The 72,089-nt window shown below is 39.5% G+C and overlaps 2 protein-coding genes across 3 annotated transcripts; both read left to right on the top strand.

Moving 5' to 3' along the window:
- The first annotated feature begins 27,365 nt into the window (after window positions 1-27,365).
- On the top strand, window positions 27,366-51,169 carry LOC139613247 (lysophosphatidylcholine acyltransferase 1). Its single transcript, XM_071469713.1, has 14 exons — window positions 27,366-27,886; window positions 33,735-33,874; window positions 34,882-35,096; window positions 38,411-38,523; window positions 39,015-39,075; window positions 39,411-39,469; window positions 41,764-41,798; window positions 42,231-42,285; window positions 42,608-42,690; window positions 44,738-44,863; window positions 45,295-45,448; window positions 45,894-45,992; window positions 46,454-46,595; window positions 46,825-51,169. The coding sequence occupies exons 1-14, from the start codon at window positions 27,764-27,766 to the stop codon at window positions 47,055-47,057; spliced, it is 1,638 nt and encodes a 545-aa protein (XP_071325814.1). The 5' UTR covers window positions 27,366-27,763; the 3' UTR covers window positions 47,058-51,169.
- A 4,039-nt stretch (window positions 51,170-55,208) lies between these two features.
- Window positions 55,209-71,573, top strand: slc6a3 (solute carrier family 6 member 3). 2 transcript variants are annotated; one of them, XM_071470436.1, is made up of 16 exons: window positions 55,209-55,572; window positions 56,431-56,560; window positions 56,995-57,202; window positions 58,073-58,204; window positions 60,856-61,072; window positions 62,519-62,657; window positions 63,106-63,240; window positions 64,025-64,128; window positions 64,891-65,015; window positions 65,716-65,828; window positions 66,204-66,332; window positions 66,564-66,663; window positions 68,123-68,223; window positions 68,903-69,070; window positions 69,234-69,305; window positions 69,503-71,573. In XM_071470436.1, the coding sequence occupies exons 2-16, from the start codon at window positions 56,474-56,476 to the stop codon at window positions 69,524-69,526; spliced, it is 1,854 nt and encodes a 617-aa protein (XP_071326537.1). In that variant the 5' UTR covers window positions 55,209-55,572; window positions 56,431-56,473; the 3' UTR covers window positions 69,527-71,573. The 2 variants fall into 2 exon arrangements, with proteins under 2 accessions (XP_071326537.1, XP_071326538.1); XM_071470437.1 differs by lacking the exon at window positions 55,209-55,572 and having other exon boundaries at window positions 56,410-56,560; window positions 69,503-69,655.
- The last annotated feature ends 516 nt before the right edge of the window (window positions 71,574-72,089 follow it).

The raw sequence follows: 72,089 nt of genomic DNA, 5'->3' as shown, positions 1-72,089 counted from the left end.
CACCAACCAATGGGTGACGTCAGAGTAGGTTCCCACTTGGAATGGCCACAGGAATAATACATGGGGTCATCCTACAGTTACGTGCAACATGGTCTGACTCTGACGGAAATCATACTACATGATATGGAACCAGTGGGTAAGTGGATGGTGCAGAGTGCAAGGTTATATTTCTGCAACTTGAAATAATGACTTGATTAGCTCCTTGGTTCTTTCAGTGAGACGTGTTGAAGAGTAATCTGAAACAAGTTGCATGAGTGCAACAGGCCTTATGTCCATCTGTTTGCTGACTTTGTAAAACACAACTGTCTGACTCTCCTTCAGTGCAAAGCAAGATTCAGTCATCACAGCTAATGTCCCAAAAACCAAATGTCAGGACATTGTAGAGCAACAAACTCAAAGGAGGTCTGGGTGGACGATTGGTTCAAGCGACCATCATTCATTTTTCTATGTAAACGTACAGTCAACCTTGGTTTCTTTCAGCCATGGCTGTTCTCTGATTGTAACCAAGTAGTTTTTACTGTAACCATGATGACAAAGGTCAACTAACCTTAATACAGCAGTCATTTTAACCAAAACCATGATCTTTCCCAAACTTGAACTAAGTTGATCTTGCTGCATAAACATCGTAACCGTAGGGGTGCAGAAAACCGATTTTTTAAAGGTGTCCTGTTGATAGTCGCACCAGATCAGAATATGCTCATACATTCACAGTCTGAAAGGCACTGACCAATGACATCCTCTGTCCATTAATTTGGAGAATGTGTTATAAAGGTAGCTTGTAACTTAACTGAAGCAGTGGAGGCACTGCGGAAACATGCCTTGGATGAATGAATTACACGTTAGCCCACGTTAGCAGGTCACAAAGACAACCCAGACATGTTACTTGCTTCATTTTGGTAAACCCCAAGTTTGTAAGTCCTCCTCCTCATTAGACATGAAAATGAGATCAATTTTTTTTTTCTATTCCTCCATCCCAACCATAAAAAACTTCTCCGAGATTGGTTGAGATGCATTTTTCATTGCACCATGTGCTTTTGTAGAATGATCAGCTGGAGTTAAATTGGTTAGGACATGAAGGTTTTTAAATTTTAAACATTGTCTTTAAAAAGATGGGGGCAAGGATATAACCCTGGCGGTTGAAATGAGGTCTGTACACACTGAAGGAATTAACCTTTTCTGTATTAAAGAGCTGTGGAAAAGAGACAGAAAAGTCTCTGTCTGTCACCTCTGGCATTCAGGAGAGAGGGGAGGGAGAGTTTAAGAGGAAGGGAATGAGGAAATGAGAGGAGGACAGAAAAGGGGGGAGGGGAGGCATGTGAAAGCTTATGAATATTATAATGACAGTGGTTCGATTTTTTGAATACTTCACAATACAGCCAGACCTTGATCATTTTGCTGACATGAGAGTGGCATGATAATGTATGGCAGAAATGCAGAGAGGCGTGTGTGTGACCCAATGTTTCTTCTGTCTTAATAGAAAACTATTTCGAGCTTTAATACTACAGGGAGCATGATATTTGAAAGTGAAGACATTATTGCCATTTGGACCTATTGTTATTGTTAAGTTCATATTTAGGTTTAATTGTCATACATGAGAACTTGAAGGTCTCAGTACTTTTGTTGATGATATGTGTTGATATTTTAGAAGGCAATAAAGAAAGAAGAAATAAGGTTTTTAATGGACATCATTTGTGGCTCTGTGTCTATGTTGGAAAAATAACTTTTAACCAATATGATGCAGAATGAGATATCATAACTAGCATGATAAGCACAACATTTTTTTCAAACATTCTTGATCCTCAGAAGATGAATCAAAATTACTTTGGCGATCCGCTGGATTTATTCCTTATACCACAGTGAGGTTGACATTTTTTTTTTTTTTTTGTGAAATGTTTTTACAACTTTCCATGGGCAGCCATGTAATTTCATGCAGATATCCATGATTATATTATTATGTATTTTCAGAGCTTTGGTGATCATTTTACTCTTCCTCTGGTGCAAGTCAAAATCTTGACCAAAACTAATGGCATTTCCACCAGCCTCAGCTGTACCTTGTTTTTAGTGCAAATTAGCAAATATTAGCATGCTAATGGGTTAAACTAAGATAATGAACAAGGTAAATATTATAGTTGCTATAGCAAGCATGTTAGCGTGCTGTTAGCATTCAGCTGAATTTCAGCATCTCAGAGCACAACTCTTAAGTCTTGTTTGAAACTATGTGTTGCACAGCAATGACATCAAGGATGTATTGTTTATAAGGAAAATAAGTTGTCTCTCCCTGAACTCACATTGTTTGTTTGTATGACAACACATAGTCTGTCATATATTTTTCTTTGTGTCTCAACTGTGCTGTCTGCGATGAAGAATTCTAGGAAACTTAACATTTTACTGATTTCAGCTGCCACTATGAGATCCGTCAGGAGTTGTGTCAGTGCATATATGTGTATTACACTGTGCTATAACACAGTTTAGGGTCCGAAGTATGGCTGAGGTCTAAAACAGGTTTTAGACCTCAGCCTGAGCCAGAGCCTGTAATTGGCGTGGCTACATCATTAAAATAAATAAATCTAAAAATAAAGTTGTATTCTAAGAATCACCGCTCTGTTAAATGTCACTTGGTTTTAGAAGAAGTTGGTGAAAAGCAAAGACGTTTGTGTGAATCTCACCTGTGTAGATCTCAGAAAACACATTACATTGCCTTGATTGTTAAATGTCATTGATATGCTCTCGGTCAGGGAAGATGTTTTAAAATACATAAATTCAGCACAAAAAAATTTTTTATTAATATTTTCAAAGGCAAAGAAAAAATCTGGTCTGAAGAGCAGTGAGGTGATGCCTATTAATCCCCTTCTATCCGACAGCAGCGTTGGAAAAGGTAGAATTGTGAAATGACAAGCCCCTAAAAAAAGTGAACGAACACACTTGAACGATTTCGACTACAGCTCCCCTCAACCATGCCTGTGGTTTTGAAAAGGAGGCGAATATGGTGAATTCTGTCTCTAGACTGACGCAAAGTCGAGTGGACAGGCAGGTAATAGGAGGGCGAGGTGGGGAGAGAGAGAGACAGGCATGGAGCAATCATGAAAATGAATGCAAATTGAGGCGAGGGCAGCCATGGGAGGTCCAGGACCATGGAGAAGAGTGAAGAAAAAAAAAAAAGAAAAGGTCTGTTCAGAGAGCACACAGGGCCTAACCTTAACTAAAAAGAAATGAATGGGTTTAAAATCCTGGATAACTAAATAACTATACAAGCCTACTTTGACATTTGCACAGAAACAAGAGAGGGTTCAGATTTCTGAAAATAAACCTGGATTTGACTAAAGCGTATTCCATCTTCCTGTTGTGTAGTCATTAAACACATTGTTGACTTTCTTGCTTCTTCATTATTTGCATGAACAGTAGGGTTTGACACACATAAACCTGATGAGACATAAATGTTTTTGTTATGTTTTTCCAGGCTTGTCTCTTTCCCCTTCTCCACCCTTTATTTGTATCTTCCTTCAAATGTTACAAGCAGAAAGCAGACAAGCAGACAAATTTTGCCATCTCACTTTCTGGTGTGACCGGGCAATAATGCTCCAAACTTTATTTGCCTTCCCTTTGTTTATCTGAGATCAGTGCATCATTTCATCTCTACGTTCCCCTCCTCGTCCCCTTGCTTTCATCCTTACTCCCGTCGCATCAGCACTCCCTTGACCTCCCTCTCTCCTTCCATGCCCTCCGCTTCTCCCAGCTCTCTTTCTCCCCATCATTCCATCCACATTTTCCCTTTTCTTTTTCCTCTGCCCTTTGCTCCCTCCTCTACCTCCCCCATCGTTCCCCTCCTTTTCGTCTTCCGCACAGTGTGGATGCAGGATAGCAGCTTTTCTGCTCAGTCGTCCCCGACTGACAAGTACCTTAAAAAACCCTGTCAGTTAAAAAAACATGACACCCCCTGACCTTCCCACGCCCAATAAATGAATGGAAATATAGATCAAAACTGTGAGTGTGTTTATATGTGTGGTTGGGTTGGCTTCCACACATGCAAATGCAAAAAAAAATGAAATGAAATGAATGAATGTATATGCATGAACCCGAACTGACTATTAACGTACTTTTACGATACTTAAATGATAATAGAAATGTTTTACTGTATCCTAACCTTTCCAACCTGCACATTGCAATGGAAACTGACGAAAAGCACCTTTGCATGGTGTTGATGACAGTTCTTAGAGTTTAGTGACTTTCCAGATAACTTTGAAGCCAGTGATGGGAGGGGCTCCTGATGAAGTGTTGGCAAACATGCATACATAATTCCTCTGTCTCTTTCCCTCTCACTTATCTGCCCTCTTTCCCTGCACCACAGGTTCTGTCCTTCCTGCAGCTTTGAACATCTCAGCTTGTGGTTCCAGATTAATAAAACAGGAAATTAATGAATTTTGGATGAAATCTTCCCAGTTGGGGGCAGGTTGCGCCTCATTAAGGCCTGTATTATTGATCAGATTGAAAACCTCCACCACCTTTGGAACCAAACTGTTATAACCTGGCGCCCACATCCCCCTCCTCCATAAAGAATGCTAATTGCACAGAGGTAAAGGATTAATAGCTAATTGAGCATATTTTCAGACAAATCATCGTCATGGCTTGACACTAAAACGAATGTCTTTAATATGCATGGGGCATGTCACACACAGTTAGCATGGTAATGTTGTGGATAAGATTAGGAAAGGTCTTGCCAAATCAAAAAATTGTAAGACCCATATCCCTCTTAATACTGCTGAACGGGGGACTAATTACTGCAGGAGGCATACACAGTTTATTTGGCACAAGCTTTTAAAAGTACCATCAAGTATTAATATTCATATGTTTTTTTTGACTCTGGAAGGTACAGTTTTCTGTCAGTGATTTGCATTCTTATTTGTAACATCACTCATAATGAATGGCTTCCTTGATAAGCAATAAGTGTATGACAGTGACAGAGATGTTCTTCTTCCTCAGCTGCTTAATCTTAAACTTGGTGTCCTTGAGGTTAATGTGCATTTTCTGTTTTCTTTTCAGTTTTGCTCAGCCGGGTTTAAAGCTCAAAGTTAACTCTGAGTTCTTGCACTTCGTTGCCGATATGTTACTTGTCCCCCCTCTGTGTGACAACTGTATGTACTTGCATCTTCTGTGCTTCCATTTTGTTGTTTTCTCTTTGGTGACTATAATTCTTTCTCCCAAGCAGCTTGCCATGAAAAATTAAATGGATGCTAAGTGACTAATGCATTTTCTCAGTCGTGTGTTGAGACAATAAAAAATTAACAACAGAAATAATTAATTTTGATTGGTGCCCACAGTACTCAAAAACTTATGTTGTGACCTTATAACTAATTCACATATCATGCAAATTCTCTCCTTCACTTACATGCAAAATAATGTTGCATCCATGTTATATAAATTCTGAAAGACCTTTAACTTATGTTCCAGCATGTTGTGATTTCAATATGCCCCTGTGCACCTCCACGTGGATTTGAAATTTTATTTGCTTTTATTTTGAAGTTCCACCCAGTCATCTAATATGCATTTAACCAGAGGTAAACATGCATCCCAAGCAAGGTTTCACTTTGTAACTATTAATTCTTACCTTTCTCCCTGGCATGGCTCATTGTCACACCATTGTAAACATCTCTCCTTTTGTTTTGTTGTCTGCTACTTGGCATATCGCTACCAGCCCTGCATGCCTTAGATTTAACTGTCATTTAGCCTAATGCGGCATCCAGTTCTCCTTGTTTACATGATGTTAGCCTGACTACTACCACTGTGGTTACGTTAGTTTGCCTGTTTACTAAAGTGATTCAACAAATAGAGCCAATGCTACCGGAATACCTACAGTACAAGTGTGAGTCACCATCTTTACAGGAAGAACACAGCTTCTAATTACCTTTGTTTAAAAGTGGCTGCATGACTGAACGGCAATATAATCATTATTTTAGTATTCTTTCACTGCTGGGTTACAAATTTAGTGTTTCTGCATGTCTGACTTGTGTTTAATACACTGGCAATAAATGGAGCAATAGTCCAGCAGTGTCTCTATAAGGATTTCATGTTCTTTATGCACTATACTTTTCTAGATTGCACAAAGGCAGCTCCTTGCAGCGCGTGCCACAGGTTCCAGGTGTTTCTCCTGTATGCTATGATCTAAACAGTCAGCAAATCTGTGACAGAAATTCAACAGCAAAAATTGTAGCTAACGCCACCTGTACTTTCCATCTCAGGTAGGACAATACAGTGAAAGATATGGTTTAAAAAAATCCCATATGATTACAACAATATGATAACATGCACTTTCCCCAAGCCATGCCTCAGCCTGAACCCGACCACAAAGACAAATAAAGTTCTCCCTATAAACACTGACGAGTACACACACATACACACACACACAGACACACACTCTCCTCTCTGTCCCACATGATCCTCTTGTTATCCCCGTATGGCATCTTGCTGAATGAGTGAATCCATCCTGACAACAAATGGGATATAAGACAAAGAATATGTTTCCCTTCACTCTCCCATATTACTAATAGATAGACTGTTGGGTTGCATAGCATAAATACTTTAACCATGTCGTCTCCATTTGTAACTGTGTGGCCCAAACTGATTCAAACAGGAACATATGAAATATAGATTGGCATTTTATAAAGGGACTTTGTGTGTGTGTGGGTGTGTGCGTGTGTCTGAGTGTGTGTGTTGCATTGTAGTGACGCTCTGCAGGGACTCTCCAGCCCTTGTAGACAAAGTAAATTGAGGAAGAAGCGAGCCCAGGCTTTTCTGTGGGGATTTGAGTTGAGATGGCAGGGCAGCTGTGGCAGGTCAGCGCAGGGAAAATATGTTTCATCCAGCAACATTTCTGCCCTAATTACACACCCACACACACACACACACACACACACACAGACACACACAGACATGCACTCTTTCAAAACCAAAGTCACATGCAGGAATGTGGTTACTGCATCTACAAATGAAGGAGATAGATGTGCGTATCAATACAAATACAGTAACGTTACGGGTAAACATGACAGTGGCGCTGTCATAATCTTGATGCTCAACATGTATAGATTCATGGAAAAGACGCAATAAAACCCACAATTTAAAGTAGTTCAATAATATGATAGCACTGCAACAGTGTTCAATTTTGTCAAAGTGTTGATTCCAAAGAATTGGAAGTTTTTGAGACTGTTGATTTTAGGCTTATCATCTCAGATTGCATGACATTGTAAGATGTCTCTGTAATGCAGCCTTATACTCATGTATGCACAACTTTTAAAACTGCATACTGTCAGAAAGCAAGACAACAGTTAAACATTAAAATTAAAGTAAAATAAAAAAAAAACAAAAACTTCAAAGAATAGGGTCAAATAAAAGACTTATGGGAGGAGGGATGCCAGTGGGGAACGAAAGCTGCCCAGAGGTGGAAAGTGCTGGTTTGCTTACCACAAGAGGAAACCTAGTTAGCTGAGCAAATGCACAGAGCATGTAGACCAGAAGCAACATGGTTTCCTGGAGCTTGTACTACACTCCTGTTGGACATCATGTCAACCCAGGGCTGATCCATCACACTCAGCAACACCATACACTCTAGTTGTGCATCTCCGACCGCAGATCTGTCATTGTAAAGGCTGTAGAACATCTTGTCTGTCTAACACACACACTGGAACTAAACTGCTGTACTACATCTTAAATCACGGATCCATCATTGTACATGGTGAAGAACATCTAGTCTGTCTTGTTACAAACTTAAGACTGCGGACTGAGGCAATTATGGCTTTGTGGATTTTATGCATGCACCACACACACATACACACTAAGGGAATTTCACTTTTGCTTGATTATATTGATGTAACACATTTCACACATCATTACACAGTGACTTCATTTTTGAACATAAATAAATACATGCATGTATACTAACTATGTGTCACCAGCTGTTTTCTGACACTCATTTTGAAAAGACAGACTGACCAAAGTCCCTCACTTGGTCCGCAAACTCTCTGAAATCAAATACAGTCCCGTAGGCAAATATCAGTGTAACTCACTGTGTGTCCGTTTAATTGCATCCGTGCCAGTGCAATGAATTTGTCAACATACACTACTCTACTACTCGGAGCTACAAGTGAAACCATCAAAAAAAACATCAAATACATTGGTCACACATGAGACATTTCGCCTGTGAGAATGCAGGAAATTCAAGAACAAATCCTGTGTTCTCGTAATGCTTTCTAACACAAGAAAAACTTACTGACTTATATCAATGTGACAAACATGAGCGAGGATGGCAAGCAGCTGCTGTAACCATGCTAGGGACAAACTCGCTGCTTGGCAATTTTGCTTTCACAATTTTTTTTTTTTTTTTTTTTTTTTTTTTTATGGTCTCTGTTGTTGGCTCTCTCCTCTGCAAAGGAGCAAAGCCTGGAGAGGGTGAGTGCTGTATACCCCAAAGAGTTTCAGTGTGAAAGTATTCTTCTTTTAATACCTTTAAATTTCAGAAAAAAATTGTGGTCGTCATTAAATATTGAGAGACACCAAGAATGATTGTTAGTCTGAGATGCGAGAGAAGCCCTTGACTTCAAGGTTTCTGCCCATTCAGTGTTGGAATTGCATATGTATCCTGTCCTTAAAGCGATCTTGTCTCCATTAATCCTGTTGTACAGACACAAACTCATAGTCGACAGCGGGTTGTTCTGCATGCCTTGTTTCAGAGAGCTGAAATTCCTCTACTGTCTGTGATCACTTGCTGATTCCATCACTGATTTCCAGTGAGTTTTAAGAGATTGGAGGAGTAGTAGCAGAGACAAAAAGACAGAGAGAGGCAGAGACAGTGGCTGTCCATCCAGCTCAGGGAAGTAGCTCTTCAGATATCACTGGCAACCTTTGGTTTAGAGATAATCTCCTTATCCTCTCCTTTGTGATAAGTGGACATTGGATCTATCTGGAGCGACTCACTGCTGCTCTCTGCCTGTCAGCCTGATTGCCTTGGTCTGACACACATACACACACACCTCCGCGCACAAGCACATGGTGTCTGACCCAACACAAGTGCAGCTGCACAGAGACAAATACATATTCAGAAATATTGTCAGGGCCACGATTAGCTCTCATACGCACACTAAGTTTTTAGCGTTGATGGACACACATCCTTTCTCTCTCAGTCTCACACACACGCACAAAGGTCTGACAGAGTACCCAAGAGATGGATAGCATCACATTTAAACACTTAACAGACTAACTGGCTGTCTTAATGTATCTCAGACTCTTCCTCTTCATCCTACAGCTGCTGAGAGCGATAGACAGATACTGCAGATGTTTCTGCTAATGGATTAAAAGACAAATGGGGTTTTAAAAGGGACAGCCGCCCCACAGGAGTGGTGTGTCCCGAGGAGATAATTATATGACATATTCTTTGTCTGGTGATTTTATCATATGCCATTTTTATTAGCTCAGATGAAAATGTATTCTGCAGCTGGAGCAGTGCAATGTATCACATTGTATGCTACATGTTTTATTATATTCTCTGTGGCCAGTCATTTTGTCATAGGTGGCTGTCATCATAAACAGCCAAGATAGATGGCATCAGTTTCACATTGTTACATGTACATGTTTATTATTTCACACCAGGGATATGCACCGGTAAACTCGCTGACTTGAATGCATTCTGTCTAAGAACACTGAGGTCCGTCTTTGGTTCTGGTTGAAATTTTTGTGCCCCAGAGGAAAATTAAGCAGCAAATGGTGGTAAATCTCATCACAGCTCACACAGTGCTCACACGTGCACATCTGCATGGATGATGATACTGACTGGAGTTACAGGCTGATTTTACTGTTTTTTACTGTCTGCTGATTTAAAAAGTAGAAATGTATGAGTGAATGGGCCTCCCAAAAATATGACCCGCACCTACTTCACTCTCAGATTTGCATATTAAATAGATGGGGTTTTTTTTAATCAAGCCAAAAACTCAACTCAAGCTGGAGTTCAGGAAAAGTTTGACATTTTTTGTGATATACACTTATTTGACTTTTTGACTTAACACAGAGACTGAAAACAAGGGCAAACTGATTGTCAGACTCTCTCCAAAGGTCACAAAATCCACCTACCTGTACCTCTAAAACCCATTAATTAAAACATTGTATCTTGTTTGTTTAATCTGTACAAAAACTGTAAAATAAATAAATGAAAAATGTAAACATAATAAATCACCATTTTAAATTTCCTAGAAACGTCTTAGACCTTGTTACCAGGAAATGGTGAAATAACAACGTCTGGCCAGGCACTTTGGGAAGACATAGCTAATCTGATAACTGAAACGTCTCCATTGGTTGCTGAAGCAGACACATACACTATGAAAATATCAGTGGTGTTGTTTCATCTGTTTTAGAGTGTAGAAATGAGAAAAGGGAGAGAATGGTACTGTGAGAGAAAAAGAGAGCGAATTAAACCATTAGTCAAATGTTATTAATGACTCGCCCATATGCATGTGCTGGACAATTAACCATTCACAGGTGAATGTAACCGATAGGCGCCTTGCCTTCTCTGTGGCAAATCAAATGAACTTCGATAACATCAATGGCATCCCTTTTTTTTGCTGCACTCATTCATTCTGCTCTTTCTTTTAATGCGTTGTCCGCAGCATGCTGGTGTCCCCTTGGTTATCAAACTATCGCCAAAATTTGCTCGCCCATCTATCGAGGCAGAGAGAGGGAAGGAGGGCAGAAGAGAAGGAGAGAGGGAAGAGCCTAATTACTTCAGCCTGTTCCACTGTCAGGTCATTAATAAAACCTAGTTATCTTCCAGTGACGCCCAGCCAGGAGCCTCCCTCAGCCATATCTTCACCTTATCTACAATAAAATATTTGGGAATTTTTTCTCTGAAAATAATTCAAGATTTTTGTCTGGGTTAGATATTAAGAAAAGGGGGTGGGGGGATACTGGCCATGCCAGAGATATTCATGACATAATGGAAAAATCCAGCTAAGTGTGTGAGCTTGTGTCTGTATGTTACCATGTGCATGTCTACACACATGTGTGTGTTCCACCTGGATAAATGTGCTAGAATTACACTGGCCTTGGCTTCATAAACATTGATGGATATGGGGAACCTGCAAATGCAGATAAGGACTGTGGAAAAATCACTGGTGCAGCTTTTTACTTCTTGGCCAATGTATGTTTAAAAAAGTGTGTATATGCTGTAGGTTACATATGCATTACTTATTCCTTCGCCCACATACATCAATGACAAGCAGGGAAAAATGAATAGTCAATAATAGCATGGCTAGGTTGTCCCACGGAGTCCAGCCTTGCATATTTTACACCTCCCTCTATCAAAAAGAAACAGTTATGTGATATTGAGTTCATTTCCTGTAGTGTAACCTCTTTGCTCGGGAGTCTGATAGATAGGAAACATAGAGCAGAGTCTGTAAATCAGGTAGGAAACATTTTTTTTTTTTTGTGGTTTTTTTAACCCGCTTTAATTTGTCTGGCCACGTGGCTGGAACTAAGTTTTACATTTTTAATCCACTGCCAGCTGCTCACAAATCGGGCTCAGACCACAGCAGCAACAGTCAAAGTGATCATTCCTGGATATTACACTAAGGTCACATTGGCAATTTGTCTTTCAGTTTGTGCTAACAGAGTAGGATTGTACCAGTTCAGCTGTCTGGCTTGAGCTCCCCAACCCTGTTGCTACTCAGGTATTACATTGAAACACACAACATGTGTGCGTGCATCTGTTACTACTATATGATGTTCCTAAGCTTTCAGACACAACCCATAATACCCATCCATTTTCTTCTCTCCCCCCACTGATGACAGATCATTTCCAGCTGCTTTGAAACAGTAGCACCCTCAGCTGTGTACAGGTCTCTGATCACACAAGAGCTGTATTCAGCGGGAAACTGAGCCACTGTTTAACTGGATATGGACTATAAAAGATGCTGTTCACTCAGAGTATCCCATCCAAAGCATTCCAGCGAAACCTAACTCAACAGAGGAGGGAGGAGGAGTGCAGAGTTCAAACAAAGTGTCTGGAGAAAACATGAACAGGTGTCTCCTCGTGTTCACTGGTCAAAGAGAAAGAAAAACTAGATTCAGTCTATTTCAAGTCATTACACAGTTTTTTTTTTTGTTTTTTTTTTAACGTAGTATTAATGAGCGAGGTGGCCCCTTCACTTAACAGCAAAACAGGTTTATAATTCTCAAGAATTTCATTTTTATTATAGCATGTAATGATAACTTATATTGTATTCAATTGTATTCCTGCATAACTATGAAATCCACATTTTAACTTGTCTGAAATTATTTGAGTATTGTGCTATACTTTGTGTTCTGTTATTGGCTCCAATTTTGTCCCTTTTTGACTTCATGACTTCACACTCAGATGAGTTATAGTCATTTTTAATTGAAATATATTGTAAAGGAACTTATTTTAAGATGAAAGAACCATGCCAGTGCTTCTGCATGTTTTAGCCCATTAACCTCTTCATCAGAATGTATACTCTCTACATGTTTTTAATGCTGTCTGTGCTAAGAAATACATTACATTTCTGAGTTTAACAGAAATTATAATAGTGGTTGTTTGTATGGCTGATTAATTAGGAAAAATGTCTTTTGCTCCTTTGCTAATTTGAATAAGATGACGGGAAGCACTCACAATGTAATTTGTTCAGTCAGGTATACGCAGGAACTATATCCATGGAATCATTCTGGACCCCATCATTGACATCCTGTGTCAACATTCAGTGAGGGAAGCAGTGTGCCCTGTGGCAAAGTGGAAAGTGAGGATATAAAAATATGGGTGGTGGATGGGTGTGCTTGTCACAGACCTGCAATTAACATTTCTTTTCTTTTAATCTTAACCATGATCTTTCCCTAAGTTTGACCAAGTGTTTTAGTTGGCTCATCCAGGTCATATCATAAGCCTTTTACCATAGCCTGCACAAGGAAAGAATTTCTGGTTAAATATGAGCTTGTCCTCTGTCTTCACACAACCTAGATGAATTACACATTGTCTGAAAGCTCTAAGTCTCCTGATTCTATTTGTGCAAAGCATTTTCTGATTCCCCATATCACTGTAGCTGCTGTTTAGAAGGTTTACACACACAACAGAAAAGTTGCTCCTTACGTTTTCAGGTTGTTTGTGTGGGAATACACGTGTCCAGGCGCTAAAGACTCCACACCGTTTTCACCACAATATTTCACCCAAGCCTTCAAGTTCAACAAACTTGTTGTCATGGAGAAAAAGTCCAAAAACGTGACTAGTTTAGCTTGTGATTGCTGGGTTGCTTCAGTGGCTCAGACCAGTGTTAGCTTTTTTTATTTTGGGTACATTATTTTTGGGCTTGTATACACAAAAATGGGGGCATCTGGTAAAAGGTTAACTTTAGTTTAGGTCCTTTCTCAATGATTTACACTTTCTTCATTCATGAATCCCAACAATAACATATAGAGAATCTGCCAGTACTATCCCATCAATCTAAAATCTTTGGGTGTGTTTTAAAAATTGTCAAATTGTCAAAAACTGTTAAAAATTGTGTAAAATATGTGGTTTGTTTCTAATTGGCTAAAACATGCAAATCTACCAATATAGGGTGGAGGTTTAGAGAGAATTATTGTATCAAGTGTACACTAATCAAAGTTGAATATATCCTTAAAGGACACCAGCGACAACACATGCTCCACACTCCTCTTGCCTACTCTCTACCCTCTCTGTCAAAAACTTGGAGTGCTTGGGCTCGACCAACGAACATGTTTTATGAATAAAGATTGCATATGCTCTTTGTTTATCTTAGATGGCCCTGTAGATAAAGTCAACATCGCAGCTGGCGTAGTGAGTTTGATTCAATCACACAGCTTTCATCTAATATCCCCCACCGCACACACACACACACACACACACACACACACACATAACCCACCCCCTATGATTCAGGGTCAGCCATGCCCATCTCCTCTGCTCTGCATTTAGGACTCATGAATAAGTAATGACATCTCTCATCACCTCAGAGCACTGACAGTCAGGCCAAGAGCTTTCATCTGCTCCAGCCCATGTTCAATGTTAATGTTTTTCTTCCTTCCTGGTCATGTGACAGACAAGCAGCTGACCCGAAACCACCATAAACAGTAGCAACCTGTAGGTGCATGACGGCGAGGAAATGGAAGCATCTAGCTAGATGATTTGATTTTCATTTAAAGTCATTACTCCGGCGGAGTCAACATTCAAGTTCACAAAGTTTTTCAAACCCCAGTGCTAAATTGTATGGATGCTAAAATGAATTTCTAAAATATTCTGGAGGGAAAAAAAGGTGTTTTTAAGTTATTCAAAAATGAAGTAGTCTGAAATACCATGTGAATATGCCCAGAACTGGAATGAAAAATGAGCTTTCTAATTCTGAGAATGAGCAGATGTATAATCAAATGATCAAATCCACTGGTCAAGAAAGCAAAAAAAGGGCATGGAATAATTAAATGTGTGAGATTTATCATAAACATGATTTGTCAAAGATGTTATGGCACGAAGCATGTAATACAATGTAGGATATTATAAAATGATCACACAGCTTTCATCAATTTAGATTACATAATCAATACTCAAACCTCTCAGGTCACTGCCAGATGCAGTCTATCATAGTCTGTGTGTCACATTGTTATAGTAACTATAGTAACTATGGTCACTCGCAACTCTTAGAGTAGTGTTCAGTCTCCTCAGTTCTTCACCCTCATATACCAAACCATACCTTTTATCATGATTATTATATAACAGTTGAGTCTGTGTAAAGTTAACCACATTAAACACCATCCTTCAACATCACTGTAGCTATAACTTCATTTACAAAAATGAATGTGTGTTCTGTCTGTCTCCAGCCGATAACACAAATCTTTGTTGAGTTTGTCTTTCACAGAGAACTTCCTTTTCTCTCCAGGAAGTGATTCGTTTCACAGGTAGCCATTTTCTGGAATACATAGACTGCATAAATGAAATTAGTTTTTTATTTGTTTTGTTTAGTTTTCTTTTTATCAAAAGCATAGGTGGCACAGCTACCATGGCGGATACAGAAATTATACAGCTATGTGGGGTGTTGAGAGCTTCTGTCAGTCCAGCCATTGCACAGAAATGGTAGCTACTGTTGTGAGATCACAGGGAAATGTAAAGCAAAACATCAAAGAGATAACCACGTATAGCCAAAAGCATCAAAAGCAAGACTCTTGCTGAACACCCAGTTTGAAAAGAGAAAAGGTAAGCTGCTAGTAAATATGTCATATGTCATTTCTATCCTCAAAAAACATTTGCAAAGTGGATTTTTCTTAAAAAGTCTGAAACCTGCATTGTTTACATCTCTGTTTATTTGCTCACAGTCTTCTTCCCAGCCATTTGCTGGCACACTGCTGTGTTTTTTTACCGCACTACCACCACCTGTAGACGACTGAGAAAAAAATTGGCAAGAATATGCACTCATAAAAACAGTGGTCAAATCCTCCACCAAACACCAAAAAAGTCATTTTTTGGATCCATTCTCTTGCTTGAAGTCGGCGTTGTCCTCTCAGTATTTAACCAACACCGCAATCTTTCACCAGCAGACTCCTCAGCAGACCTGGACCTTGTACTGAAGTTGTCCTACGTACATGCAAGGCTTTGCGAGTGTTGTCCTCACAGGTCTGTTGATCCGTCTTAAATGATGTTAGAATGCTGATGTATTCTCATTAGGTGATTTATTGATGTGTGCAACAATGAATTGTGATTGTGATTTGGCTCCAGTGCATCTTATCTGTCATTTTGAAATATGGTGAAAAACAAAACATCTGGTGATGGATTTGCCTTGAAGACAAGACGAGTGTGGTTTTTGTAGGTAGTAGCTAACATAACCAACGCCATCGCCATCCATTATACTTCTCTCTCTCTCTCTCTCTCTCTCTCTTTCTCTTCCCTTTCATTTATTTGTCCTCCTCTTTTGTCATTGTTGAAGAGGTTGGCTGATGCCCCCCCCCACACACACACCCCCGCACCCCCCTTCCTTTTGCATATTCATTTCATGTTAAATTGATGGATTAAGTTATCCCTGGCTCAAAATCAATCGTGGCTTGCTATTCCTTATTCCTTTACACTGGACCACAATCCCAGAGAGGGAGAGAGAGAGAGAGAGAGCGAGAGAGAGAGAGAGAGAGAGAGAGAGAAAGAAAGAGTGAGACTAGGAGAGAGAGAATGCATTGAGACACTGATAAGGCTCAGTCCCATTATATGTCATTTTAAACAAAGAAGCAAAGCAGCCTGTGGAGACTCCCTATCAGCTATTAAACAGAGACGTAGCATGCAGCCTGAGATTGATGATTAGCATTTTCTCCTGGTAGAATAAAGATGCCGGCCTGGACCAGCGATAACCGGAGAGAGTAAAAAGCTCCCCTTTTTCTCCCCTCATTTTCTCCTTTCTCTTTTCGTATTTTTTCCCCTCTCTCTGCTCTTGAGTCCATAAATACCCATAGCAGTAATAACTATTTCTTTTCCTTTTTTTCCTCCACTCTCTTTTTCTCCTTCTCCCATCGCCCTCTCAACCTTCCTCCTTCTCTCCCTCTCTCTTTACCAAGGCAAATAAATGCACAGGCCATGTTGCTGTCCTTTTGTCTTCCATCCTTGTGTAATCTGTTAGGAGTGGACAACATGGAATCCCTTATGTCACAGCCGGAGACTTGTAAGTCCTGGCCAGATACAAGGCAGAATGACACAGAATGAAAGCGGGGTAAAAGGGGGGATTTAAGTAAGAGTTTGATAGGAGCGTGTCGGGCCATTGTTTTCTTTGCTGCAAGACCAATGTCAACCATTGTGCTGGGACAGTTTTAACAGCATGTAAGGGCTGCAAGACAGCTGGGTTTTAGATGTAGAGAAAGGATGTTTCTGCTTGATAATCTGTCTGCTGTTGAATGTCATTGTATGAAGCCACAGTGGAAAATTACATCTACTCTTCAAAACTTCTGTTCCCTTACTCCCTTTTCCCTGTATAAGCATTCTTATCTTAAGTTTTCCTTAACAAAACATGTGTGAGATGTTTTACAATAATAATCTTTTTCCTCATTATTCCAGAAGTGTCACCAATGTCAAATGGACACTGACCCTCATTTTCCTGTTTTTATCAAACCGTTTGTTTCGTGGAATTCTTTTATGATGGACAGATACATTTCTTGCATATTAATGCATGGCACATATTATTTGAGCTGTAATTCATAATGTCAGTTTCACAAAAATTCCAACCTCTAACACTCTTACAAACAAGAAGATTCAGAGGCATGTATTCTGCACAGTTTTATTCCTTGATTTAACTTTCTGAAAATATGTTATACTCTATGATGTTGTCATAAGATTAAAAGCACATCAGATTCATGTAACAGACCACACCACCGTGACAATGTGAAATATCTAATTTAATAGTGCTGTGTACCATAGCACAGCCTGTGTACATTTGGCAGGTTAGAAATGTGTCCCTTGCACTCTCCTCTTCGGCCTCTGCTTCTTCCCCTGTGTATTTCATGATGATATGTTTTTGCCAACTTCATCTTCTTCATCATTCTTCTTCTCAACTGATATAATCTATAAAAGACCCATTGTGGCCAAACTTAATCATTTTGAAAACTTGCTGAATTCTGAAGCAATATAAGTTTCCTTACAGCGACGCCATGACAGTCACTTTCACTTACTTACCAAACTGACCTGCTCTTCTTAAATTCAAGTCCAAATAGAAACTTGGCCATCACATGGTACCATAGCTCTGAGAGAATCCAGAGCTGTCAAGGTTCTTCGTGGCTTTCAGTCGCTGCTTGTTTTGCCATAAATGTAAGCCATTGTCACTTGCAATCTTCTCTTGCTCTAGTCAAGACACGCACTTGTGATGAAGTTTTTACAGTCCAAATAACATGCAGTGAGTTGCATAAAACTTTCAGTCAGGATAATTCATTGTGTGACTGCATAATACAGTCATAATGCAGACACACTTTGTTTTCTACTGTCTAGGAGAGCAAATATTTTACTTGTGAACACAACACCAGCCATACTAGTAGTCAGTAGTTAGTTGTTGCCTCATAACATCATTGTTTTTAGTTGGTACTCGAGTTCACATTATGGGTATCCATACACAATGTACATGCAGTAGTAACACATATACAGATGCAGTAAAGGGGCTTATACACACATATTTAGGTGTTCACACACAACACAGCATTTGTCTTTTGGTCCTTCCAGTGGTCCTCCCAAGTGGTCTAAAGAACATCACCAGAGCTCCTCCCTTTGCTCACAGCTAGTACTGCAGCAAAGAAAAAAAATCCTGTATGATTTGTTCCACCTTGTAGCAGCTGATAACACATAGGTATTCTATTTATTTAGAAATGTAAGTTAGCATATTTTATATAACATTGTAGCAGTGATATGAGAAATAATGCTCTACCAGTCCAGAAAAATGTCCTCAGAAACATATGCAAATATTAACTAGTGCATTAAGCCAGAAATAAAGATAAGATACATGAGATGTTAAATTTCACATATTTAGTCACAGGATTTTTTTTAATCCTATAAAAATCCTATTTGAACCATGCATAATGAAAAATGAGCAGCTATATTATTATGGCATGTTTCATACAACTGTACCACAACAATTTACATGGTTATGTTCACAGTATATGTTGACTGTTTTTTTTTTTTTATATATGCCATGTATTATATGTACCTAAAGTATCTACTGTACAAGTATGCATGCAAAGCAAAAGCAAATATAAAACATGAAGACATCATTAAAAAAATAACAAACATTATATTTAGAGATGCATTAAATCAACTAAACTTGGCAGAGGTGAACGCTAAAATAATCAAAAGACAAAACATGTGGTGGCCATATTTTCCCAGGTCTGAGGATTAGAACTGGCTTTCCAACAGTCATAATCTTTAACCTCAAGGTTGTCACCACCACCATGGAGATTTTAACTAGATATCTTAGAGGAGATTAGGAAATGACCGAGGGAAAGGCCCAACAGGAAAGGAGAGTATGAAATCAAAATCCCACTGCTTTGATACCTTTGTCATCACTATAGATGGTCAATTAGACCAAACATTATCTGCTATACAGAACAGGAAATGATGACAAGAGGGTCGGAGAGAGGGAGAGAAAAAATGGAAACATTTGTGGCAGTGTTGACAGATGTGGGGACATACAAGGATATTTCCCAAATAACTTACAGAGAAATGTGACATCAGCCTTTCACCAAACTGACTGGTAATTCATCCTCCCGTACCCCCACCCTTCTTTAATTCTCACATATCCTGACTACTTGTTCTGATCAAAGGGGAGTAATTTTGCTTTTGTCTACATCTTTTCAATCTGCTTGTTGAGAAAATAATTAACCCTCTGCTTCTCCCACTGCCTCTCTCTCTCCTTCTCTGTCCAGCCTCGTCTGCTTAATATTTGTCCTGTCGGATGATATGATGTTTGTGTCAGTCCTGTAATGTGTTATCTAATTGTGCCAAAGCTGTCTTCTGAAACCACCATTGCTGCTTCTGAATGAGTGATGATACTGTATATTATTACAGATGTACTCTATATAATTCTGAGGGTCAGATATAGAGGGAGAGAGCGTATCATTTAGATTTTTAAAAACAAACAAAAAAAAAAAAATGGCAACACAACCATCTGTACATATATAGTTTCTTCTTTAAAACATCTTTGAAGGAATAGTTGGACACTTATTCCCTCTTTTGAAGAGGGCTAGATGAGAAGATCGATACTACTTTTGTGGTATGATATTTCATGGTATAACTAACTTCCTAGCTACCTCACACCAACAAGACAAAGACATTACCATAACTAGCAAAGAAATGGCATAACCGACTTTAACGCTATACCATGTTGTTTTTACACTTATGTCTTTTTATGGATTAAATGAGCTATTTGTAAGTTTTGCTTGTGCAACATTAGCATTAACAGCTATTTGAAAGACTAGAATAGATTTCTTGTACTGAGGTCAGAGTGCTAACTAGCTACCTCCAGCTGAGTCAGCCATCTCGTCAATTGCCAATACTGAGTCATTGCGGTGTCCAGACTGCCCTAAAGAATTAGTAATGTTCAGAGGACCTATTGTAGTTTTTTGAATTGTAAATACAATTATAGCTCAACATCCTGGCACAAGCGGTAAGTAAACAGCTGTTAATGTCCACGTTAGCTGTGTAACAGTAGCAAAACCTACAAATAGCTCCTTTAAAGAAATTATATGTAACATTAAATTATTGAGCTTTAGAGGTGGTTTACCTTTAAAAAGATCAAGGATAACATTTTCCCCCTGTTACCAGCCTTTGTGCTAAGCTAAGCTAACCAGCTCCTAGTTGTTGCTTCAAAACAATTGATACCACTCTCATGTGGTATCAATTATATTTGATATAATTATATTTTTCTATAATCTTCTCATCTAACTCTCAGGAAGGAAGAAAATAAGCCTGTTTCAAAAAAAATCAAACTATTCCTGTAACTCTGATATGTGATGCTACTGCTTCATCATTTATGAGTTTAGAACGTGACTTTCTAGGAACATGAAGTGAACCAGAATTTTAACCTTCAAAATCCTCCACTGTGTATCTATCTACGCTAAAACATGAAATCTAGCATAAATGTTACACCACCTTTCCATCTTAATCTCGGGAGCTTCAGCTCCTGTTTGTTTTCAAATGAGAGACAGACTGAAATGAATGCTTGGCAAACACATACCAAACATGGGGCAGATTAGAATTACAAATTTCAAAGTAAAGTCTGTTTTATTGTCTTCATCTGGTAACTCGCACATAACAAGAAATGTGAACCACTGAAGCGCTGGGTGTGTCTTTTAGTGAGTATCATTTAAGCCAAATCATATACATAATGGATTATTCCTACTAAATTATGAAGCATAACACCTGCCACACTATGATGTTGGCAGTGTTGTTTTATTCTTCAGAAGCCAGAGTGACACTCTTAACCAGTGTACCATGATAGTCTGGTGAGCATTGTAAAGTTGCATTAAGTATGCTAGAAATCTTGAATAAGATTTTTTTTTTAAAGAAACAGGTCTTACTTCAGTTAAAACTTGAGGAAATCAATGGTCACAGTCTGTAGCTTCTGCTTTGTCTTCTAAAGCAAAGCCTTCATATTTAATGTGCATCTCTCTCTCTCTCTCTCTCTCTCTCTCTCTCTCTCTCGCTGTCTCTGTCTCTTTCTCTCTCTCTCTCTCTTTTACAACACACACACAAATACACACACAGACACAGGTCACAGATGTCCTAGTGCCTTATCAAGGTTTTAGCACTGAGGCAGATCGGTGGTTTCTGTCAACTAACACTCGACCCTTGGTGATAGCACAACAGGGTACATGTATCTGTATTGTGTGTGTGTGTGTGTGTGTGTGTGTGTGTGTGTATACAAGGGCTGCATGCAAGAGTTTATCTCTTTCCTCTTCCTGCTCTCTATCACCCAGTCACATTCCATAGCCATGACCTCCCCTTTCATCCCCAGATAGGTTTGTGTCTCTATCTTTTGTGCCTCCTCTGTTTATTTTAATATTTCAGTCTTTCTGTCTATCTTTGTTTTCCTTTCTTTCAAGACAACACCACTGAAAGAAATTTAAGCTTAAAAGGAGAAGATTAAATCATGCTGAAAATCCCAAATTCTAAGTCATTCACTCACTCAGTACTCACACTGGTCATAGCCCAGCTTTCTCTCAAGGTCAAAGGTCATCTCTTGAATTTTCAAGCAACATTTTCCAGTGTCAAGTGTCAAACGTCACATTCATTTGTTCAGTGTATCAGTGTCACCTCCTGAGAGGCTGAGTCCATTGAGATGGAGTGTGATGATTTTCCCCATCAAACATTACCCTTCAAAAGAGGGCACCCAGCACCACTTACTGAATTCTTTACAAAGAAAACACACACACAAACACATGCCTGTATAATCCCTCTTTACATGCCCCCCCCCCCCCCCACCCCCCCCACCCCTCCCAGGTGTAGCATGTCTCTGTTTTTGCTTGTGTAAAATTACAGTTGTACAGGTGTCCACCAGGCAAAGCAATGCTGACAGACAGGCATGCAAGAGGACAGCCAAGCACTTGTGTTCGCCACAAAGATCTTTCTTGTCTTACAACTGGCTGTGTCCTGCCCAACATGTGGCGTTGGTTACAAAACCCGCTCCTCTTGCAGCAGCCCCCTTCATCTCCCCGAGGAACACAGAGGACGATGGAAGGTGCTTTCCAAGATGAGCAGCAAAGTGGCTTCCTCTTTCAAAGGACCGTGGATGTACATGGCTTATGGATTCCTGTGTTAGCTGTGAGATAGCGCGGCACCTGGAGAGGCCAGACAGGAAGAAAGGACAAGAGGCGAGAGGAGAGAGATGAGAAAAAACAGAAAAAAAAAAAAATAGAGAGAAGCCGCTTAGATTCGATGCCAGGGACCGGACCAGCAGCTCTCTCAGATTTCGATTGTCCGTTGTGTGAAATTGTGGTTTCAAATGCTAACAATCTCACTGCCTTCCCACTGCTATCCCTCTCATCCTGCACTCATCATCAGTATATCATGAAATGTGTAGATTAGCACATTCACAAAAGCATGCTGCACAGAGATGACTGTTGTGAATTCTGCTCTCACCTGCAGGCTTTCAACAAATTCCCATCCCTGGAATAAATCTACAGCATTCTACGTTTGTTTGAGCTTTTTTTTTTGTCTTAGAAAAAAAGTGCCTCTTTCTCCTCAATCCAAATGTGAAACAGAGAATTCACATGTTTATATCATAATCAAAGACAAATGAAAATAAAAAGGAAAAGTCTTTGTTCTTAAAGCTTGGGACGGGGGTAAAACAAAGGGCCTTTGGTGATTGACACATCCAGAGAGTCCCCTGCCAATCTTACGCACAATCCATTTCCTCAAGCCAAAGTGTTCTCTTTGTGTGTTGAATATGTTTTGGAACATGCCGGCCATTGATTGACATGGGCGCAGGGGCTGGTAAAACATTACTGTGGTGTGAAGCAAACAACGGTCCGTCTGTCACCCTGCCTCAGATGTTTGGCCTGAGGGGCTATACTGGTATAATAGTGGATCAAAAACCTGGACATTCTCTCTCTTGTTCTCATTCTCTCTCCTCCCGTTTCCTTTCATTCATTATAGCCACTCTAGTATCATGCTCATTTGTATTTTTGCCCTTAAATTATCTTACAACTCTCAGCCAGGATCTGACTGTCTGCTTCTATTCTCTACACTGATCTGCTTTATGTTTTCTCTTATGCAGTGCCTCTGCCTTCTTTTGTTTCAGCAAGACATAATTGGTCTTCAAATTTCCTGGCGAATTTTTAGTAGCAGTTTTTGAAGGAGGGTGGGTGGATTAAGAGGAGCTATTTCTATGTTTTGGTATTGCCACACAGCCAATGTTGGCACCAGCAGCTGTTTACTTACCAGTCAAGTCAAAACATTGTAAATTCAGAATCAACCTTTTTCCCTTTACTCGCCAAGAGCTGTCTCCAGCAGTGGAAAAATAGCCCTCTCTCGTTTTGCTTGTTTCTATCACTGCTTTTCTACTACTTCTACTGAAGTTAGCATGCTAACCAGCTAGCTGCGGCCCAGTCAGCTCTTCTCATCACTTTCCGATACCGAGTCAGTGTAGCGTCCAGACTGGCCTGAAAAAGAGGGCAGATTATAACCTCTGTAAACACAACAATAGCTGAAGCGCTTGGCAAGACTGACAAGTGAATAGCTGTTAAAACTCACAAATAGCTATTTTAAAGGCACGTTGACAGTGATATAGTCACCCAAGGTGCTAGCCATCATTTGCATGCCCCTTTGAGGTGGAAGCACACCCAATTCTCCCTTGACTTTCACTATTTCGGAAAAGGATGAAATCATTAGCTCATTTAATGATGATCACCACAAAACCACAGAAATACGCTGATAACTGTCCCATTTTAGGTTATTCAGTACAATGTACATGTGGCTTATGAATAAATACTATGTAGAACAATGATAGTGACATATTCATACTTGTTTAGGATATTGAAACTTTATTTGTTTTCTCCTCAAACAGTTGGAAGGCATAGTAGTGACACCCAGTTCGAGTCACCACCTTGCACCTTTTTGTTTCAAATGAAAACAATGGGGGAAAAAATGCTGTCTATATAAAATGTCCTGATACTTGTGTATTTCCAAAATGTCATATGGATTGATTCAACACCGGCATTACAATTTTAATCAGCGGTGTAGAACCAGGTGTTAAAACGCATGCGGCAGGCCTCCAGGCCATAAGAAATTGGACAAGGCAGCAGGAAATTGTGTCTCCTCCAGAAACAAGTGTTTCGTGATTGTTTACCCCATGTCTTTAAATTGCATTTCTTCCTTTTTAATTTAAGCACCTCAGCTATGGGATTGAAGGGGGGAAAGAGTGAGGCAAGGGGACATGGGAGGCATGGGGGAAACCTTTTCCACTATTTTTTTTTCTTTTTTCTTTCCCTCCATTCTCTCCAGTATTAACCCTGTGTGATGTGATTCCTGTCAAATGCAAATGTCACGACCTGATATGGTCAGCCCACAGGGCACTTTGACTACATGCTCCACACCCAAATTAAAATAAGATGGTGAATGGTGTGTGAGTGTGCATGTGTGTGTGTGTGTATGTGTGTGTGTAAGTATGCACAAGCCACATGTTTATGCGCATGTGTATGTTTGACTGGTTGATCTTGACATGATTGCAATTACAAATACGTTAGCAAAAACATGATTGTTGTGAGGACAAGGAGAAATCAAGTGTGATAAATAAAGTACAGCCTCCAAAACACAGCACCTTTTTTCACACTTTGCTTGAGTACTTATATGAACATGTCTCCCAATAGGTTTGCGAATAAGGGACTTTAGAAATTGCTGTGCATGCAGAGTTCAGCCTATAAACAATAGAGCAAAACTGTGTGGTGTAGGTAGATGATGTTTTTATCTTTCTCTACAGTATGTTTCTTTTGTATCAACTCTGTCTTCAGAATTTCATCACATACACAGACTGTGGCCAAATAAAGAATATAGATACTCATTTGTGGACAACTATACTTTTGTATTCTGTCCAAAATTGATAAATGAATGAGTACTATCATATAGTGATGAGTTTCAATACATTCCTATCTAAACACAGAATTGTTATTCAAGTTTTATTTGTATTTTCTGTTCTCAGAGGAGGTCACTGCTGAAATTAATGTCACATGCCAGTCAAAGTATGGCAAATTCTTTCATACATATCTAATAGAGTACCAGTTTTGCTGGGTGTTGTTCTGTAATATCTTTCTGAATTTTCTGAATCATTTTAGTCCGCAGAACTTTAACGGTCCAATACTTTCCAGTGTTGAGGATGGAAATTATCCCAGAATCAGGTGTCATAAACGCAGTAAGTTTATTTGTAAGACACATGCAAGTCATTTCTATTTGACAATACAAGATTTGTCTCATTATGTTATGAGTCTTTATCCTTACCCATCGAGAAGTCCACACTCTAGTGGCTACAGTTGCTTTGCTTAGAATAAAAGGAAGAGTTGTGCCCAATATAAGTGTACTAGAATTACTGTCCAGCTCTTCATGTAGTAGAGGAATGGGTGAAAATGTCCAGTCCATTATATGGTCCATAAGAACTGTAGCTTTAACTATGTGTGTGTATTTTGAAATATAACACCTCTGAATGTACTGTGAGATTTTCACCACTAGAGGGAAGCATATAATAAGCTATGCAGCGCTATTCAATCAAGACGAGGCACAATGCAGCAATAAATGGAAGTTATATACCAAAGTAGCAGGCCTCTGCATGTGAGGAGTGCAAAATTATCAAATGCTCTATGCACTATAAGTAGTATACTAATTAATTTATCTTGCATAGGTTTAAAACCATAATGCTGAATGTAGTCATGTATTTAAATGCATACACTTTTTGGTAATAATCCACAAGTTCAGTGTCTTTTTTTGCTGCAAAACATACATGCAAAAGATCAAAATCAAATGCTTTCAGATTTATACTTATTTTATTCTTCTTCATAAATTGGGTCACCACTGATTATAAAAAACTAACTTCAGCACTCCTAGCAATGCACTAATATAGCCCAATACGTTTAACATGATATGAATTTGTATTCAGTTGGGTAAAAAATATTTTTTTTAAAAATGTATATTACCATTGTGACTAACACTTAAAAGAATCACAGGCAATTAACTTGCAGCATGAGTATACAATTTATGGTTCCCTGCAATTACGTGCAAATCATCTATGGATATAATATTTATGATGTTATATCTGGCTTTTGTGAGTCATTTCACAGAACCAGTGACTGCAATACACCCACTCAATTACTTATGTACACACATACACACACAGCGGACAGATATAGCTCTTGTGATCCATACAGTCCATTTTCGGCTATAATAAACACCAACTCTTATAACTCCCACTCCTCTGCTACATGAAGTCCAGTCCGCTAATAATAGGTATAACCTTTCCTTTTGTTCTGAGGAAAGCAGGCTCCTCATTAGCAGTCTCAAGCAGCAGAGTGCTCTACACCAGATATATATATATATATATATATATATATATATATATATATATATATATATATATATATATAGATAGATAGATAGATAGATAGATCCATACACACATATTTTCATGTGCTTGAAACACACGTGATTACTTGGACAAAATATTGATGAATATATTGACAAGCTTGAGCTGTGTTTACTGTGCATTTGCGCACCCTTCCCACCACATACGCACACGCACACACACACACACACACACACACACACACGCACACGCACACACACACACACACAAGTTTTAGCAATGGTTGAAATGGTTAGTTCCTGTTTCAATTTCAAAAAAGAACTGGGCCTGTTTGGTTATTAGCCCAGATATAGTAGCATGTGTGAGAGCTTGTGCTACTGCGGCAGCATACCATAGTTTGTTCCAGCTGTCTGTTGTTATTACAGCTTCCACTGAAATATAGATAAATTATACTCCTGCATAGCTTGCTCCATAAGTATGCGCAACAGTGCGAGGTAATTCTAACAGAGAACAAAAGAGGTCTGAGTTGTACCAAGCATTTGCTGGGAATACACATTGTACTGGTGTGTATTTACTACAGTCTGTTGTGACTGTCGGGCTATGGCAATCACTGACATGTCTTGAATGTAGCACAGTCCAGCACCAAGAGAAATACTGCAGAAATACATAAGCCTCAATTGTAGTTGCTTGTATTTTCGTCCCTGCCCTCGGCCAGTAGCGGAGAAGCGCTGAACCTCCGCCGCAAATGAGAAATTACTATTCTGTGCTGGCCAGTTGTGAGAGCGGTAGCACATCGTGCGATGCACAGGACGCACGACGATATGGATGCGAGAGGTCCTGCGCATGCGCCCTGTCAGAGGAGAGAAATCGTGGTTAAGTTAGCATCCAGAGCTAGCGGACTGGTTGGGGTACGCGGTGTGGAGGAAGGCGTCCTGCGCACGGAAGGCAGAAAGATATCGGCGACTTCAAATATCCCCAGCTAATCCTTGAGCTAACCATTATCCCTCCATGCTGCCCGGGAGAGGAAGATAACGTTAATAACCCTGCACTGCCGCCTCAATTAGCCACGGTGAAAGACAGATAAGGGAAACTGCGTTCTCCGCGAAGAGTCTTCCTCTCTGGCAAAATCAGTTTTCTGTTTTGAATCTTGAGAAAAAAATCTGCAGCCGCGACGAAGGCCACTTCTTGGAAGAATGAGGCTGCCGAGTAACAAACAATGTGCGATGGAAGCAGATGGGAAGAAGATGGACCAAGCTCCTCCGTTCAGAAACCCTTTTGTGCACGTCTTAAAATTCACCCACCTGGAAAAGGCAAAGGTAAAACCATGCTGTCAGCCCGTTTATCTCCTCTTGTGGGGATACATTGCCTTGCTGCTTTAGTTGTTTGCAGAACATTAACGCTTTAGTGCGACGCAGTGGAGAGGCTGTCACCATCGTTTAACTTGGCAGTTTTTCCTGATTGCATGTTGTCAGCTGAGCTAGTGTTAGCTAGCTCAGCTAACATTAGCTGCATACATGTTGCTCTCTCCCTTATGTCCTGTTGGCTTCCTTCCTTCCTTTTAACCTGCTACAAATGGCCGGGTGTCATTAAAAAAAATAAACGCTCAGCTGCAGCCACGGTGTGTATTTCACTCATGACAATAGAAAACGTGAGAAAACCCCGTCTTGCCCAGGAATCCGCTAACAACCCACTAAAATGAAATACAGTTATTTAAGCATGGCCGCCTGTCCAGGATGGGCCTAGCTTGTTGCTCTGTAACTGTTGCCATAGATATTATGGCAGCTTTTAGCTAGAAGGCATGTTTTTGCGGGACAGTTAAATGTGGCGTTTATTTTAAACACTGTACTGTTTCCAGCTTCCCTTGCATTGCATCTTTTTTTTTCTTATATATATATATATATATATGTTTTCAATCACGGTGTGTCCCACACAGACAGCAGCCAACACGTGTGGATGTGGAGAATATTGCATGGAAAACTGACAGTCATGTTCGTCCCCCCCGCCCCCCCATCTGCAGCTTAGATATATTTTCCCAAGCTGTTAAAGTTTACACACTTTTGCCGATCTCGTTTAAAATAGACCAGTCACCTGATTAAATTTTAGATTTTTGCAGCACAGAGCGGACACGCAGCCCAGCTCTCCCTCAGCGCTGCTCATAATCAGATTTAGTGCTTTCAGGCTTCTCTGCAAAAGGTGTTAACTTGAAGGCTACTTCAAGCTTGCAGCCGCTGGTTTTGCATTTTTGGGCTTCGTTGCTCAAAAACGATGGAAAGTTATCATTGAGATGCAACTCGCGGAGACATTACAAGGTAGAATTTTAAAAGGCTCCCTAATCTGATTGACATTGCACTCATGGCAGAATTGTACTTTCCAAATATTGCAACATGTTGCATTATGCACAGATGATGGAAACCTCCACTCATCATGTGTACCCCTGAGCGCTGAAATATCTTCATAGTGCTTTCATAGTGGGCCTGCTTATAAATTTGGATGCTCATGTGGGCCCTTTGTAGTTCACCTCTTATGATCTCTCAGAACAGCTTAAACATTCAAGGAAGTGTGTATGTATTCATCACGAGTCATACATTTGTACACCAACATAAGGATTCAGAGCTTTGAGAGCCGTTTTTTTTTTTTTTTTTTTTTTTTTTTTTATGTCCATGCGCTCAAGAAGTGTAAATCTATGTCCCTATTGAACACTATATACTACTTTATCTTGTCCAAGTGTGTGGCACAGTCACACCAGGGGAGAAAAAGACAAAACAAAACTGTAATCAAAATGCCAGCATGCATTCTAAAACATTTTGATATTAATATGTTGTTGATTATCACCCACAGCTTCAGGATAAACAAATAACTGTAATAAATCTTGTGAAAACCAATCAGCCTTTTCTTTGTAAAGCTTCCAAATCTGAAATTGGCAGCAGCTTTCCAAAGTTGCAATTTGATTGATGTCCAGCAGTGATTATATTGTTATCTGTAAGTACAAAACAGTAAGGCATGTTCATTTCTTGGAACACAACTGCCTAAAATGGTAGCCATCAAAATTAGAACATAGCATGTATAGTATTACTAAACAGTGTGGAACTGGGACACAGCTGAGAGATATTTTCAGTAACATACTCCAGTCTAATGGGAGAGCCTCTGTTTTATGAATGGCGCTGCTCTGGTATAGCAGGTATGAGAGAGTATCTTGTTACATGTGAGAATAGTGACCGGGGGGGGGGTTCACACATATTTTCTTCCTCCTGGCTCTTCTGACAGAGATTGAAGGGAAAAGTTAGAATGTCAGGTGGATAAAATGCCAAAGTAATAGGTACACTTTCTGGTTTCTCCCATAGGTCTCACGTAACACATAAAGTCTGCAGAGCAATATATGTAGGTTATTTATATGGACTTAACAACCTACGCCTGTGAAAACTTTTTCGCTGTACCTTGTGATTACATGCGCTGATTAAAATTTGCAGAATGTTTGATTTTGACAACTGGGCCAAAAAAAGACTGTAAAATATTACATACCCCCTCATTTTAATATACCCTGACATTTAGTTGACATGTTCTTGGCAACAAAGCTTCTAGTCAGCATCCATTTTTTAAATTATTAATACATGTTTTATCATTACATTAAGGAATTCTGAGCAGCTAGGTGCTTGAAACTAGTTTCTGATAAACACTAAGTGCTCAACAAAAAAAATGGGTCATGGAATGATGGAAATTAGTTTCCTAGTTGTTCTGATGTAACTGGGAACAACTGTTTTCAGCATGTCGCGCTGGGCTTACATCCACAGCAACATGAAGAAAACACAATCTGAACCGAAACACTGAAGACTGCTGCAAAAAGCGATTGCTCTGTCTACCAGATGACGCGCCAATAAACTGATGAACCTACAGACTTTTAGGTTTTAAAAGCAAGGAATATGGAATAAGGAAGGATATGTCCCTTATTTTGTCTATTGTACCTATTCTACAATGTCAGGTGACAGACTAACTGAATGGTGTGAGATGACTCAGGATTGTTTCTCCAGTGTCACAGCTACTGTAACAAACCTATACATATAAGTGTTTTTCTTTTTGCCTCAGGGGTTAGCCACAGGTGGATAAGACTGTCTCAGAATTGTATTTTGATAAGTAAATAAATGGCTTCTGGCCATATTATACATTTGAAACCCTCCATAGTCCCCATAGGATGGGTAACAGATGGGAATAGGAACAGATGAGTTATGTTGGACTAACCCAGACCATGGGAGTATTCTCGTTGTTATAGCGTAAGGCTATTGCCTATGCAGGCTATTGGCCTGAGAGCTAATAGACTGTAGCTAAATGAAAAACTGTACTTTTTGTAACGAGCCAAATTGGCATTGTGGTTCACAGTGCAAGAGTCCGTGCAGTAGGTCATATAAACGAGAGTAACTGTGGACGTTTCACTTCTTTTCCAGTCCATGACTTTTACTTCTATTTTTGTGTGTGTGTCAAAAGAGACAGCTGTCGAGAAAAGGGGGTGTAGTTAATAATGTCACTATGTCTTTAACTGTGTGTTGTAAGGTGTCCTTGAGTGCCTTGAAAGGCACCTATAGACAAAATGTATTTTTATTATTTTTGACTAATAGCCAGATTAGTCAATTGCCCCAAATGCTGGCTCAACTGTGGAGACCAGCAGATACTCATTACTAGGCTGTACTGTAATTCAGTACCCTTGAGCCTTGAATCCACAAACAGACACTCTTGCAGTTTTGCACCTTGATGAGCTAATTAATTGATCTACAGAACTGATTGGCATAGCCCTGTGAAAACATATTGCAGCATTTTTGGTAGTGATTTAGGAGTATCAGGAAACATTCCAGCCCTAAAGTACCCATAAACCCTTAAAGTTGGTAAGTTGTCAGAGGGAAAGCTGCTAATTTCAAAGTTAATTTACTTCTCTGCTTAGCTTTGACAAGCCCAATTGACATTCCTGTGTAATTCGTTGGGGGAACCCAACAAAGACTTAAATCTGTTTTGATCCCGCCAAAGCAGAAATGAGTCAATAGCTTATTCCCACACTATAAAGATCAGTATTTCTGTGGATTGACCTCAAAATTAGGCATCTGACTACAAGAGTAGCTATACATATTCATCAGATAGACCTTAAAGCTGCAGTTTGCTAAGTTTAAGGCTACTTTTTAAAGGGTTCAATAAAGTGTCAGTAGCATGAGAAGCATTGCTTGCCATTGAGCCCTGGGGTGTGGTTAAAGTAAAGCCTATAAGGTCTCCACTATAAACTTGTCTTTTCTCCTTTCTATTCTGTGTTTTTCATTTTATAAGTCTTTTAAACTCATGATGTATTACTGTATTGCATCTTCTCACTGAAAACCTCAAGCAGCTCACCCACACCATTACAGACCCTTGCTTTTAACTTTGTTTCTGCCCACAAATTAAGATAATTCTGTGCAAAGACACAGTAAAATAATTCTTTTGCCCTCCATGCTTGTATATTTATTCAAGTGTTAACTTGGTCTGCATGCCCCACTACCACACAGACCAACTCTAGTGATGAGTTTAAGAAACTAAATGCACTGCTGCGGTTTCGCATTGACTGTAAAAGAGTTCAACAAGGAAAATGTGAAGCATCAGTATTTTAAAAAGGGGAAGCTCATACATGTCTCAACAACTAAGAAAAGGGCTGCAGGTCATGCTATGTGTCAGTTTTTGCTGTATTTAGCACAACATCCTATTTCAGTGTGTACTTGGTCAAGAAAGGTTTGTAAGCCCTGATAGAAAACATAATGTGTAACAATGATTGTGTGTTTGTCACCGGAAGTTCAGCTCTGATTTCTGCTGTTTTAGAGAAGCCTGCGATTTTGATACCAAGTAGCCCCCTGTTCATTCTGTACATTATTTATTTAAAACACATTTACAATGTAGGCCCTATGTTGGCAGCTACAATACGTTGCATTAGTCCACATGAATGATTATTTTGTTTTCCCATTTATTTTCTAGCCCTATTGCATGAGTTTATAGAAGCCTTTTAGTACAATGTTTGCATTTACTCTTAACTCCTAAATAACCTCTCTGCTTTTGTAGCATTGCCTTTGTTTTAATTCACAGTGGCATTCATGTATTCTCATGCTTTGGGTCTAAATAAATCTTTTAGCAAATGCATTATACAGATGCTCTCAAACATTTCTGTCAAGGCCCCTTTTATTATAGAAAAAAAAAACACTGGTAGTTACTGTGTTGTTTGGTCTCAGATTTTTATTAAAATGAGAGCTGCGTGTGGTAGAAGAACAAATAAATTGATGTACAGTGGGGTCCAAAAGTCTGAGACCACTTGCCCATGGGAAAGTCTCGTGTTTTGAGACCCCACTGTATCTCAAGAGAGTCTTGTGAAAGTAAATAGTTTGAACTGTGAAAGCGAACAGAAACTAGTGTGACGTGTCACTGTGATAGCTGTGGTAGGATTAGTGTGTAATGTCCTAAAAAACATTATAACACTATCTACACAGCCATTATAATATAGGCATTGGTATTTCTCAGACCAGGGGTTGCTTTTGGGGAGGAGTGACTACTATTCAACAAGGCAACAAAATGTGTATAGTGCTCATTGTTTATCAGTATTTTAAAAAGCATGCTTCCACTTGATTGATTTAAATTGACTATAATCTTAGACAAGAACCCCCACTAGATAAGATAGTGATAGCCTTCATGCTCCCCAGTAGTGGTTGCTATCAAGACAAATATTGACAGGAGATAAGCGCTGTTATCAGGGAGTCAGTCATAAAAAGCTCCAAAGTAAACAACCACCACTGCATTGAAACAGTGAAGAGCCAGGTTTTGTCAGAGACCTCAGGAATGAAGACCATATGTTACATGTAACATTTACATGAATGTGTTTCTATATGTCACTTTAAGAAGTATCATACACATGGAAGTCGTATTGCTACAATCTCACAATGTAGTGCTTTACATTGTAAAGATGCAAAATATACTGCTGTGGGACTTAATAGGTGTTTATGATGATGCAAAATGACGATGAAGAGTATAAAAGTTAAGGTATGTAAGGAGCAGTGAATGAGTGATTTCAGACACAGCCTGTAACTGCAATAAACAAGATGGCTGACTTATCGTTGATGTATTGATTTCGATGTGTTGCTGTAACCCTTTTCTCTTTTCCTTAATCTCTTACAGATTGCATTAATGACAGTCACACTATTCCCCATCCGTCTACTCATAGCTGCATTCATGATGCTGCTGGCTTGGCCTTTTGCCTTCCTGGCCTCAGTAGGACGCTCTGAGACCGCCGTCGAACCCCAGTGCCTCTGGCGGAGGTGGGTGCTTTGTATGCATATGTGTGTCTGTTTGCTAGAAAGTGACTTTTTTGTATTGCAGGAAGCACTACAATTATTTTAAACAAGTAATATTAAGACATTTGTCTTGCAGAGATTCATGTTTCAACTTGACACCAGCAACAGAAGAATGATATGGGCAGTCAGGCATTAAATTACCAATTCTGCTTTCAGCATGAATAGAAAATCACATGGCTCAAAAATCTTACTTCACATACAAGTTCAAACAACAACACTGTATTGTTGGACTTTGTGCTTTTTTTGATATCTTTGCCTTTTTTTCACAAGAGGGGACCCACTGATGAGTTTATTGATACATTCATTAAAACTAGAAAATCAGTTTCTAGTAGTAATTTACTCATGTGGTTGTATGACTGTACGTATAACAAAGGAAACTAGAGTCAAAATAAAAGATGAAAACACATCCTGTTTTAGGTTAAAAAAAATAAAAATAAATAAAAATCTGAATATGATTTTGTTATCTATCTAATTTTATTCTGAGTCATCCTTGAGCTTTGTTAGTTGAGTTGTTTGATCCTCTCTGTCTTGTGCTCCACACTCCCTGATTGTGTAATAAGCTGTCCAAGAAACTCCCACAGCAGCCACAAGTCCCCTCTTCTTGAACACTTGTCTGAAACAAAACACTAAAAATACCACCTGAAAGGTTAATGAGTAAGCAGGTGAAGAACATCATATTTTCATAGGAGACTTGGGTATAGATGATGCTAGCAGTTCACATGTGTGGGTGCAACGATGACAGAGGTCCACAGAAAACATTTAGTGTTCTTTTTTAGTTTCCTGCCATAACTCTATAACTTTAACCCTACCTAGCCCTCATCATCTTCTGTCAGTTATGTTTTTGTCATTGGATATATGCATCTGTTGTTTTATTACTGACTATTATATTAGTATGTTATGCTATGTTATGTACAGTGTGCCCACAGTTTCAATGAAAAGTGTTCCTCACACATGCATGATCTCGTTTCCAGACTGGTGGACGTAATACTGAAGATCATCATGCGGGTCATGTGGTTTGCGGGAGGTTTCCATTGGATGACTGTGAAAGGGCAAAGGGCATTGCCTGCAGAAGCACCAATCCTTACCCTGGCACCCCACTCTTCCTACTTTGATGCCATCCCAGTCACCATGACAATGGCCTCAATCGTCATGAAGGCTGAGAGCAAGGATATACCTCTCTGGGGCAGTAAGTAACATCACTTCTGTGACTATGACCTATATTGTGAGGGAGGTAACAAGTAATATAATGACTCTCATATGGGGGAAAAAAAAAAAGATCTGATTCTTCATGACAACATTACAAATCTATTTGACTGGAGTGCAGAATCTCTGAGCATAGGCTCAGTTATTACCCAGACTTTACAGCCACATGTGGCTTCCACAGCAGGTAAAGTATACACACTCTATCTGCCTTGTGTTGTGATGTTCGCTGAGGCAGGCAAAGCCACGTTGTAAAGGGCAGGCCACAACGCTTTCTGTGATTTTGCTGCTGCATCAGTAAACAGAGGGGATTACCCAATCTACTTCCCAGAAATGTTTTATATGAATTGAAGCCAAGTACAGCTTGGCTAATATTTGTAATCACACACAAAAACATGACACATGCTTTTCTGTAGCAGAAGCATAAGTTGTTTCAAAAGAGAAGACCTTTGAGTTATCAGTTGTGACTCAGCAAGTTTATTCTGTAAAAAATAACCCTATTTATTTTTTTCCACCTTTACTTCTGTTGCACTGTTACATGGCCCTGATAACATTAATATAGTTATTAAACACCCCATGATATGAGAAATGTTCCAGATGTTCTTGTCTGGATAAATGGTTACACTCAGACTAGGAAAGGAAAATATCTCAGCTGTAACTCACAACATCCTTTAAATACTTAATGCTATAGATGTAAAAGAAGACATCCCATAACTACTATTAATGAGGATTAACCCAGGATTTTATTCAATGTTAATGACAGAATTGTTTGCTGGCCCACCAGCTTCAATTTGTAACCTGAACCAGACATGTCTGGAAAAAAAAGTCAGTTAAATGGAGAGCTCAGGGAGTGAAATCCTGCCTGAATCTCAGTCTCTGTTTATGATATTATCATGAGTTTTTCAGTATACTATATATTTATTATAGTATCACCAAGCAGAAACCTGTCAGAAAGCTATCTGGTGTTACTGTCTGTTCACCAACCAAGGTCTTATGCAGAGGTCCAGTAGGTACTACACAGTTGCAGTCAGTACACACAGTGGTATAATAGCAGATCCTGCTAACTAGCTTGAAAGTTCAGTTGTATTTCTAGTTGCCAATTTAAGCATTTGTTTAATGCCCATGTCAGCAGGGCATACGTTACAAGGCCTAGGTGTGTGTTATTTTAGGTTTCCTTTCTCCTCCTCCTGCTCTGCCTACTAAGTCAATGATAAGCCATTTTTTACTGCTGAGTGAAGCTCTCCAATTTACTTACTTGCTTGTATTTGAGGATTGAAAATTTATTTAGACACATTTGCTCCTTGACAAGTTGACTTCGAGCTAAGATGATGTTTTGAAGGAATATAAGGAGCTTAATCAATCAATCTCTGTACAGTTGTATGGCATTATTTCGGTGTGTCTGGTCACTGAATATGTCCCAAAGATGTTAAATAAGGCCACTCGCTAATGTGTCTGTTCAACTTATGTTTGACCAAACCTGTTGGCCTTGCATTACAAACCAGGCACCAATGCCTGGCCAAGCAAGTGGAATCCAGAATAAGCATTAAGACCTGATCAGCCACAGTGACGTGTGTAGAGTGTGTGTCAAGGTACTAGCTAGAGCCATAATCCCTTCCTGTCGGAAGACAGCTCACTGTTGGAATCAGTTTCTTCTCCTCATGGCCTCACCCTCTTCTTTCCTCATCTTGTGTCATCCTCACTCGCCTTAACTTGTATCTCTCTCTCCTTTTGACTCTGTCACATGGCTTCAAGCAACATTACTTTCGCTAATTTTCTGTCTTGACAAAGATGGGATGTAGAAGAAAATGCTTATGGCATCTACAAAACCCCTGCAAATGTAATCTAAAATATTTGAACCCAGTCTTTGTTCACAGTTCCTTTTACATTCCAATTTAAATCTTTCCTTTGTAGGTAAAAGGTCTCAAAAGCCAGAGACACCCTCAGTCTTTGCCCATCATTTATCTGAGTTCTCTTTTAATAATGCACTAACTTTGTGATCTTATCATTACTCTGAGGAGTTTATTTCAGTCTGACACAATCAAGTGGATATGCTATGAAGAAGTGGTGTCCCTGCAGTGACCTTTTTATAGGCTGTTTCAATTTTCTTTAGAAATAAGGAAGTTCTATTGTGATCAATGTGTGCATTTGTTATCATTAACAATGTGGTAATTTAAGGTTTAATGCTGTTTAATCTGTTCCACTGTAATACAGTTACACTGACGATAAGTTGTGGACATTTATCCGATATCAGTCGACGTGGATTTTATGTGTTGATGCTCGGCCACTTTTGAATTAGAGTGACAGTAACTGAGCCCTATCAACACAGCCAGCTGTTAAAAACTCCTCCACTGCTACTGTTTGTTTTGTTGTGTCACTTGAATTTCTCAAATCAACTCACAGGTGTCTAAACTCCTGACACAACTGTCTAGATTGTAGCTGGAACTACCTTATTCGTGGTCTGTAGTCAGAAGAGGGAAGTCAGACCCGTCTTACATTTGTGATCAGCATGTGAGACTCAGCTGACTCATGGAACCAGCATTGAAGAACCCATGACCGTGTCTTAATACAGATGAACACAGCATCTAAAAAAGACAGTTTAGATGACTCTTTTATTTCCAGATATGAGGTTGGCTGGTTACTCCTCATCCTGTTTCTGTTTGAATGATATGGTAGCTGGTTAGCAAGGCCCATAAGCTCTGTAATAGTGTAATAATGATCACTAAGCATTACTGGATACTGTTTTACTATTATCAATGGCAGTTTCTCGTTGGTTGGTTTTTAATTAGCAGTACTTTACTGTTTATATGAATGCCACGTTAACACAGAGAAATCTTTCAGCACAACCATGTTCTCCCACTCTTCACCACAGTGCAGCTCTGTTTGAGTGATTTGGAGTTAAGTGCTTTGTGAAAGGACATCATTAGAGTGGTGGTTGATGTGAAGAGGAGCTTCTGGCTTTTCTTAGCCAGTACAGTGAAGTGTCTGTGCTAATGAAGTATCTGATTATTTAACAGCTATAACCTTGGTATTTATTGCAGAAATATTTTTGTTTGAGCCAATACAGGCATGTCATGTTTTACCAACTGAAGTGAAAAGATCTGACTGGGTTATTGTTTTATGGTTTATACCTGATTCTAATTGGAACTCAGAATTCCCCCCTCTCGTTCAACTGAACCACGACATGCAGTAGATACCGACAATGACAACAAGCTGTAGTTGCATAGCTGTTAAAAGAAATAACAAAAATAACTTCCTGTATTGATTTGTATTTTCTCTATTCTCTTTGCCTCTCGCTTCTAGCTTTGATTAAGTACATCAGGCCAGTCTTTGTATCACGGTCAGACCAGGACTCCAGAAAGAAGACTGTGGAGGAAATCAAACGCAGAGCCCACTCTGGAGGAGAATGGCCTCAGGTAAGTGAATGGAAATCACACATACACATAACACACACACAGGGATCATATTTGTTGATCCAAAATGACCGTTCAAAACAGCACCTGATTTTTAACATAAAAGACAACAGGTGATTTTTTTTTTTTTTCAACACACTTGCCAAACAGAGGAAACAAATTGTGTAACAAACATTTATACAGGTTTAAGTAACACTGGATGGCAGCAACTGTCGTAAAGTCCCCGCAGACAAATTTTCATTTATGAAAGCAAAATGAAAGCTGCTGTTTTTATTTCAAAATCTGGGGATTAATCACAAGAAACATTTTACCCATAAAATCCGGTATAGCAGAAAATATTGTTGAACTAACAGTTCATCTGATTACTATAATGTAATATAAAGAAACATACAACATGCCAACTTGCTGTTTAATATATGCCCACTGATTTTTATTTTTTATTTTTTTTATTTCTACTCTTCAATATATAAACAACTGCATTCTCTTCCCCACAGATAATGATTTTTCCAGAGGGAACATGCACCAATAGATCCTGCTTAATCACCTTTAAGCCAGGTAGCTCATCTACTGTCACTTTTCTCTGCTTCTTTTGAAGTCATGTTGCCACCTGTTTTTGTTCAATTATAATGTGAAAGTTGAAAACTTTTTTTTAAGTTTAACCTGACATTTTCCTTGTAACTGTAACTTTCCCTAAGCCTCCAATATTCATACAGTATATAAGTATGATTTTTTTTTTTGTTTTATCTGCTGACAGGGAAGCTTAACTATTGAGTGTACTTTTTCAATATGCAATCACTATTCTAATTTTTGTGGTGTTGTTCTCAACCCAGTTTATTGTTTATACAAACATGTCAAATTAAAAGAAGTCTTTAATGTCTTATTTATTATAGGGGCCTTCATCCCAGCTGTGCCAGTGCAGCCTGTGGTGATTCGTTACCCTAATAAACTGGTAAGATTGGTTAAGGGCACAATAGAATTGCAGCTTGATGGCACAGTTGTTTGTAGAAAAATCCCATTCATGTTTTTGTTTTAATGCAATCAGTTAAATAATCTGTTTGATATTTATGTGTTTATAGTTTGTAATATCAAGCAGATGGGGAATAGAATGTGAGTGTCTCCTTACTCACAGGTTAACTGTGTCACAAGTTACAGATGTGACTGGTGAAACACTGGTTTCTCAAGAGATAAATTAGTGGCACATCCCCTGCCCACTGATCCGCATAATCTATCTTCTAAACTCTGGTCTTGCTTTAATTTAGCAGATAGTAACCTCCAATCTGGTCCCTTCGTCTTTACTCTACATCTACAAGAGGTGCAAATTATACATAGCATAAAGTCAAAAGCTACGGCTGGGCAGTGGTAGGAGAGTAAATTATAAGAAGGGCCTGCAGTAGATGAAATGTTAGTACTCCATTCTGTGAGGCATTTGCATGAGCCATTTGTGTGTCTGCATGTATACAATGCATACCCTGTAGCTTGCTTGGCCCCTCTCCAGAGTCAAACTCAGTGACTAGGTAAATATCTCACCGGTCACATGGTGGCAACAAAGATATTACAGTTATATATAGTATCCACAAAGGAGAAAATGTTCTGAGAGAAAAGCAAAGGCATTTTGCAAACTCAGCAGAATGCCATGCAGCATTGTGAGATACTCCCTCACTCAACACTTGGTGTTGTGGTCATATTCATGAAGCTCTTAAGGCGGTGGCAACTAGGGACATTAATGATTCATGACTCATTAAGCAACATTTTATAAAATTGACACTGCAGTATTTAAGATCCCTGGAATATCAGGGTTTTCAGGCTACTACTGAATTCCCATGCAGTTTGAATGCATCTTGCATAATGTGTGTAACACTGATCAGAGACTCTGCAGCAGTTGCATGAGTGGTTTTCCATATGCAGGGAGTGGCACAGTAAAAGGTTTTGCCACCTACAGTATGATCAGATGGTAGGACAGAAAAAAAATTAGAAAATGGGCTTCATCTACATTTAAAAAAACGTATAGATTTTAAAGAAGTGCCTTAATGTTACTGAGTCAGTGATAATTAAGATTTAAAATACAAATAATTAATCTTTCAATGCACAATCAGCACCATCAGAAATCCCTGAACTGGCTAAATGGCCTTGTTTACTGATAACCTGTGCCTGCTCACCTGCAGCACTCCACTGCAGCAGTCCGCAGACATCATATGGGTCTGTTTTTAAAGGCTTTGTAATCCAGTTGAGACATGTAGTTATGGAGATACAACATGCTGTGGGGCATAAGGGACTTTGCAATGTAAGCAATTTTGAGAGTTTTTATTTATGAATCAAATCATGTAAATCTTTCCATTTAATTTATGACTCAAATTTAATTCCCATTGTGCTTCAAAAATAGCCTGTGGCAGTAATTAAATAAAGCCTGAATAATTATGCTAAGCTTTTATTGTGAAAGCATGAGTTTGCCCTGTTCAAGTTTCAGCATCTTTGTGTGCTCAACTGATTTGCACCTGACTGTGCGTGTAGCACACACACTCATGATTCAGTAGACACCTACTGGCACGTGCAGATCTGTGGAGTCTTTTTCTAGAGAGCTAGTGTTTAGATGTTCTGCAATATGTGAGGTAAGCTGTGGAAATCATAGATGCAATTGCTAAATTTCTGCCGTGACAGTGTGGTTCGCCTATTGAATTCAATAGGGTCACATGGTTGACACATACTTGAAGTTTAAAAAAAAAATAGTTTGCTAAGTGCACTTCAGTAACTCCAGAATTCCCCACTTTTCGCAGTAACCCGATTTCCATGTAAACAAGAATGCTGGTTTTCTCTGTAGGTTTAAAGGATTAAGAGTCACTCAGTTAACACAAGTAAATTTCTCTTTAGAAGACCTGAGCACTTAGTCATATCAACCCCTTAAATGTTCACATTTATATTTAAAATACCATATATTTAAATACCCTTACTAATATGCCAAAAATGGCTTACATTTTTTCAGAGGATCTGTGCAATCTGATCGTCCAAACTGCCTGGAAACCAGTGTTTCGAGTTGTCAGACCAGAGTAATGCATGGGAACTGATTTTCTGCCTTAACCTAATGGCACACTAATCTGGTTATAGGTGCACAAATACACTTGAAAGGTTTCCCCAACTATTTATTGCAAAAAGAGCTGCAGTCACAGCTAACAGGTGGTCTACAAATATTTAAATTTATGTTTATTTCAAGATGTATAATACTATTTTGGCTTTATGTTGTCTTTACAGGACACAATCACATGGACATGGCAAGGACCTGGAGCGTAAGTACACCATTTCTTTATATTGGTCATTAACATAAGGTGTTCATCAGTTTCTGCTTGCTGTTTAGATGCAGAAGAAAAATGTATCTGCTTTGGAAGTTAACGATATGGTCTGAATAAGCATCTCCACAATAGGATCTTAAATAGACTTGGAGGCAGATTAGTTTTGGCCCTTGTTATCCAACTCTGTAGTTACTTGTGTTGATTTGGTTTCCATCCTTATGGTGGCTCTCTGGATGCTGTTGACCAGATCCAAGCATGTACTGTATGTAAAACTTGAATTAAATTTGAAAAAGGAAAAACGAAAACAAAAAAACTATTTTCCTTGTCACTTAACAAATTAATGAGGAAAAAGTGGAGTATGCTATCAGTGTCTTTTAAACACAAAACCTAAAGGCTTCTGTTGTCTTTTTGTGTCTTTTTATTGTCCAGGTTTGAAATCTTGTGGCTGACACTCTGCCAGTTTCACAATGAATTTGTGATCGAGGTAAGCATGAAAGTATCTCCATATTGCATGCATTAACATAACTACAGATCATGCCCTATTTGCCCATGATGATGATGGTGATGATGATGTTGACCTCTGCACATGCAGAACTCCAAATTAGTAAAAGAATTTCAGACATTTCCTGCCATTCCTTCTATTCTCTTCCTTTCTTTTTTCTTGAAGACGCTGTACTGTAGAAGTGTGTCCCTTTCTTTTTTATCCCAACAGTACAGCCCTATATTTTTTTTCACTCCTGTGTTCATGAATTTGTATTTGAAAATTGCAAAGTTTAATTAATACCAGTTTTCGGCTACCTCCACAGTTCCTTCCTATCTACACACCCTCAGAGGAGGAAAAAAAGAACCCTGCTCTCTTTGCAATCAATGTGAGACGTGTCATGGCTAAGTAAGTCGAATGTATTATTGTATGTAATTGTACATATTAGAATATTTTATTTTCTCATAAACGACAAAGTGAACACAACAAAACTACATACACCCCTATGCGATATTACTACACAACGTTATTGATTCAAAATTGCACCATTTTACAGTAATTGGATTATTTTTAAATTGTAGTGTATTTGATCTAATTAAAACACAGGTTAGGTAGACTACATTGAAAATACAGACTCCAAAGTGCAACTTCAGTGGAACCAAAATGAGTTTGCCTGTGATTTCCAAGGGTAACTGCATGAACAAGGTTATAAAATCACCTGTGAGGACCACAGCTTTGTCAGTTTTGGTCTGGGTGCTGTCTAATCCAACATGGCTCCACACGGTAAGGAGTTGTCCGAACAATTAAGAAACCAGGTTGTGAGACTTCATAGAGATGGAAGAGGGTACAAGAGGATCAGCAGACTACTGAACATAAGCTGAAACACACTTGCAGCAGTGGTTAGGAAGCAGAGGAAGAGCCATACAATCAATAACAGAAGGTGCAATGGTCGTCCTCGAAACATGATGCCACGGATAATCTGCTATTTATGCAATCTAGGATAGAAAAACAGACGGGCAAGTGCTACTGAATTGGCAAGAGGATTATCTGTATCTTTTTTCATCAACTGGTCAGACAGTGCGAAGAAATTGCATGAAGTCAACCGCTACGGACGGTGTCCAAGAAGAAAAAGATTTATCACAAAATGGCATAAAATGTGAAGACAAGCCTGATGAATATTGGCGATATATTCTTTGGCTGGAATCAACCAAAATAAATTTATTTGGATCTGATGGGGTCCAGCTTATTTGGTGTGGACCTGGCCAGGACTACCACAGTGACTGCATAGTGCTGACTGTGAAACACACAGGTGGAAGTGTGCTGGTATGGGGCTCCATTAGTGCAAAAGGTGTAGAGGAGATGACATTTATAGATGGCACTGTGAGGTTGTATACTAAAATACTTAAAAAGATTTTTCAAACATGACACTAATCCCAAAAACACTGCAAAAATCAAGTTGTTATCCTCTGACTTGAATCCAATAGAAAACATGTAGAGTATTTTAAAATGGAAGGTAGGACAACAAAATCCCTCAAAGAGCAGCTGAAAAGAATCATTTGTGCAGAATGACAGAACATCTCTCCAGAGATTTGTCGAAAACATATGTCATCCATGACCAGAATCTGTCATCAAAAATGAAACATACAGAAAATCAAAAAACTGAAATAATGGAATCTCATCAATGAAGGCTGTACTGGCTTTTATTGTAATTGGTCCTTTTATGAAGGACCTTTCATTATAGTTCAGTTAATATGTCTGTTTCTAAATAATTGTCTTCATTCTTCCTGGGCTTTGTCTAAATATGATTAAAATTGTATTAAATGGACAGGATTCACAATTATTTAGTATTTTAGAGATACTGACAAGGGGGGAATTAGTCTTGTACATTGGTCTCACTCAGCAATTAGAAGAGCCAAAGACCAGTCAAATACCTCTTTGATTCTTGTGTGACCAACACACAAGTAAAGACAGATTCATCCCTGTACAGCTTTGTTCTGACAGGGTGAACAGTGGTTATGAAGGCATATGTTTGTGCCTCATTCTTGTCCTCTCAACCACAAATTTTGTACTGTTTCATTGTGCTTCATTTAGCAAATAGTCAATATTGTAAACCTACTCATGACACCTGAACCATTATTCACGTTATTCCCCCAGTAAATAATAATATTACAGTTCTGTACCACCCTACCTTACTTTTCATGTAAACTATGCAGTGCTCATGTTGCACAGGCTGTTCTTACTACCTGTGTTCTCATATACTCCCACACTCTGTGCTTCACTGCGGTGAGCCTGGGATGGGAAACTTGCAAGTGGACAAAAAAAAAAAACTGCACACTTTGTTCTCAATATCAAAGAAGTCATATCGGCTACTATATTGGCCGTATAAGCCTTAAGCAAAGTTTGCATCGATTTGCACATGCTGATGTCCTGCTATTGTCTCCTGTGCTGTGCTCAGAGCCCTGGGCGTACCCATCACAGACTATTCATTTGAAGACTGCCAGCTGGCCATGGCAGAAGGCCAGCTGAGACTGCCAGTCGACACCTGTCTGCTGGAGTTTGCCAAGCTCGTCAGGAGACTGGGGTGAGTCACTCAAACCTTCCAATGCAATGCACTCATCAATGAGAAGTAAGTGAGGTGCACAAGGGCAAGACGAGCAGAATACTCACAGAACACGGCAGACACCCAGATTCAGTTTCTGGCAGAGGTAGCTGCGGGGTGGTTGTGCAGGTGGGAAGGCGGTTAGGGATTGTGTCCTTGTCCCCTCCACTAGTAACCAGAAAACAGGGGAGGAAAAAATGTAGATATATTGGCTCAAATATGACAACCATTTCAAAATAAATGCAGCCCCAACAAACTAATTGTTAGAGAAGTTGATATAAGTCTGTGGTCCAATCCTGAAAACCTGAACACGGAAACATTGCCTCTGCTGTACTGATTCTATTGTTTTAATTCTCATTTCACTGTGGCCACGTTATTAATGAACATAAAGTTTCTTCCCCTCGCTCTTCCAGGCTGAAACCACAGAACACGGAGAAGGTTCTGCAGGAGTATGGGAACAGAGCCAGGAAGCTGGAGGGGCAGAAGCTGGGCTTGGATGACTTCGCTCAGTTCCTCGATGTGCCAGTTTCAGACATGCTGCTAGACATGTTTTTGCTTTTTGATGAGGTAAAGGCTGAGGAGATTTTTCACTCATAACCTTGACTGGCTCCCCAGTCTTCCTCATTGGCCAGCACTAAATCACCTGATTTACTGTGTCTTTTTGCTTCATAATGACTCTTAGATTAGGTCACATTTATATTTATTGCAAATATATAACTATATAACATGCTGTAGTTTAGGGTAAGATAGAAGTCCTAGCTGTCAGTTGACAAAGTGTCTATACACTGAACACTGCTAAGCCATGAAGCTGGATTAAATACCTTTGCCTTTCATGCAGGGATACATTTGCAGTGTAGTACCCAAACAAACTGTAAAGGTTTTATTTGCAGCAGTCTATTTGTAACAACAACAGTAGTCACCCGTAGCCGCTCCTGTGAAAGAGATAAGCAGTCTTGCTCACACGCTCTGTCTTCATCTTTTCGTAACGCATTGTTTTCTCTGGATTTTCCAGCATGAAGATAACTGCATGGATATCAGAGAATATGTGATAGCCTTATCTGTCGTATGCAGACCTGCCAAAACTCTGGAGACGATGAAATTGGCCTTCAAGGTAAGTTCTGTTTCAAGCTTTATGCTTGTCTAACCACCAGGCAGAGTAGAGTTTTCTGTGCTTGCTCAGGATCAGCATGGCATTTGCTGTGTTAAAATGCCACATACTGTTTGTTGTCTTAGGTGTTGCAAGCAGAGTAATATAATAAAAAAGTGCATTCAGGGGGGGTTATCATCGCAGCTAATCTGTTGTTGTGGTTGCATGAAAATCAAATGGCTCAAGTTTGAGTCACTTCCATGTTTACACTTGAACTGTAAACTATAATTCTTAGAGTTGAGCAGCTTCTGACCCTAGAGCTCACAGACCCACTGAGAGCAGAAGATGTAATTTCAGAAAAAGGGTAATCACTTAAAGACTGATTTCACTGGCACCTAAATCTCACGGCCCTGTCAGAGGGACATGTCACAAGGCGAAGTCAAAGGGGTGGCATCCACATTTCTTCCCCTTTTTATCTTCTCCAGATGTTTGAGGCAGAGGAGGATGGCGCCATCACAGAGATGGAGTTGGCAGTTATACTGAAAACAGCTTTAGGAGTCACTCACCTCAGCGTGTCACGTCTGTTTACCGCCATCGACTCTGAAGACACAGGAAAGATCACATTTGGTAAGAGAGGACGAAGAAGAGAAGGTCACTCAGTGACCTAAGTTGAATCTATGTCTCAAACTTTGCTTAGTTAGAGAAGATGACAAATACTCTGCTGACTTTTTCCACCCTCTCGTGAGGTGCAGTACATTCAACAACCAGACCACTTAGGTTTTCAGTGTAGTCTGTCTATGGGAATAATATTTAATATTTTCTGTGTCTCTGGTGCCCTCTTGTGGTCTTTCCACAGACAAGTTCAGAAGCTTTGTGGAGCAGCACCCAGACTTTGCTGAGGAGTACCTGCACGCAGAAAACACAGGCCTCCACAGCGGTCCCTGCCACACTCACCAAATAAAGCCCAGTCTGTCTGCTCTGAACCTGCACGGCACTGCCACCACCAAAACGGCTAACGGTATCTGCCCCGATTTTACCCCCAACGACCATGATGGCACAATAGATGGACTCCTCAAGAAACACAACTAAAACAGTTTAAAATGTAAAACTAACTCCTCTCCTGGTGAGAGGGTGTTGTGTTAGGGGCAAAGGGTTGTTAGTTACTTGTTAGTTAGTATCTTGTTTGAACAGTAAGGGACTACATTTCAGTAACCACAACTACAAAAATGGAGACGTTTACCTTACCCTTTTTTATTAGTATTATATCCATGAAATTTTCTGAGGTTATTTTCAGCCTGGTAACGGTTATTTTTGTTATAAATTCTTTTTGTTTTATTTTTTCATAGCAAGGATCGTCAAAATGCCAAACACTGGTTGTTTCAGATAAAATGCTTGAATACTTGAAGGGCAAGCACTTATTAAAAAAAAAAAAAAATCCTGGGGCAAATGTTTATTTTATTTTTTTCTTTTCCCTCCAACATAGTACTGACTGTGCATGTTTTTAACAAGAGGGAAGTAAGAAAAAAAAAACAAGCCCTGCCTAGTGAAGTGAACAAATCTTTAGTGAAATCAGTGTTCAATTCTCTTTTTCATTTATAACTTTTAACTATTTCCTTTCTTTAAAGGTTGCTGCCTTTTGAACTGAAAGTGCAGAATGCATGGGCTCATGATATTTTGAGCGGTGTTGAGGATTATTTATCTACAGAAGGGAGACCTGACGGAACCAGTGACAATTGCTTGGCCACTTGAAGTGTTAAGCTTTATTAGCCATGTTTGAGGTGAACTCAGGTCTCTGCAAGGTGATGGTCGTAATTGCTATGAGCCTGTTATATATATATATACAATGATATATTTGATTTAGCTCAGGGTTCAGTGACAAAAATGAAAAATTAAACTTGTATGATGTCATCATTTTTGATGCTCACTGGGTTACATGGTCTTGTTTTTCTTATGACATCAGTACTCTGCTGCCCAATCCTTCCTCGTTCACATAAACTTCACTGATGTTTTTTTCTTTCAGGTTGGCAGATTCAAGTGTCTTTTTTTTTTTTATTGTTAAAATTACACAACGTGGACCAAAAATGCATTGGGTGATTTCATGTCACCCTTCATGTCACCAGTCATTGGTGTAGTGACTTTAAAGGAAAAATTCACAATGTGTGACCATTGAAAGCACATTCAGTTTGGTGGCTAAGTTGGGTTTTCCAAAGGCAAGGTCATACTATTTTCCTTTCTGCATTACACTGTTACACAGTTTGAATCATTCCTCCACTTTCCACAGCATATTACTCCTCAGTCTGTCTGAAATCCCCACTGATCCAGTATCTTTTGAAGGGTGTAATAACTAATCATTGGCCCGGTAGTCACCTGTAAACTTGACCTTCCTGCTCTGTTTCTCATGTGCATGTTGTTCTTCATTAACAGAGGCATGGTTTGAAAGCAATCCAAGCACCTTTACTATCCAATCAAATGTTAGGGACCAGTCTGGAATTTCAAGATATCCCAAATATTTTTACCTCATTGATGATGATCGTATTGGCACAAAAATATTTGTCACCAATGTGATTTGGTGACTTCTGTAAACTGACATGCAGCCCCTGGACATAAAATGTATTTATAACCATAGGCTAGATGGACCTGTGCTTTCGAAATGAAGGAATATTTAAGATTAGAAATTTTATCTTGGATCAAACAAATAGTGGAGATGTTCATTAGTGTTTACTGCAATTTAAATTATTGATTTTAGGGGAAGTTACCTTGATTCATACTAGGAAGAATGTTGTATAAGACTTTTCTCACAGTTCTGATCTGATATTTTATAATTGTCCATTACTGATAGTTCTTTTTTATCTAAAATTACAATTCTAGTGACACTTTTTAATGTGTTGATGAAACTTTTGCTGTTGATACATCAACTTACTGTTGATTCTCATTTCAATCATTTGCTAACAATTCTTTATTTGTTTTTTTTTTTATTTTTTATCTTCTCTCTGTCTCTGAAAGCGGACAAAATAACCTAAAACTAAAAAAAGACACACAAAATGAAAGGTAGATTATGCTGCAGCTTCTCTATAAATGTACATACAGTACTTTATATCATGTCATTTTATAGGAATATGGTTTGCTAAAGGGAATACTTCTTCAGCAGATGAAATGAAATGCATTACAATCTGTTTGTAGCCAGTTGTACTGGGATGTGTGCATTTATGGTTTGATTCTGTTGGCTTTTTGTTCATGGATATCTCATAATTTAAAATGTGTGGTTTATATAATTTTTTTTTTTTTTTTTTTTTTAATTCCGTAAGTTCATCATGTCGGTGAGCATCACATTCCCATCACATTCATGACCATGCATACTGTACATGTGTCCCCATTATGGCTTTCAGTGAAGCAATATTTCACATCTCTTAAGCCTTCTCAAGATATACGCTTTTGAAGAGTTCTGATATGTATTTTGAATATTCCAAATGCAGGACATTTTGTGAATTTTTGATATACGTATATGAATGATTTTTATTTTCACTGCCATGATAGAGATCTGTGATCTTCTCTCCTCTGCAGATTGTATTGATGGTGAAAATTGAGCCACTTTTTTTTTTTCCTTTGTATAATACTGCAATTGTTTTGTGCTGTATTCCTCATACACAGTGTAAAGTTTTATTGTTATTACTATTATCGCTGAGTTGATTGCTTAGAAACAAAATGCAGATTTCGTATGGAAACCGATAGCCTTGAATCTATAGAATTTTTATGCTAAAAAAGAGAATGTATAGACAATCTTGTCACAATCAGAAGCTACACAAAGCGCTGATCGCCAGAGGACATTTTCCTAAGAAGTCATGGTTTTCAAATGTACACTTTTTATCCTGTTTGAACCCTGTCTCCATTGACTTTTTCTTTTATGTTTGAGACGTGCAGGTTGAACTAAGCAAAGTGTGAGTGTGTAAGTGTGTCGAGCCCTGAGGTGATGTCTGCCACCACATGACGGGCGGCAACGCACAAACACTCCAGACTGTACGCACATATAAACTAACATTTGATACGTTCAGTCACAATCTTTTAGTATTGCCCACGTACTACTTTGTCCTTTTTAAACTGTATGTATTTGTGCTTGCACTTTAGATTATTTTCTTTATTTTTTTTTAAAGAAATACCACGTTGCTGTAAAGCATGTTATGTTTGTAGGTTATGGTATTGTAGCTCAATTCTGTTGATGAATAATTTTTCATTCATAGATTTGCTACAGCAATGGGAGCACAGAGGAAATTAGGGATCACAAATGAATGGAAGTTGTCCCTTACCCCACATTTGTTTCTAGACCTACTTTTCTGCTTTGTCTCAGGATTGTGGAAATTTTGTAGCGTGAAAATGACTTTGTAAACATGTAGAACTCTGCATCATCGTACAGATTTAAATGACTAAATTGTTTGCACCGTGGAATGGATAACTATTCAATGTACTCCGAAGTGATGTGATTTTACAACAGGTGGTTAAATATACAATTCACCCTGTATGTATGAGGGAAATCATGCTGTTTCTGTATATAGGTAGGAAATCTGATTGTGAATTGCATTTGACACACTGATACGAATTGATATTCCAAGACCTGACCCAGAATGAAATGTACTGAGCCACAGTAACCCCTCATGCCGTTTGTTTCATACTTCATCAGCAAGTCAAATATGTACTTTTATATCTATTCAATATTTACATTCAGAACAATTCCGCTTTGGGGTTGTATGAAAAAACTGGGTCCATCTCTTTTCACACTTGTTTTACTTCCCTTTATTTCAAATACCTCAGTAGAGGAGAATCTGATTTTCTACTTGCTGTCAGTCTGAGAAAATGTAAACCTGCGAGAGATACATTTGTATTTATGCTACTGCTGCCTGCTTACCACAGTTCGTCCAGCAGTGAGCCCAAGACGAAAGACTTGTGTACTCTGACAGAGCGATAATGTCTTTCTGATGGCTTATTGTGTGTGTGGACCAAGAAACTGAACTCTGTTTTCTCTGTAGCTTTACTTCCTTTTTTTTTTTTTTTTTTTTTTCTATACTCAACAGGTTTTATTTTATTAATGCATTTTGATGATGAAGAGTCATTACTGCAAGCTACTTTGGATTTGTCTGTTCAGGACTGCTATGATATAACTTGTTAATGTGACTCTTGGATTGAATTAAAAAAAGAAAAATTAACTTACAGCTGTGTCACTGTCACAATGGTAATTTATAAAGTGTGTGTTTGGTCGCGTGACAGAGCTTGAATGTGTTATTGTGTGTTGTATGGGGAGTTGTACCACAGCACTACAAAAAACTTGAGTCCGTTCGCCTCCAAAGTGATTTTCTTCTGTAGTACGGTCATTGCATTTGTTGTTAGTGAGTAATCTGTACCATATTCCTTTCCCTCTTCATGTGCTGGGACATTGCCTAAATGTCTCCCTCTTGAGGTATCGTAGTGAACATGCAGTCCTTTTTCATAGTGATGAGTGTCACCTCAGGTGTATTGTATTTTCTACAAGATTTTCATACAGCTTCATTGCAAGCACAAGAAAGTTGTATTACCAAGACCCTGGCTGCTGAAATCCATGTCATCAATATTATTGGATGAAACCGTCAATACATTTTTAAATGAAACCTCTATGATATGTGATGTGGCTCTTAATGGGCAAGTTGAATTTGCCATGGTCAAAGCTGTCCTTTTACGAGGCCACGTCTTTGCTTTCATTGATTACATGTTGACGTCTATAGATGTTCTGTCCATCACTGGCTTGCAGAAGGCTGCTGTGTGGGATTGGAAGTGGTATGACAGTGATTGACAGGTTTCCACTAATAATGTAGTGAGTTAATTTCTTTTTTTTTTTTCTTGCTTGCCTGGATAGCTTGATTTTATGTTGAAAGACTTAACTGCTCTCCGCTCTCCTTTCCTGCAGGTGTGACTGATTGGCAGACTTTGTGGCCCAGTGTTTTCAGTTGGGCCCTTGAGAGTCCACCTCTTTAGTCCAGAGTGCAATACCTCAACAACTGTTAGATAGTTTCTGATGAATTTTGTACAAACATTCATGGTGCCCAGATCAGACTTTTCCTCTAGCGCCACCTACAGGTCAAAGTTTTCATTTAACCAATATCTCAACAGCTACTGGTTGTATTGGCACAATATATGACATTCTGGACATATATTTATGGGTCACACTGAATCCTAATAACTTGTTCCTCCATCACCACCTAGAATGTTCACATTTGTGGTTTTCAGTGAAATGTCTTGACAGCTATTGGATGGATTGCCGTGACATTTGATGCAAGCATTATGTCCTCTTCAGGATGAGCTGTACAAACTTTGATGATCCAGTTATGACCAAATCCCTGACATAAATGACCTAATAATAATAATGACATACTCATCAGCCTCAACACAAAACACATCTGTGCTTATTAGCAAACATTAGCATGCTAACACACCGTTGAACACCTTAAACTGTAAACATGCTAAACAGCATGTTAGCATTGCCATTGTAAGCATGTTGCAATGGCAACAGTTAGCTCAAAGCACTGCACAGTACAGGCTCAAACTAAAGCCTGGCTGTAGACTCAGAGTCAACTGAAACCAGCTACTCATTAACTATATACAGTATAAAGATTATAATACCCCCTCGTGTGTAACGGGGTCTTGGTATGGAATTTGAAACAAAGTGCTTGTGATGCTTTCTTATTAACCGCACAGTCAAAACAGTGAATATTTAAAGTCTCAGGTCTCATTATGTATGACACCATTTATTACTGAATGAGTCTTCATCAATTGTCCTCACTGCGTAGCCCAGCAGGTAAAATGGTGGTCTGTGTTTTGGGGGCAAAGTTCTAATTGTCTGGAGTGGTCATGACTCAATACGCAAAGAATTTGTCCTCATTACTCTTTTGTGTCTTTTGTGACTCTGCGGGAGTAAGCAGACAGACGAAGCAAGGCAGGTGGAAGGAAAGCTTGGGGTTCCACACTGATTCTCACAGATCTTTTCTTATGCAGACCTAACAGCTTGAGCAGAGCAGACGAGAAGTCATTAGAACGGACATGAGATTTCCAGGACGAGGTGGAATATTGTTGTTAGGTAGAATGTGCTGCATGTACCTCTCACGTCTTTTGTCTCAGGTAACGACAGGTAACAGGGGAGGCTAGGAGGGAACGCATTAGTTATTCATAAAACCACCACTTCTTGCATTTCCCCTCATACCATTCCTCCCCTTTTTCTTTCCCACTTCCTCTGCTTCACCCATCTCTTGCTCCTTCTCCCCCTCCTCCTCCTCCTCTTACTCTTCTTCTCTCTGGGTCTCAGCTGTTGCATTTATGAAAACAAGACACTCGATTATGTTCACCCCATCGTTGTCCAAACTCCATCGGAAACCTCATACATCCAGCTCAGCTTACATTGACCCAACGATTTCTGATATGAGGCCGGAGGCTTGATGGATGATTGCACTTTATAGGTGTGAGCATTGTGATGGCGGCAGTGTTAGTGTTGGGGATTAGTGCCCGATTGATCATTACGATTGGCTTGCAAGCAATAAGCTGTCATTCTGGACGTGAGGGTCATAAATCTGTCCGTGGGGAGCGGGCTGATTGTGTTATTTGATGCCCTGGTCCTGTTTTTGGTTGAGTTTGAAATGGGAGAGGTCTGGGTGTCAGGGCTGATTGTGTTTGGGCCTGTCGGACATTTATAGGTAACAAGATTTCTGCCAATTGACAGTATGGGTAGGTGGGTCATTGGGGTCCATTGAGGGGTGGAGCAAGAAGAGAGGAAAAGAAAAAGGGCAACTGGTTCATGGACAGTGACAAGGAGGGGCAGAGTAAAATGAGGGATTTTAACACAGGAATTAAAGCCAGTGGAAACTTAAAATTATACAAACAAATTGTACAAACTGGTTGTTGTCGTTTCAACCGAGATATTTCAGTATTTTCACTGGTTTGAGTTGGGTGGGACTTGGTTGGTAAAAGGTGATGTCCCTTATTCCCATGAACTAATCAGGATTTAGCAGTAGTCGAATCAGAATCTGAAAATAGTTTGCAGGGCACTGTCAAACCACATCCACACAGTCCTGTTGATGCAGATTTTTACTGTGATAAAACTTCAGCTTTGATTGCTGCTTTAAGTTAGTGTGAAAAGCTTATGATGTCAAACCAAGTGTTCAGGGGCTTTGAATGACTAGTTTTCTTTTTGTTGTGCCGTTTACATCTGAAGACATAACCATCACGAACAACAACACAGCTCTTTGATTATTTATTGAGCAGTTTGGATGAGTTTGCACTGCCAGCTCTGCCACAGTGACGCATATTAGTTGAGTCACATAAAACTAAGAAAGTCTATGGACAGATTTATCCAACACTGCCAATCTAAGCAATCTTAAGCCTAAATCCAAATTTAGATTATAAAACTATATTTTAAAAACTATAAAACTATATTTAACTGATCATTAATGATCAAAAATATTTGTATTAAAAAATTGTTATGCTAATAAGAGTTATGGTTTTATAATTTAAATTAGTTTTTGTGATTAGAACTTTAAATGGATTAGAAAAATAGATAAAAGGTAACAAACTGGGTTTTTTCCATGGACAATGTGAGATTTATTTTCCTTGAAACATCTCCCAAGAGACTTATTCTTTATATATTTTATATGTATATGGATTTATATGCATAGAAAATCATTATCTGGTGCATTGTATCATATTGTCAGCAGCTTGCACTGGTGTTTAAGTTATGAATATGAATGTTATGAATGCACAATCCAGTGATGATACTGGAGGGAAAAACATGCCAACTAACTTACAACAGCAGGCATCCCCAAGGCAAGTTTACATGTTGTACAGTTTGTCTTAGTATAAAGCATCTGAATCAGGTGGATGATGGTGATGCTGAAGGTGACCACAATAAGAAAAATGTAACTATTACAGATGAAAGAAATCTCAGTCTAACTGTGTGCAGGATTTCATTTTATAAAAATTGAATTCGTTTTTTTTAACGTGCAGACGTACATTCACTTAGAATGAAAAGTCATCCAGGAAAATGCTTAAATCAGGTGGTGAAAATGTGCAATGATACGAGAGAGAGCAGGAGGAGGAACAGATGGAGGGAGGGTGAGAAGGGAGGGAGGGGGGAGAGTGACGGTGATGTGTGTGTGTGTGTGTGTGTGGGGGGGGGGGGGTAGCTGTTGATTGTTTCTCATATTTCAAGAGTGGTCCTGCAGACAGATCTCCATAGCAGACCACAGGGTACTCCCGGCTCTGTGTGTCTGTCACTGGAGCCAAGGAGGGTGGGAGGGCTTTCCTACAACTCATACTAGATTTACCAGTTCCTCTCGTCTTCTTCTGTCTTCATCTTCATCTCCTGTCTCACTGTCTCACTGTCACTCTGTCTCTCACTGCATGTTTTTTTTTTTTTTTTTTTTCTGTTTTTGACAACATCTTTGCCTTAATCTGGTTCTGAGTCTTAACTTCTCAAGGACGGTCTGCGTCAATATGGTCAGCATCAGTTTGCAGCGCGTTGAAGAACATCAGCACAACTGGAATTAAATCATCCAAACTGACAACTGGAGGAGTTTTCACCTGCCATTTTGCAAAGGTGAGTGTTTTTTTTTTTTTGCCATGCAAATGTGTCTTCTTCTGTTGAATATTTGAATAGTAGTTTTATTTGTGATAATACAGAATTTGGCTGCAACATATGGTGCTATTTGTTGTCTGATGGTGACAGGAGATGTACAGAATAAAAGGAATTTGTAACATCTGTAGCAGTTTAGTGGAGTAATAAAGGTTTAAATGATGATGTGAAAATAAAGACAAGAGCAAAGAATGCACCATATCGATTGTAAAAATTTACAAAACATGTTTATTATGATCACTTTCTTACAGTGAAACTTGGGCCTGTTACTGATACGTTTTCTAATGCATTTCAAAGGAATTAAAAACTGAAATCAAAACTAAATGTGTTGAACAACAGGCTGTGGTTAGACAGGGATTGTAGACGCTGGGCCAAAGCAAAATGGCGATCAACAAGTGTGAAATGAAATGAGCACGCCGTGATGGCCTTATGGAGACACTCGCCCACCCCCTCGTGTTACCCTCATCCCAGATCCCATCACTCTCCGTTGATTTTTTTTCTCCTCTTGCTCTTTCTGTGTTTCATGTAACAATTTTGAAGCTGGAAATGAATTTATGCTTTTCAGTCACCCACACTCTTCATGTATTTGCCACCAGGCTGCATAACATTTTGAACAATTTAATTGGCAATTTTGTAAAAATGCTCTAATTTGTGATATTACTTATTATTTCCTTTTTTTTTAGTTTTTATTGCTTGATTTTTGTTGTGCATTGTTGTGTTGAGTTCCCATTGAGACACTTTATATTTGCAGCAATAAGTCATTTTTTTCTAAAGGGAATGATAAAATTCTCTTCATATGTTTTCTGTCTCATTCTGCACAAGACTCTTCAGCTGCATTTCACTCCCGAAGCCTGTGCACCCCTCCATGCTGACAGAGAGAGTCCCTGTTAGCCTGATGTCCTCGGTTGTAGCCCCGGAAAAACCCACCTCCAACACCATGGGCCCCAAAGAGGTCAGTGCAGATCTGACACGTGGGGGATTAATCCAGCCTGATAAAGAAAACCTTACTGACTCACTGTGTGGTGCCTTTCTCTTTGACTTGGCCTGTCTGATTCCATTTATGCTTTTGTGTGGGAAAACAAATCTTAACGGTAACCAAAGCCAAGGGTAATATGGACTTCTAGATCTGAACTGTATGTACTATACGGATGACATTAAAAATGCATGAAACGATGGTGATAGTCACTGTCTGTTATTTGTGGGAAGTGAGAGAATAATTAGACAGTCATTAAATCATACATATATGTGTATATATATATGCTTGTACATATAAATGTGATCTGTCTGCAAATCTGTCATAGAAAGATTACACAGAAATGACAAAAAAATAAATGCCTGATAATTCGAAGCTGCATCCGACTGATTATTAACTTCATGACCTTTAAGGTGGAGCTGATCCTCGTGAAGGAGCAGAATGGGGTCCAGTTCACCTCAACCACCTTAGTGGCTCCAACTCCTCAGACCAACCCCAGCGGGGAGGAGGAGAGGGAGACCTGGGGGAAGAAAATTGACTTCCTCCTGTCCGTCATCGGCTTCGCCGTGGACCTCGCCAATGTCTGGAGATTCCCCTACCTCTGCTACAAGAATGGAGGAGGTGAGATGGATGAAAAGAGAGGAGTGGGAGGGGTGAGGGGGCTGTTTTTGGCCCCAGTTTAAAGGGTCCCCTCAGCTGCTACACTGGGTGAGGTAGAGGAGAAATAGAGAGGGGAGTAAGGAAGCAAAGGAAGGCTAGATGTGCTTTGAAAGAAAAAAAAGCTTGGAGGAAAAAAGTGAGAGAAATGAAGGTGGAATTTATTTACACACACTTACACACTCTCTTCTCCCCTGCATGCACTATTCGCATATGCTTGTGCTCACACACAGTTCTGGTCGCACACAGTATTCACACAAGTGTGTATGTTTGCATGTGTGTTTCAGCTCCTTGTGTATGCTGGTCGTTGTTTGTGATTTTTTTTCCCAACCCTTTACAGAGATCAAAATAGGGGAAAAAACACCACAGCTGCTCCGAATAGATTAGCTCTAACAATCACTGCCAGTAATTATGGCTGTTTAACATAGAGCTCTCATTACGTTTAAGAGCTGTAAATGATACTGTAGCCGTGGTCGAGGCTGACACTCTGCACTGGGGACACTGTATGTCCCCAAATCCAACATGATATCATACCTGTATTTAGGGACAATATTGCCAAGTTTCATTTGGGGCAATTAGCCCAAACTATATTCACATACCGTGCAGACACTCATTTTTGTGTAGGTTTGCATTATGGTGCTCAAAAACTAAATCAAATGAATTCTTAACAAATTCGCTATTATAATAATAATAATATTCCTTAGGATTAATTTATCTATTCAATTATAAAACCACTATATTATTATGACTGCTAATAATCAGGTATCCTTTTATTGAAATGTGTGTGTAGGATTTGAAATTTCACTTGTGTGTGTGTGTGTGTGTGTTTTGCAGGTGCATTCCTGGTGCCATACTTGTTCTTCATGGTGATAGCAGGCATGCCCCTCTTCTACATGGAGCTGGCTCTGGGACAGTATAACAGAGAGGGGGCAGCAGGGGTCTGGAAGATCTGTCCCATATTTAAAGGTAGGAAGTGACTCGACTCACGCCCGCACTCATGCAAACACACGTGAACACATCCCGCCGTCTGCCCGCCTGCCTGCCTGCCTGCCTGCCTGTCTATCTGTCCAATAATATATCTCCTTTAATATCCACATGTCTTTCTGCCTGCTTGTCTGCCCACATGCCTGCCTGTCCACATGCCAATCTCTTTTGTCTGCACGTCTCCATGCTGAGCAGCGACAGGCATTGTTTATCCTCCCCAGAACATCAGGTCCTGTTGGCACTCAGATGGAAAGCAAATGAAAATTGGGCTTTTAGACTCTTGTCCTGATTGTCCAAATCCTTCTGTCAAATAGTGGCGGGGAGCACTGGGCTGACACTCTCTCGGGGTACTTTTCAACACATCAATAAGCAAAGCGCAGTTTAGGAGAATGCCACCCAAACGTGCACTAATGGAGACACACACATTAAGACCAAGCCACATTTCTGAGCAAAGTCATTGGGTGAAAAATATAATGATAGACTTCTTGTTTTTATCTGTTTTACAAGATGTCACTTGTGTGCACTGTGTTCATCCATCTGTCTTTGCACTCTATACCTTTAGTTATGGTTTCACTTAAATTCATATTTAACACATTTCTAATAATTCAAAGATGCATCAGAATGACAGCATCAGGTACCATTTTGTACCAGCAGACCATGTGTTGCTTCACAGTATGAAGCCATGCCGCTGTCTTTTGTTGATGTCTGACAAGATGATTCCTTGTGACCGAGAGAGGCAAAGTTGAACACAATCAGACCAACAAGTCAAACGTAAGTCTGGCTGGTTTGATTTGCGCACGAAGGACAGATCTGATACAAGGTACACCAGGGTCTCTCACTGAGACAGAAAGTATGACTACTTATTTAGTATCTTGCTCTCCAAGGAGCGTGACTACCTGATACGACTCCACATCTGCGGGGCTTCTCAGCTTTCACTCTTCCCTCCTGAGAGCCCTCACAAAACATTCTCCATCTGAGGGGGCTCACAGTTAAACATTCTACCATATGTGTATCCTGCTCACCTTAAGGTCAGCAGTTCCTCCACGGCATCCGTCGCTCACATACTGACATTAAAGTTCGATACATGCAGAAACAATTACAACCTTACAACGTCCTTGCTGGTCTGAATGTGGCCTGCAGTGTGTACGTGTTGCATCATGTGTTTCTGTGTGTGTGTGTCTCTGAGCGTGAGCCTCCTGTGTGTGAACATGTGCCGTCTGTCAGGGACCACACTGAGTACGTTGACGTTCTAATCACACACTTCACTCTCTCTCTGTCTCTCAGTGGGGGGATAACAGTAATTATTCAAACACACACATACACATGCCCATATTGACAGTAATTATTCTGATCAACAAGCTGGTTTCCTCTCAGGATCAATGCATTTGAAGAAAAGGACTGAAGAAGGGGAGACGGAGAGAGATGGAGAGATAGCATGGCCGCATGCAGCGCGAATAAGAGGCATCGCTCCCTGGACAAATATCACATCCACATTACAAAGGAATCAATAAGGCACAGTTCTGGTCATGCCTCTTAGCAAAGGTTAACAATTAAATCCAGCCTTAGAAGATTGGACATTGTTTCAGGTTTATAGAAAGGGTAGATGTGTTGATAATTAAGGCATGAAGAGACACTCTTGAGAAGTTGTGCTGCTTTCTGTGAGACCGCGGGCGTGTGTCACAGGCCGCTGTACTCACACTGAGAGAGAGCGAGATTGTGCTTTTTGTTGTGCACTTTGGTGCAGGAATCTGTCAGGATGAAGTAACTGCTCAGCAGAGCCCTGCCTAAGTCTGAACTGTATGTGGAGCATGTTACTTTTTCCACTGATTCATAATAGTTCTTCATGAACAGATGATTAATACCTTATAATAACTAAGATTAGCACTACTACCATTAAGGGTTTGAATATGAATATTGAATATAGGAAAGGGTGTATGTTGCAGGAAAGTGTGAAAAGTGAGGCTTTGTCGTCACCTTTTGGTTTGGTCCCTCGAGCAAGACGATAAATGATTTCCTCACCATCTAAGTTTCACTAAAACCAGGCAGACAATAGTATTTGTCAGGCTTTGGTCTTGTATTTTTTGTATGCATCCTCCTACCGGGACATCCTCAGTGATGGAAAGAAGAAGTATTCAGATAATTTTCTTAAGTGTACCAAAAATGAAACAATATATAAATATCTACAATTAATTTTATATGATTTTGGGGGACATTTTATGTCCTAATGTGATAGCAGACAGAAATCCCTCCCAACTCCTTCCATCTGAGAAGTTTAGAGTTCAAACCTCTCTTTGGTGGAACCAGCGATTATAGTGATTATATTATATTAAATGTGGCGAGTAAAAAGTACAATATTTCCCTCTGAAATGTACAAGTATGAAAACATGGAAGTACGAAAGCAAAGTACTTGTACTGAAGAACAGTTACTTAGTTTCCTCCTCTGGACATCTTTACAGTGATGGAAATCAGCCGTGAAAAGCAGTGCTCTGTAATTCAAGCCAGAAGGTACCATTTTCAGATATCTCAGGTGCTAATTTGTGCAGTGGGCACTGTCTACCCTCCCGCCCCCCTCCACTCTCTAGCTCTGCATCTGTCTTTACTGTCAGTATTGATAATTTATTTTCCACTCACAGGTGTTGGCTTTACAGTGATCCTCATTTCCCTCTACGTTGGTTTCTACTATAACGTCATCATCTCCTGGGCGCTCTTCTACCTCTTCTCCTCCTTCACCGGCGAGCTACCCTGGGTCCACTGCAACAACACCTGGAACAGTCCTAACTGCTCCGACTGGGCTGACAACAGCTCAGTCAGTGATATTTACAAGGCCACCCCTGCTCAGGAGTACTTTGAGTGAGTTGGCCTGAATTTCAGAACTTTAAAACTGAAATTTTCCATTCACATTTGCTACTTTTGTGGCGTGCAAACATGGAAACTGCAGTTAAAGGCCAACATACTTTATGTATTCTTTCAGCTACTAAAAGCTATAAGCTTATGCTTTATTCTATATCACCTGCACATTTCCGCTTCAGACAAAGTTTTGGTGCAATGCAGTAATGCCATGTGATGCTACAGAGTTGGCTTGATGCAGTCAGTCTACTAATAACTTAACTTACAGCTCTATGTCTATATTAAGTAATGTCTTGGACTGTCTATTTATGAAAAATTAAAGAAATAATAAAATATTCAGAAATGAACATCAGATATATTTGCCTCAAAATGGATCCAGAGTTGGGTTGCATTTAGCTGTTGCAGCCCCCCCCCCCCCCCGTGCAGCTGACCAGGTGTCTCCTTTTCCAACAAGTGAGGGGTTGGTCTGTTGTGACAGTTGAGGCATTTCATCCATGCTAGTTGAAATGGCAGTGTGCTGTTTACACAGAACCACCTGCAGACAATTTGACCACATCAGCTGAACATTGGCTGATCTTTTTCAGTCTCATCCTCTGAAATTATCGGAATCAAGGCGTCAACGATGTTCAGTCATTTTATTGGTGACATATTGGACTTCTTTTGAATGTAATATAAAAGTACACTTTCAAATCTGTCACCTTTTATTGCCAATGTGTAATGTTTTCCTGTCTTGGCAGACTGTTGTGATCTTTTAGACCTTTTAATTTCATATAATGCAACACTGCAGCATTTGCAACAGATGCACCAACACGTCCATGTAGTATCTGCTGTATCTAGTGTATCTGGCAAGGTTTCCTGGGGTCTCGCATGTCCCTTGTTACTGATGAACACAGTACTTGGCTTCCAGCAAGACTAGCCATTGATTGTTGGTGAATGTTATGCAGGATCCAGATCCAGGTGTATAGCTTAAGCGATGAATAGTGACGTATTTCTGGTAGGCTGCTTAAGCATTGTCAGTTGCGAGAACCTAGATCTATGAATTCTGAATGCATCCCGAATCAGTTAATTCAGGGTAATCTATAAATGTCTCTTGATGAGATTCAAAGTGAGCAGGACTCAGGTCTCTCAGCATCTTAGACCCTTGCTTTGTCATTATGTCTTCTACCTCTGCCAAGCTTTACCTTTAGTCTCGTGTGGACCTTGCATGTAATTTTGGCTGGAAAACATCAGTCTTGTTCCAATGAGTTACTTTCTCAGCTCTGGAACTTGCCTTGCAGTTCCAGAGCTGAGATATATATACATATACAATATTCCTGAACTTCTCTGTTAGACTTCTGACACTGAAGTCATAATGGTGAGAATGTACTGAATACAAGACTTTTAGATATACTGTAAATGGTCAACTAAGGAGTTGTCATTGTTCCTAACAAGAATATTCCTTTTCCTTAGACGGGGAGTGCTCCACATCCAGGACAGTAATGGTATTGATGACCTGGGTCGTCCACGCTGGCAGTTGACTTCCTGTCTGGCTGTGGTGATTGTTCTGCTCTACTTTAGTCTCTGGAAGGGAGTGAAGACATCTGGCAAGGTAGGAAATGACATAGTCGGCATGTTTTTTTTATGCGAGTCATTAGTCACCTTGAGATATGGAGTTACTTTAAAGGAGCTATTTGTAAGTTTTGCTATTGCTACATAGCTGGCGTTAGCATTAACAGGCGTTCACTTACCAGTCTAGAAGAAAAATTGCAAGTTCAGCATCAAACTTCACTCCTTTACTCACCAAGAACTGTCTCCAGTGGTGGAAAGCAACGCCAACATAACATATTATAATACCTTATATTTACTTACTATTGTGTCTTCAAGTCCAGTTTAAATCCACTGGAAAGTTTAAGACCACCACATATGTCTGTATAGCATAATGGTGTATTTTCACTCTCACTTGCATGTATTCATATGTGCGCTTCTGACTGTGCGTGGCCTTCTCTCCTCTGTGTAAATGTGCGGGTATTCTGTGTAACGCGCGCGACCCTGATCAGGTTGTGTGGATCACAGCCACCATGCCCTATGTGGTCTTGACTGTGCTGCTGCTCCGCGGAGTCACTCTGCCTGGAGCCATCGATGGCATTAAGGCCTACCTCTCTGTGGACTTCCTGAGACTCTGTGACGCCAAGGTGAGGGAGAGCGGGGGGACAAGTGAGGTGAGAGTGGTGGGGGTGTAGAGGAAGAAGAAGAAGACGAGGCATGGGGGGGAAAACAGTGTTTAAAAGGCAGTTGAAAGGAAAACTTTGACATTTTAAATTTATCACATAATATGTAAGTGTGTGATGTGAAATAGAAAGCAAGCGTAGGGTAACATGACTTTATTTAGAAATTAGTAGCAGTGACAAATCCATCATCAACTCCATTAATCCATTAAAACACTACATAACAGTCCTACTCCACTGTCTTTTTTGTTCTTTTTAAGCCTGAATCTGAACTCAGTTTTAGCAACAACTGTGGGGTTAATACCCTCTGGTTTACAATGACAAGTTAAAGAGGGATTTCCTCAGGGTATGAAAAAAAAATGTGAAAAAATTGTTGGTGTGACCATTTTAAAAATTTTCCTTATCTGTGACACCCACTATCACAGCTTATAACAATATCTTATTCAGGTTAATAGGAGGCGTTGAGGAGCTCAGTAAGTGACCATGCAGGACTAAAGGACTCAGTTATGGAGAAAGAGAGAGAAAGCAAGAAGGAGAGCGATACAGAGAGATGCATGGCAGCAATTGGAGAATTAGATTAGATAGATGCATGGAGCAGTAATTTGCAAAATTACCCCCCATATTCACAAGCGTCTTTCATCTACTGCCGTTGAATGAGTTTCCTGCAATTATCCCTAATAATGGCTTTTTTCCTCTCCTGTGCCTTTTGTTTGCCGCTTCACACAAGTGAGCTTGTTCTGTCGCTCCCCAGGTCTGGATTGAGGCAGCGACACAGATCTGTTTCTCGCTGGGAGTGGGGTTTGGTGTGCTAATTGCCTTTTCCAGCTACAACAAATTCAGCAACAACTGTTACAGGTAAAGACACACAGGGTGAGGCAGGACAGGGGATGGGGAGTGGCTTCTACAGACACACACACACACACACACACATCATGCAACATAAGCAGGTGAATTACAATAACCTTTGAAGCTCCTTGAAACCCGCTATGTCTTTGACACCATGCTGTGCAGCAGACAGCAGTAACACCAATCAAAACTGTCGCACTCTTTGAAAATCATCAGCATCCCATAGGAGGCTTTTATCTCCCTTTTTTTTTTGCCTGATAACTGACGCATGACACCGTCCACCTTGAAGATTCCTCCTTAAGTTCAAAATTTTTTTGTCAGACACTGACAAAAGCATAGATTTAGTCAGCTCTTCTGACATACTTTGAGAAAGGCTCTGTCCTTATTGAACAGGAGCCAACTCATTTATTTGTTAATTTTCTATATTTATGTAAATATTTTTACAGTTGCAAGAGGCTAGATCCTATTCCAACAGAATTCAGGACAAGAGGTTTGCTTGTCTGTTACATAACAGACAAGACATTGATAACTATAAACTCAATCAAGGTTCTCCAAACTATTTTGCCACCCAGCCTCGTTGCAGAACGCCTGTATTATTGTCATGTCGAAGCTAAGAGGAGACCAGCCCTGACATTACTCATTGACTGCCTCGTCAATAATGTTGATATTGACAGTTGTTTGATAGCAGATGACTGACTAACTAAGTGTTTGTTTTTTTAACATTTCTCATTCTGGACTTTTTTCCATCTTACTTGAATTTTATTAACCCAGAGACGCCATCATCACCAGTTCCATCAACTCTTTAACCAGTTTCTTCTCCGGCTTTGTGGTCTTCTCCTTCCTTGGTTACATGTCCCATAAACACAACGTGGCCCTGGACAAAGTTGCCAGAGATGGTATGGTGTTTTTTCTCTGTGTTTGTCATGTGGTGTTTGTATATATTCTTCATCAAGTCATCTTATCAGGTTAAGGCTTTCCCCTCAGCTTTAAAAAAGTAATTATGAGAAACAATGTATTAAAAATAGAGGCACATACTTCATGTTGCAGGAAAATTTCCCCGGAGCTTATTTGAGTCGTATCTTATTGCTTTTTGTATATTTGGCTACGAGCCTAACCTACTTCTGTAGCTTCTCAGTAATGAGCTACAGGAGAGAGGAGGGTGGAAGGTATATTATGATTTGGGGTAACCCACATCAGCCTGCCTTTGGCGTTATTCCTCGATGGGTGCTATTAAATGACACTGCAAACAGCTGACAGTGCAATAGTCAATGTCAGAAGACTAGGAGCAGTATCAGGTGCATTCTTTAATTACTCTTAAGAGTCAGCAATATTTAAGATGGGTTACTTTCAGTTGCCAGCTCTGTAAATCAATGAAGAAAACCCAGAGTGAGTTCAGTAACTGAATTTAAACTCCAGTTCCAGTCCTGTTAGTGGTGTGTGTGTGTGTGTGTGTGTGTGTGTGTGTGTGTGTGTGTGTGTGTGTGTGTGTGTGTGTGTGTGTGTGTGTGTGTGTGTGTGTGTGTGTGTGTGTGTGTGTGTGTGTGTGTGTGTGTTTGGAGTTTTTTTTACTTGAGTCTTCACTTTCTTGTTCTTTAGGTGCTGGGTTGGTGTTTGTCATTTACCCAGAAGCCATTGCAACATTGCCTGGGTCATCAGTGTGGGCAGTTATCTTCTTCATCATGTTGTTGACATTGGGCATTGACAGTGCTGTGAGTATGTGCCTGCTCACACACACGCACACACACACACACACACACACACACACACACACACACACACATACACACCCGTTTTTTTCTACCAGACAACATGTGCCTTGTGACCTGTGTTGGGGGAGATTGATGATGACGTCATATCTTTGTTATGTTTCATCTCAGGTGTTTGTGGGTATTGTAGTTTATGTCCTGTAATGTTGGATGATTCTTTTCACACATTCATTAGACGGAATGTGAAACCAACTATTTTCACTTTGCTGTTCTTTTGTCCTGAAGCTACAGCCGAGCTATTATACAACACACATACACAACTCCAGTGACTCAGCAGCTGAGCGCTCACTGACTTTTCTCTCGCATCTTTTGTTGTAGATGGGTGGGATGGAGTCGGTGATCACAGGGCTGATTGATGAATTCAAATTCCTCCACAAGCACAGAGAGCTGTTCACCCTCTTCATTGTTGTTGCCACCTTTCTCATATCCCTCTTCTGTGTTACAAATGTAGGTATCAGACAGGGGAGTCTGTTGTTGCATGCTGGTCTTGTTTATGTGATCACTGATTTTCATCTTTGCATTATGGTTATTAACACTGTTGCACTAATCAAAAGTGGACAAATATTCTCAAATGCAATGAATAATATAAAATGAATATTTTTTTTTTCCTCACTGTAACTGTAAATCTTTATATACTAGAAAATGGTTTATACCCCCCCCCCCCTCCCGTCTTTCCAGGGTGGGATGTATGTGTTCACTCTGCTGGACCACTTTGCAGCAGGAACATCGATTCTCTTTGGAGTGCTTATTGAAGCCATCGGCATCGCGTGGTTCTACGGTGAGAAAGATGGACAGAAGAGAAGAGGAAGGAAAAGCAGATGATTCATGTTTTCATGGCCCACAAAGCTGATGTTATATTAGGGGCTTGATGAGAAATCTGTTGGTGTAGGTGTACTGTGCCTCGATGCAACATATTTCTATTAGACATAAGGATACAGAGGATAGAAGGTCTGTTCCCACTAATGGTTTTGGCCTCTTCGGTCTCTGACCAGGTCTCTGTGCATGTATTCTCAAGGTGCAATGTTATACTGTAGCTGTGGTGCTCATAGAGCTCATTGAGGTTAAATAGCCAAAGTTAAGTGTGTTCATTCAGCGGTGGTGAACCACCACATAGCCGGATAACAGATGCCTCCCATTTATCATGACAGGAGTTCCCTATCTATTAGCTATTTTACATCATCTCCACAGTGCTGTATATGTTTCCTTCAACACGCAGTGTCTCTTTAAGCCATTGTTTATTTTCTGCATGAGAAAAGATAAGATTCTGGAGTGAACAATGTGCCTCTTGGGAATTTTTTTTTCTGTACTATAGCTGAGCTCCTCTAGTTGTGTAGGAGTGAATTAACTCTTTATAGATATTACAGACTTAATAGACAACCCCTGTCTATGCTACACAGATTAGTGACCTCATATGGTCTCCAAGCCTGTGTGTTTTTGTAAATTAATGGCTAAAAACCAACTGCTTTCCTGACAGATGTTTATCTTAAGTATTTTCACCTTTTGCACCACTAGGAGAAAAAAAAAGATGTTTCATAGCATGTGAAAACTTGACCCCCATTTTGAAACATCAGCAGGCACAAAATATTATAAAGGCAATCTAAAAGGTCAAGGAAAACAGTTGACCTGAACTTCTGTATTGAGTTTCTTGTCTCGTGTCTCCTGAACCTGACTGTGAAGAGATCCATAAAGGGCTAAATACTAACCAGGCCTCAGGCAGTAGGGGTCAGCATATTGCCCCACTTTGGTGGGTCCCGACCTTGGCAAGCCAGATAAATCAAGCCTAAGGCCTCACAGGGCCTTTTTCCTTTCCTCTTAACTGCTGACTGGAACCCTTGACCCCTGGCCACTGTGGTCTTTCGTTCTGCTGTACCACCAAGTACATTTAGCTGTGCTGAGTACCTGCTCGTCAGTCTGGATATGCTCCTCTGCAGTGAGAGATGCCTTCCAGGCAGGAAGGCACAAGGGAAAGAGAAAGAGCCAGTTTTATGAGAGAAGGAAAATCATGATATGCTAAAAAATGGTGCAGAAGCTTATTAAAAATGGCTCTGCAGACTGACGTTAATTTGTGCAAATGTTAGATTGTGAATTGTATTTTAATAATTTTTTGATTGAAACTTGTGCATAGGAACCACATTCAATAATGAGCTGCTCTGGTAATATATTATATTTAAGTACTTGATTTCCTCTGCTGGAAACATACCAAGCAGAAAAGGTGTGAATATTTCCATGTGTTTCAGGAGTGGATCGTTTCAGTGATGACATTGAGGAGATGATTGGCCAGCGACCAGGCAGGTACTGGAGGTTGTGCTGGAAGTTTGTCAGCCCCTGCTTCCTGCTGGTAAGTCCTACTTTTTGAATAGAGTTAATAGATAGAAGGATAAAGGAGACTGAATTGAGACTGTGATTTTAACCCCACCAATATATGCGCCTGGCTCATGTGCAACATTTGACAATGACGACCCAAAAAAAAAAAAAAATCACCGGTTATTTCACTTTGACTCCGAACCACCCTTCTACCGAGGGCCCCGGCTGCTTATTCAGGTCAAGTTCTTAAAGAACACGAGTTGAGTAAGCCGGACTTCCTGCTCCTCCTGAGCATTCCTCAAATGCTCCCAGGCCACCTGAGCTAACCCCTCTAATGTGTCCTGAGAGCTAGTGTGCCTAGTACACAGCTACAACTCTGGTCCGAAAGAAGACACATCACAGGGGTCATTCTTATATAATGCCTGAAATGCAGTGTCAAGATACATAAAGGACAACACTCTTTGTCCGCGATAGATAGGATCAAGAAATTCTCTTGAACCCCTGATTTGAAGAAGCTTCTCCACTGGTCCACAACCACCAAATAAATGAACGCATGTTTTGGCATCCACTGCCATCCTATACAGATCATTTTAATGGCTTGACAACAGGGATATTTCCACTATCATTTTCACTGAACCTCTGACTTAATTCGCTTTCTCTTTGAAGAGATGGTTTTTCAAGTAGTTTCGTATTCATAACTTTTTCTCTCATAGTTTATGGTGGTGGTGAGTTTTGCCACGTTCAACCCTCCAAACTATGGCTCCTACATGTTTCCTCCGTGGGCTAACATGGTGGGGTGGTGTCTGGCCATTTCCTCAATGACCATGGTGCCTCTCTATGCCATCTACAAACTCTGCACACTGCCTGGAAAGTTTTGTGATGTAAGTCTGAGCTTTGTCTTCTCGCCCAAAATGAGGTGAAATGAGTCATAAATGTTAATCTTTCATGTTTGGTTTGCTTTGTCATGATGGAGCCTTTTCATTTAAGATCAAGTACAGTGTTCAGAACAGAGGCTGTAATGGCTCTTTTCCCTCCCTGTAACAGAGACTGGCTTATGCCATCACCCCAGAGACAGAGCATCATTTGGTCGACAATGGGGAAGTTCGGCAGTTCACTGTAAGTGTTGACTTGATTATGATTCATTATAATCATGCACATAAACGTCACATCTCTGCAGTTTTTACTCAAATATGCATGTTTATGTTCCTCTGATTACTGTCCCATTTCAATTAAATTGAGCCATTATGACTCAGTAGAAGAGTACGTATGTTTTATTTCATGGACATATCTCTTCTTTTTTTTTTTTCTCACAGCTGCATCACTGGTTGGTGGTCTGAGAACTTCACAGAGAGAGAGAGGGTGAGAGAGAGAGAGAGAGAGAGTGAGAGAGAGAAAATGAGAGTGTGGACGTTGGGTGGATGGATGCATGCGCAGCAAAGGCATGAAGAGCTAAGAGGATGAGAGAAATAGCCATTTCAATCGATCAGTGGTTGTGATGGGAGCAGTTTAAAAGTGCCGATGAAAAAAACCCATAGAAAATGTAGTGTTCTTTAATTTCATCAGTGGATGTGTGAAGCTGTGCATTGACCCTCTCCACCATTGTGTTGACACTGGTGAATGGGATTCAGTCAAACAGGTCATGTGGTGTTTCAGCCTGCTACTTCCATAAATAGAGAAATCACCTTGAAGGCATACAGCATAACTTTTAGCCTGTTGGTTATCTTCACTTTGCACTTGGAACAGTGTGAAACACATTCTTAGATTTTCTCACAGGTGGAAGGATACAGATTGGTTCACTATGGCATTTCTTTGGAGTAAAAACGTAGATTAAAACTTTGTTAATGTACATGGGGCGTAGACATTAAGGTGCTACATACAGCAATAGGAAGTTTTGTTTAATTTCATTTTTGATTAGCTAATGATATTAGCAGTGGGTGGCTTTTTATTTTGATCTTTTTATTATTTCCATATAGTTATTCTGGATTAAGACTTCAAGAATTTAGCAGACATTTAATGAATGCCATATGTTTTACTGAATCCGAGTCCATTTCCCATTTGTGTAATTATTTATTTACTTGCTCTTTTTAAAGACTGTTATGATGTTATGTCACAGACTTCTTTGAAATAAAAAAAGACACTTTTGTTTACATCAGAATAATTTAACGGAAAGAACAGCTGCTACATCAGTAGACCAAAATGACATCATTTAAATAAGTTAAACCCATGTCTGGCTCCATTTTTTCACTCATCAGTTACAAATCAATAGAATCGATTGTCTGAAAATAAAAGTCACTTCCTCTTGCTGTGTTCCTGGTTTTAGTAATGTTGGATGAACAAACAGAAACGCAATCTGACACACTCAATTGTTGCTTTATTGTAACGCTTTCCTTTTAAATGATAATAATGGGGGTTCTAAAAAAGAAAAAAATAAATAAATACTGGAACTGAACCTGTCTGTCACTGATACAGTTTCAAATTCCTCATAAAATCTCTGAGGTGCATATAATCAGACTTAAATAGTTTGAAACAGCTGCCCAAGAGCCCTCTAGAGTAACCTATTAAGTGAACAAAAACTCCATTCAGCTTCCAATAATTATCACAGACACTCTGAAAAAACAGCATTGTCAGGCTGCTGATTTAATCAACCAAAGACTAAAATGAACTCAGAAATAAAGATATTACGTCCTCACATGGCAATATTATTATTATTATTTTCTTTTTTTTGATCAGTTGACCACTTGATTGTTAACTTTATCATACCAGGTTTAACTTTTTTTCCCCCATTATAATAAAATAGTGCCAATGCAAATTCTCCTTTCATTTTTATATAATTGCAGATTTGATGCCTTTTTTCCCCCCTCAGAGTTTCAGGTGGTGATTGGGAAGCTATGACGCTCATATTTCCTCCAGAAAGCATAAAGCTTTAATTTTACCGTTTACAGACTCTTATTCAGTATTTCAAGACTGTTTAAAAAGCTGCTTTTTATTGAACTGCAAATGAATAGTGTGTAATGTAATATATAAAGTAATTTAAGTTATATATCTGTGTAAGTAAATGTAATGTAGAGGGGCTTGTATTGTATTGTATTGTATGATATTTAATAACAAGACCAACAAGATAATAAAGTATATGGAGATTATTGCTTTGTTACTGTGAAGTTGATACATATTAGCCTTAAGGATAAGGAGAATTACATGGAAAATCCATATAAAACCCTTTTCAGTTGAGTCAGCAGTGACTTGTTGTCACCTTGTGGTACATGTAACACACTGAAGGGTTAATTATGTCCCAAATTGTATGCCTGTGCTGCTGTACTGTGCCTTGTGGTGTTTTTGACTGTATGACTTTGTTTTGTACTGTCAAATAAAGTATGATTAATTCAATTATTACATTTAGAATGCCCCTTTCTTTCTGCCTTTTTCCTTTCTTTCCTTTCTGCCTCTTGTCTTGCTTTGTTTTGTTTTGTAATGAAATAAAAACTTCTCTGTGCCACTTTCAGTCCCTTTCTCTGTAGCACTGCAGTGATTTTATAGAAGGTCAAAACTGTCTCCTTGTCTCCAAAAGCCGTCTAACCAACAAGGCAATATCACTGATTGTTGTTCCCGCAGATATTGGTACATTTCATCATTGTGCTTAAATGTAGACAATTGCAAGAAGTTTTAACATTTTCTATGATCGCATGATTCATGTTGCTGAGTCACTGTATTCTATTCATCACTGTTTAATTAAATATGAATATATAAAGCTATTATTGTGAAATTAAATGACGTAACTTGCATTCAATTGCATTCTATCAAAAAAAAAAAAAAAAAAAAACTGGCTGCATTTTCACTTCAGTGGGCAGCTGTAGAATTATATTAGTCTGTTATCATCATAAGCAGCAGAAATGTCAGGGTTCC

Source organism: Trachinotus anak, unplaced genomic scaffold (genome assembly GCF_046630095.1).
Source record: "Trachinotus anak isolate AG129_WGS33_773 ecotype Australia unplaced genomic scaffold, CSIRO_AGI_Tana_v1 ptg000032l, whole genome shotgun sequence".
In the NCBI taxonomy this organism is placed as follows: Eukaryota; Metazoa; Chordata; class Actinopteri; order Carangiformes; family Carangidae; genus Trachinotus; species Trachinotus anak.
The sequence above is the reverse complement of the archived record's forward strand: the minus strand, read 5'-3'. Positions and strand labels throughout refer to the sequence as shown.

Excerpts from the sequence above, each read along its gene's own strand:
- slc6a3 (XM_071470436.1), top strand. The coding sequence starts at position 56,474 with ATGCTGACAGAGAGAGTCCCTGTTAGCCTGATGTCCTCGGTTGTAGCC. Across the intron at positions 66,333-66,563 it reads CCCTCTTCTGTGTTACAAAT|GGTGGGATGTATGTGTTCAC; the intron begins GTAGGTATCAGA and ends CCGTCTTTCCAG. Across the intron at positions 69,071-69,233 it reads TGCCTGGAAAGTTTTGTGAT|AGACTGGCTTATGCCATCAC; the intron begins GTAAGTCTGAGC and ends TCCCTGTAACAG.
- LOC139613247 (XM_071469713.1), top strand. The coding sequence starts at position 27,764 with ATGAGGCTGCCGAGTAACAAACAATGTGCGATGGAAGCAGATGGGAAG. Across the intron at positions 42,691-44,737 it reads GTGAGACGTGTCATGGCTAA|AGCCCTGGGCGTACCCATCA; the intron begins GTAAGTCGAATG and ends TGCTGTGCTCAG. Across the intron at positions 46,596-46,824 it reads CACAGGAAAGATCACATTTG|ACAAGTTCAGAAGCTTTGTG; the intron begins GTAAGAGAGGAC and ends GTCTTTCCACAG.